This window comes from Theropithecus gelada, chromosome 13 (assembly GCF_003255815.1).
Source record: "Theropithecus gelada isolate Dixy chromosome 13, Tgel_1.0, whole genome shotgun sequence".
In the NCBI taxonomy this organism is placed as follows: Eukaryota; Metazoa; Chordata; class Mammalia; order Primates; family Cercopithecidae; genus Theropithecus; species Theropithecus gelada.
The window spans coordinates 85,269,320-85,341,408 of NC_037681.1; the positions used below are offsets into that span (position 1 = coordinate 85,269,320).

Genomic DNA, 72,089 nt, shown 5'->3' on the forward strand with positions numbered 1-72,089 from the left:
CGAGGTCAGGAGTTCGAGACCAACCTGGCCAACATGGTGAAACCCCGTCTCTACTAAAAATACAAAAAATTAGCCATGAAAAATTAGCCAGGCATGGTAATGCATGCCTGTAATCCCTGTAATCCCAGCTACTTGGGAGGCTGAGGCAGGAGAACCGCTTGAACCCAGGAGGTGGAGGTTGCAGTGAATGGAGATAGTGCCATTGCACTCCAGCCTGGGCAACAGAGCAAGACTCCGTCTCAAAAAAAAAAGAAAAGAATACTAATAGAGGAAACTTGAGGGGTTGGGGGAAGGGGTTTATGAGAATTCTGTACTTTAAAAAAAAATTCTGTAAACCTAAAAGTGCTCTTTCTTAAAAGCCTGTTAATAAACATTTGAAAAATAATTTCAAAAAAACTGCTGCCTACTCCCATCTCCTTCAGGGCAGGTCGAAGCAGCCCCTCTCCCTCAGCACCAGCTGCCAGCAAACTCTCCTTTCTCCCCAGCCAGAGGCCTGGAGTGCTCATGAGGGAGCCCAAAGCACCACTTGGGGCCAGGCGACAGCGCAACATTTCTTCGGCTGGGCAAGGGGAAAAGTCTCTCCCAACACCAGCACGCAAATCATCTCAATCCATGACCTGGGCTGGGATGATGTCGCCAGACCTCCTCCCTGCAGGGGTGCCATCCGTACTCCACACCCCTTTCCCGCCCTCCCAACCCTCTCCGGTGTCCCTGGGTGGGGTGCCAGATTAATCCAGTGCCCAGGGACAGCCATGGTGCCACAGCCTCAGGGGAGTGGACCGGGAAGCGCTAGATGCTTCCCTCCCTGCAGGTTGCCTGTGCCTTGGCTCGGGGCAGGATAGGGTAACGAGGTCAGGCCACCGATCCCCGGGCAGACAGGGGAGCCCTGAAGAGCTGTGGGACAGCAAGCAGGAGGCCACCCTCCAATGGGGGGTAGCGATGATGGCAGTGCCTTCCTAGCTGGGCTGTAATGAAGATTAAATGAGATAATTCACAGAAAACCCTCAGCACAGGGCTGACACAGGAAGCGGTCAGGAAGTATCCACCATGGCTATTCCCACTCGTCACCCCCACGCCTGTCCTCCTGCTGGGGAACAAGGCTGTAGATGACGCAGAGGCCAGGCACCAGATCTGCTGCGTCGGTCCTGGAGCCCTAGCATGTAACAGGATCTTGCATTTCCTCAGCAGGCAGTACTGAGGGTCTGCCCTGTGCCAGGCTGGGGAGAGAGTCACACACAAACACACACATTCCAGCCCTCCCAGGCTCTGCAATTCAGTGAGGGAGACATGATCATCAAACAAACACAGAGAGGTGTACTGCAAGGAAGGGATGCGTGCTGTGAAGAAAAAGAAGGAGAGGAAAGGGCTACTGAGTGACAGGCTGCTACCTTAGGCAGGGCGGTCGGGAAAGGCCTGGGAGGTGGCCTGGGAGAAGGAAGAGGGTGCCAGGCGGAGGGAACAGTGTGTGCAAAGGCCAAGAGGCAAGAACATGCTAGGTGTGCTTGAGGAACAGCAAGAAGGTTGGTGGGGCTGGAACAGAGAGTAGGGGAGAGGGGAGGAGTGGGACTGGACAAGCAGCCAAGGCCACAGAGGCCAGGAGAAGAACTTTGGGTTTTACTCCAAAAAAGTCCGTGGAGTGCTTGGAGCACAGAAGGAGCATAATCTGATGCTGGGCCAGCACCGCCACACACGCAGAGCTTGTCAAACACCCAGGCTGTTGGTCCCCTCCCAGACCTGCTGATTACACTCTGCATCCTCACAAATCCCCAGGTGCTCCTATTTGGAAGCACAGGGCTAACTCATTTCTTTTTTCTTTTCCTTTTTTTTTTTTTCTCTTCTGAGATAGAGTCTCGCTCTATGGCCCAGGCTGGAGTGCAGCGGCATGATCTCAGCTTACTGCAACCTCTGCTTCCTGGGTTCAAGCTTTTCTCCTGCCTCAACCTTTTGAGTAGCTGGGATTACAGGTGCTCTCCATCAGGCCTAGCTAATTTTTGTATCTTTAGTACAGACAGGGTTTCACCATGTTGGCCAGGCTGGTCTCGAACTCCTGACCTCAAGTGATCTGCCCGCCTCAGCCTCCCAAAGTGCTGGGATTACAGGCGTGAGCCACCACACCTGGTCAGCTAACTCATTTTCTAAAGCATCACTCTGGATGCTGTCTTGAGAACAGACATCCAAACGAGGATGGGAGCAGGGAGGCCAGCACAGAGGCTGTGGTGAGAGGTGACTGGCAGGGGGGACGGTGAGATGCCAGTGGATCCTGCATCTATTCAGAAGGCAGAATAAACCAGGTTTGCTGATGGGGTGTGTGTGGGTGGGAAAGGGGAAAGGCAAGAATGACTTCAAGGGCATTATGAGTTAGGTAAGTAGTGGTGCATCTGCTGAGATGGGCGCACCGGGAAATGAGCTCATGGGCCAAAGAGCTCCCTGACCCACAGCCTCCCCAGCCAGTCTTCCTCAGCTACCGGCCGTCAGACAGGTTCTTTCTATCCTCTGGCCTGTTTTGACCCATGGGAATAGGCCTCAGTGGGTGTGAGTGAGCCCTTTTCTCTTCCAAAGATCCTCTCTCTTAACCATCTTGTCTTCTGTAGCCAAGCTGAGGGGCCTGGCAGGCCACAGTAGCAGACTACTAGGGTTTGGAGACCAGAAAGTATTCCTGGTTCCTGATTCCCCTCTGGGCCAGCCCTGAGAAAGCCAGGGATCATGTCTAAGCTTTCTGCATGGTGGCATCTCTATGATAACCCACAGTGAGGCCCGGGTCCCCCGGACAGCAGGGAAATGTGTCCAGCAGGGGCAGAGCGGAGTGCCACAGGCATACTCAGACCCCAGCTCCCAGGTTCCAGCTGCCTTGCACAGTTCGCCTCACCTTTCAGGGCCTTGGTTTCCCTTTTTGGATCTGTGAAAGGGAGACCAAAGAAAGCCCAGCTCAGCACCCACACTTTCTGTAAAAGCAAAGTGCTTTCCACAGGTGGTCTCCCCAGCCTCAAGAGCTTCTTGGGCAACTCAGAAAACAGAGATAGAAAACTTTTAACCCCAATGATCTCATAGCCTGCAGGCTAAGAAGCCCCAGATGGGGAAGCCAGGTACTCAGGGGGCAGTACTGAGGCCCTGGACACCCTTCTCCATCCCAGAGGGTCCTGGGGCCCTCTTGTGGTGACTCTGAGGACCCCAGACCTTAATGAACCTGAGCCCTGGAGCCACCCAGCCCCACCAGACCTGCCTCCAAGCCCAGAAGCTGGAGCCCAGCACGTCAGACCCAGAAAACCCAGACCTCGAGAGGGCAGGGGGCCGTGTCACCCAGCTCCCAAGGTGAGACTCAGTTGCTCTGCGAGAGTGAAGCTTGCTTTCAAGTAATAATGCAGGAGAGAGACAGAGACAGACACTGCAAGGGAGAGGAGGGGAGTAAGAGCCAGAGACACAGTCAGAGATGGAGGGCAGGAGCGGGAGAGAGACTGAGAGACTGGGAGGCAGGGAAAGAGGAAGGAGAAAGAGGATGGGGGCGGTTGTGGGGAGAGAGCAGGTGTGCCAGTGAGCATGGGGGCTGTAGAATTTCTGCACTGGCAAGGCTTAGGGGCAGCAATCTGGTTGGAAGGGGACCTGGGGTTTGTCTCAAAGCTGGATTAACACAAGTGCTGGCTGGGTGCCGTGGTTCACGCCTATAGTACTAGTACTTTGGGAGGCTGAGGCGGGAGGATGGCTTGAGGTCAGGAGTTAGAGGCTATAGCAAGCTATGATTGTGCCATTAGGTGACAGAATGAGACCCTGTCTCAAAAAAAAAAAAAAAAAAAAAAAAAAAAAAGCAGAAAGAACACAGGAAGTGCCTAACTCTGTCTCTCTGTCTTAGGTGGAATGTTTGAGGAAGGCAGTGGCCACCCGTAGCTGTATCACTTCTGTCCCCTCCACTATGACTGTGTGTGTATTTGGGGCAGCGGGAGGAGAGGGGGTCTCAAGGACAGAAAGGGCAGAATCAAAGCTCAGAATGGTGTCAGTTCCCACCCTGTCCCTGTTACAAAGCCCCAAGAGAGTATGTGACTTCTGGCTCCATGGCTTACTTATAGACCTTGATTTTTTCATAATTACATTTCTGGCTGTTTTTTCTAAGCCCGAAAGCCGCCACCTGAGGGTGATAAAGGGAGGGTCCCGGGTCTGGACTTGCTCTTCTGTCTGTGCCACTCCTGTACTCAGTGGCCCATGGCCTCTGCTCCTCCGTGTCCCCACATCTACAGAGCCTCCCTCTCCTGCCACCTCCTCCAGAATTGTGGTGAGAATCAAAGAAAGTGAATGGGCCGGGCATGGTGGCTCCCGCCTGTAATCCCAGCACTTTGGGAGGCTGAGGTGGGCAGATCACCAGGTCAGGAGTTTAAGACCAGCCTGGCCAACATGGTGAAACCCCGTCTCTATTAAAAATACAAAAATTAGCTGGCATGGTGGTGTGTGCCTGTAATCCCAGTTACTCCAGAGGCAGAGGCAGGAGAATTGCTTGAACCAGGGCCTGGGAGGTGGAGGTTGCAGTGAGCCAAGATCACACCACTGCACTCCCGCCTGGGTTACAGAGCGAGACTTTGTCTCAAAAAAAAAAAAAAAAAGAAAAAGAAAGCGAATGTGTGTGAGGCGCTCAGACACCATGAAGCTACCCACAAACGTCGGGATCCTCAACTCCACGGGAGCCTCTCCAGGCCCAGGGAGTGCATTCCACTCAGAGCATGGGCTGGACTGACAGGAGCAGCCTCTTTCAAATGCACTCGGCCACCTGGCACTATTTGCAGGCCATCAGCTGGGAAGTAAGTGACCATAAATCCTTTTCTAGAGGAGGCCTGACTCTCTACATCGACCCACGCAAACAGTGCCACACACTTCCACCCATCATCATGTCCCGAGAAGACAAATGAAAAAGAAGTCTGTGAGGCCCTAAGGAAGGAGGGGACAGACCCAGCACAAGCGGTGTGTTTGTCCCTGACTCTGCCCGGCACACAGGCCAGCGCCCCAGGGAAGCCGGTGTCGGGGACATTTCCCCAACTCGCCCCACCCTCCCCCTTCCGCCTCCAGCCTCTCTCCAGGAGGGTGCTGTGCTCCACAGCCATTTCTTGTCACTGCCAAACAATAGGCCTTGCTAGCAGCTGGCAGCTTGGCCGCCCTGCCCAAGAGGGGAGGGAGGGAGGGAGGCCGCTGGCAGGCTGTGGGGCTGGGGCAGCCAGCCTGCTGTGGTGGGGGTTCCCAGTTCCAGTTCCAAGGACAATGAGGGCGTGTGTCTCCAGGATCATGCACATGGCTGCACTATCCAGAAGCCTCAAAGGCTGGCACCATAGAACAGCGCTCGCCTCCCACCCGAGAGCTTTTGTAAAATCCTCGAGGCCGGGATGGCATGCCCAGGGACGCTGGCAGAGACCTTCACGCTTCCAGTGTGTTATAGGGAGAAGCATAGTTCAGAGCTTGCAGAAGACATGTATGTCCTACTTCCGTCTTTTGCTCCTGAGTCCCAGAGAGGGGAAGTGACCGGCCCAAGGTCACACAGAGCCAGGACAAGAGAACCCAGGGGGCATTCAGCCCTGGAGAGCTGTCCTAACTCCTGGTCTACTGCTGGTCCCAGCAGGAGATCTTCCTCTTCTTGTTCCTCAGGGCAATGCTGTGCATGTGCCAGGAGAAATCCATAACCCATGAAGAAGAGAGGTTCAAGGTCAGGCAAGTTATAGAGGTAACGACTGGATTCGAACACTTTGCTCAGCTTTGAGGCTGAAGACAAGACATGTGCTTGAAGGTGTTCTAAGAGTCAGAGAGACCAATCCCAGCTCTACCACTTGCCAGCTGTGTGACCTTTGGGAAGTTGCTTAACCTCTGAGCCAGCTGCCACCTCTGTAAAGTGGGGGTAGTAAAATAAAACTCAAAGTGCTGGAAAGAGTTCATGAGATCACACACACCAGTATATAGCAGTGTCTGGTACATGCGAGTGCTCAGTAAGTGGTAACCCTGGAAACTATTACTCCTGATCCAGTCAAATATTCCTCTCCAAGGGGAACAAAAGGACATTAAAACAAAGATGGAAGAGGCAATAGGGACTCTGGGACCCCACACTGCCAAGCAAGCACGGAGCACCGTGTTCTCTGTAAGTGGCTGACCACCATGACATGCATGGTACTAGGAAATCGTGGTTCCGCCCAGCAAACATGCTTCCGGCATTAAGATACCCCAGTTGTGCTTTAAGGTTTAACCTAAAACACCACACTGAGAGTGGAGAGTTGGATTTTAGCTGTCATGTGAGCTGTACTAACATTTGTGGACTTTCCAGTGCCCTAGAAATGCTCGAACGAGTTTCACATCGACTCAGTTGATCCCCACCAACCCCTGAGACAAGCTCAGTTATTTCCCCCGTTTTATAGATGAGACAGCTGAGGCACGGAGAGACTCAGGAACTTGCCCAAGATTGTAGGTGCCAGGATGCAAGCTTGGGAGATCTGGATGCAGAGCCAAACTGTACTCGGATGCTGTATTTCGCCCCAGACAATAATCTCCTTCCCTCTCTGGGCTTCAGTTTGCACATCTGTCAAAAAGGTCCCTTTGGTGGGAAGATCTAGCTCTATGGCCCCTCCCAAGTCTTAAGCTCTCTGAATATGTCCACTCTTGTATAACTTTCCAGACCGCTATGCTCCGTCTGGTCGTCAAAACCCCGCCTCCAGCACTCTGCGCCCTTAGGATTCCCCTGATGCCTGTACCGTATTCATCTTTCAGGGGTGTGTGTCCCCAGTCTATGGAGCCCTGAGCCTATCCCATCTATGGTCAGACTCTGTGCTAAGTATTGGGAGAGTTGCAAAGATCAAGATTTGGCAAACATTTTCTGTAAAGGGCCAAATAGCAAATAGTTCAGACTTTGAGGGCCATGTGGTCTTTTTGCAACTACTCAACTCTGCCATCATACTAAGACAGCACACAGGGCAACACACAGATACACAAGCTTGGCCAGGTTCCAGCAACGCTTTTCTTACAAAAGCAGGCAGTGGGCAGGCTCTGGCCTGTAAGCTGCAGTTTGCCAACCTCTGTCAAAGATAAACAACACAGGGTTGCTGCTCTTAAGGATACTGGGGATACAGAGGCAACAAACTGCACAGCTAATCCAAAGACGCGGCAGGACTTGCTAAGTGCATTTGCAGCCGCACGGAGCCCTGTGAAAGCCCAGAAGAGGAAGAGGCTGGTTTTGACTCCGGGCATGCAGAGGAGGCTTCGTGGACAGGAATTTGAGTTTGGCCTTGGAATGACGGGCAGAATTTCCAGAAGCAGAAGGGGAAGGTGCAAGCAAGGACACGTGGAGGCAGGCCGCTGGTGCGTGCTGGCAAAGCAGCACACCCCGGGGGTGAGGGTGGAGTGAACCTAGGACCCAGAAAAGAAAGATGTTGAGTGCTGGGCTTCTCTCATTCTGTAAAGAAAGGTGAACTGCAAGATTGTTTTTTCTTCTTTTCATTCAACAAACGTTTTGAGTGCCTACCATATGCTGGGCACAGCTCTAGGCATGAGGATATTCATAATTTGCATTTTCATTGTACTGTCAACATTTTCAAAGAGCTCTGGGAGCCACGGCTTTATCTCATCCTCATAAATACAGAGATTGAATGATTTGCCAAAGTTTTATCATTAATTAATAGCAGATGCTCCTAATTCCAGATACAAACCAGTCTACTGAACAACGGACCCTCCGTCCTACTTGCCTGGTGCTTATCTCTGCGGGGTGTCTGGAAAGTGCTCGCCCTGTTCTGCCCCTGCATCAGTGTGCTAGGGCTGCTGAAACAAAGTGTCCCAAACTGGGTGACTGGGACAACAGGCATTTATTTTTCTAGAGCTAGGAGTCCGGGATGGAGGTGTCAGCAGCCTTGGCTGCTCTGAGGGCCGTAAGGGTCTGTCCCACACCTCTCTCCTGCCTTCTGGTGGTTTGCTGGTATCTCTGGCGCTCCTTGGCTTGTAGATCCACCACCCCAGTCTCCGCCTTCATTGTCACATGGCCTTCTCCCTGTGTGCGTGTATGGGTTCAAATCTCTTTTTATAAGGACATTAGCCACTGAATTAGGGCCCACACTAATAACCTCATTTTAACCTAATTACCTCTATAAAGACCCCATTTCCAAATTAAAGTCACATTCTGAGGTACTGAAACCCATCTTCTTGGGGGAAACAATTCAGCCCCTAACACCTCCCCAGCACTTCACGCCCCACTCCACATTCCACCGCTGATTGAGCTGAACCTCCACTTCCCAGGCCTCACACATCCAGCCCTTTTCCCTCGCCAGTGGTGTGGTGGCCCAACCACACTAAAATAAAAGCCTGCCCCGGCCAGGTGAGGCCAGATCCCATGACTCCATCCAAGACAGCCCAGCAGCCAAGGAGGTTGCACAGGGTCTCCCGCACTCCCCATTGGAAGACAGCAGCGGCAGGGTTCGGATGGTATAATCGGGGGATACACCTGGAGGACATGCAACAATCACGTGACCCACTGGCATTTTAGAACGTCAACTCCAGCATCAGGGATGGTAGAGAGATGATCACAGCAGGAAGACTGGTCAGGAAGCAGGTGCGGCGGTCAGAGGCAAGGAGGGAGGAAGGGTCCGAGACGGGGATGCTGTGGTGAGGATGGAGAGGTAGCAGAGGGAATGACATGGCTGGGACTGTGGAGCAGGCCGCAAGGGTGGGCAACTGTGTGGAGCGGAGTGCTGAAGACAACGAGCCCACAGAAGAATCAACCCCCGGGGAAATGAGAGCCCTTTAGGTGCCCCGAGCATGAGGGAGCAAATCTTGGTAGATACTGAAGTCTGGAGCTCAGGAGAGAGGCAGGGGCTGGAGACCAGTTTTGAGAATCCTGAGTGGACCAGATCGCCTTGGGAAAGCCAGCGGCAGCAGGAGTGGAGGCTCAGTGAAGAGTTAGGCATGGGCCAAACCCTGGAAAAAACAATGTTTTAAAGAGAGCTGGGGCACAGATGTGAGAAAGAGGTCCAGAAGGGTCCAAGAAGCAGGAGGAAAACCAGGAGAGAAGGGTGGTTCCTGAGACCAGGAGGGTTCAGGAAGACCAGCAGCACCCACTCCTTCAGGGCCCCCCCACTGCTCTTTCTTGCTGGACTTCGCTTAATGTGAGCACATTGTCACAAATAAGCTGGTTGAGTTCCCATCAAAAGAAAACTGCAAGCATGCCTCTCTCATCTTTTAACTGTTTATTGTATAATATAAAACTACAAAAGTAAGACTGCTCATTTCCATGTACATTTAATCTGTCCAATTGTTTAGATTACAGCCCAAACCTACGTGTGAATACAGCCATCTGGGTTCCGATGTAATGTCTGTAATATTGCATAGAAAAGGCACAGCTCTCAGGTCTGTGGGGGAAAGGTTATACCTCCTTTTTGACAAAAGCCCTCCTCAAAACCATGCAACAAACATGTCACTATGTACATCTTTTTTCAAAATCTCGGTCATGCGCACATATGGCCTGCATTTCTCTTCCAAACTTGTTATCCCCAAAAGAAGTCCAACTTTTTATTGGCTTCGTCTGCAATAGCATTTGATCCTGGCTAATTTTCAAGAACCATTCAGACTCATTCTTAGAAACACTGAAAACAATTGTACATAAGCAGGACGCACACAACTCCATGCCTCCAGGTGCGGGGCAGCTACAGGAAGGTAACCATTTACAGCCAGAAAAGGTTAAATATGCTCTTTTCATTGTTTTTAGAAAACGTATAAAGGTCCAATTTGTAACAGCAAGGTTTTCAAATTAAGACAATTCCTATAGAGTAGACTAGCAATCGCTGCACAAAGTAGAGTCTCTTATTACTTTTTTTACATCTGTCATTTAAGAAGGCTGCCCTGCGGTATTCATAATTCATTGTTTACCGCAAAGGTGGTTAATAAATTTAAGCTTTAAAAACGATCTGTAAGTTGATACTTTGGCTCTTTGGAGCTTATTTCATTAAGGAATTTTCCTTGATTGACCTCAGGGCAGTTGGGGCACTCCAAGGGGCTATGGCGATAAAAAGCTCAATTGGTAAAGACACTCGAGAGGTGCAGAGGAGGCTCTGGCCACTGCTCACCCTTTGGTATGAACGAGGGTGCCCATGTGGTTGCCCCTTCTGTCATCCAGAGAAAGTGCTACTAAAAAAACTTTAAAAAATATCAACCCTTTGATGCTTTTCTTAAAAATTTGGAGGTATTAAAACATTCCTCATCCATACCTTTTGCATATTTCAAATAGACCCATATTAGAGAAGAGTAAAAATGAATGCAGACTGTGCATACAATGAGAAGACCTGGGGGCCTGGCTTGGACCCCCTTTTAATACAGATTTACATTCCTACAAGAGAATACATTCCTACCATACATTCTGCACATGTTACGATCCAGATGTTAGCGCTCCACAGTAAAATAAATATATTTACACAGAAAAAAGGAATAAATAACTTATGGGAAAAAAAAAAACTCACTTCAAATTCAAAGCTCTTGCAATTCTGCTCTCATCTTGTCACTTCATTGCACATCACTGTCAATAACTGTCCTCTCCCAGCCCCAGCTCAGCTTTCTCGTGAAGGCACCTCAAGCTGCCTGCCTGGCCCTGGATGCCGTGTGGTATCTTTCATAAAGGGGAAGGCACTGCTGGAAGCACATCCCACACTCAAACTGGGACTTGGAGATCCCACTCCAGCTCCTACTGTTCCCTGTTGGGACATCACTTTGTAAGAATAGGATGCAAAGGCAATTAGAACCCTAGATCATTTTGATCTTTCTGAAAATGGGCTGCTAATTTTCCATGTCTTTCTTGTTACACTTTGAGTATCAAGGATTTATGGCAAGGGTGTCCGAGTTAAAAAGCATTTGCCTGCTGTTATTGGGGTTTTTGTTTTGATTTTGAAGCCCAGCCTTACAAATACATGAGAGTCAGAGAACCAAGTTTGGGCAACACTTCTCCGTGCTTATTTGAACTGTTGCCCAACATATGGGATTTGTTTAAACACATGATTTGCTAATCCAACAAAAGTACAGTTGTTGTAAGTTACTGTAAATCAGTTTTTAACAATAGCAAACCAACTGCTGTACCCTGTTCTTGTTCAGAATCATCAATACTATTGTATATGTAAATGCAGGTAGATGTGTGCAGCATGTGGCAGGTTTGCCGGGTCTTCCAGTTATAGAAAGCATGGAATCTGGGCACACTTGTACTCTGCAAGAAAGGAAAGCTCTTAAAATTAACAGGCACACTGACACTGGAAGCATCTACTACAACCCTCACCTCAGTTGCATGGTCCCTGGTCCTATTAAAGGAAATGACATACCTGTAGTAGTACGAGGTGTCTGCGTGGAGGTTGCTTGTAGGAGAACAAGTGCAATTTGATCAGTTTCTCACTGCTCTACTGAGTTGATAACTAGCCTTTAAAACACATTCAAGTGGGGGAAGAAATTAGAATGTAGAAAGACTTTATCATATCACACTCAAATCTTTTGCTTAGATGAGCAGTTCCTTCATCACAAACATCTTTGCTTTGCCATGTGCATTACAAAAATAAAACTATCTATGGCTTGCTTAAAGTGCCATTTTATAAAGTTGTCTTTTTTAATTAGCCAGAAAGACCCAATTTGATCCATGGCAAGAAGTGAGCAGAATAGGTGACTGAATAGTGACAAATGACCAACAACAAAGACGACGACAACAACAACAAAACAAAATCCCATAATTTAAACATTTTTAAATAAATATAAAAGTTATTCCTAAAGAAGCCATCTGCATAACAATATAGGTTGTAACCTGCACTCAACAGCTAAAGTACCATTGGAAGAAAAGAAAAAACTGAAACAAGAAGGCCATAAACAGTTTCGGCAACAAGCATGATACATTGCAAACTTTTTCAAATTAAATGTACACCACTAGGAATAAAAAGCTACTTCTCAAGTGTGTCCTGGGAGATAAGGTGGGCAGGGGGTGGGGGTGGGGTAGAGATTGGGCGCAGGAGGGAAAACATGCATAGAAAGTCCTGTCTGAGTTTTGGGGTAAAACAGCCTTGACAAGTGTAAAGTAGCTGATTTAGGAAAGCAACCAGATGGGAAGCTGTGACGTAATGTGATGAAATCCAGGTTCAAGAGTCACACATGTTGTAAGAGTGCATCCCGGGCCGGCCGAGGTGAGCCAAGCTCACTGTGGTGATCGTGAAGATGCCACTTTCAGCTCTTAGCAACAGAAGGAAAACTCTAGGGAAAGGAAGCTGCAGAAGACAATTTAGCAACATGATGGATGCCTTCTGAGGAGACTTTCTTCTTTAAGGGCCCTAAGCATTGCAACAGGGCCGAGTTCCATGAAGAAGTTGGTTGCTTTTCATAAAATTTTGTTCAGATGTAAAATTTCAGGTCATCATAAAAATTATGCCAAAAAGGAAAGATCTAGGTTTTCATTAAAAAACAAAATAAAAACAATTAAAAGCACAAACTTGGCATAAATACACTCTTAAGAAAGATGGTAGCTTTACCCTCAAAAGAGGGAGCAAAAGAGAACCATCACTTAAACCCCCAGCTCCACAGCCATCTCCCGCCAACTGCTTAATGCAAGTTTGCTGAGCACATGTGGCTCTGGCTTTGGAAGTCACAGTACTGGCAGGTGTTGGTGCCAGGGGGTCAGTGTTTGTGAAATTTGGGTGTGATATCACCTGGCCCTTTCTTAAAGCGCTGTGTGTGTACGTTTATGTGTGTGTGCATGTGTGTGCCTGTGTTTGCATTTGGGGACATCAACTGCAGATTGATTTGATCCAATTTTCTCTTGCACCATACACATATAAAACATTACAACTCTATAAAAGTACAAGTGCAACTTGTACATCTGAAGTTTGCAGGAACTATGTGAGCAAATCCTATCAAAATAGCTATCTCATATGTATAAACAGCATTTGTTTTTAGAAAAACAATATCATAAACTGCAGAATCTGTACAAAAATATAAAATAAATTTGGGCAGCAGTTTTCTAAACAGCCATGTAAATGCAACACTTACGAGGAGTAGTTAATGCCTCTAAAAAGGCCGAATTGCCAAGTCAACCTATACAGGGCGAAAATGCCAGAAAAGGTACTGAGATTATCTAAATAAGATATATATATATATATATGTGTGTGTGTGTGTGTGTGTGTGTATATATATATATATAGTTTTCTTCTTTACCTCTTGCAATAAAACTTATAGAAAAAATAGACAAATATGCACATGCAATTTACAGCTTTCCCAACTTAATCCTTGTGCTTCACTTGAACTGTTTATTTTTGTCATTCAACATTGCAACATTGTCTTCGAATGGATTCTTTCCTAAACCAGGGTAGTAGGTCTCTGAGGAACCACTCAAAAAAGTGTATTACAAGTGGTCATACTTGGATGAAGGCACTCCAACTCTGCTCAAAGCAAAAACTAGTGTGATCCTGTTGTAAAATTTTCTTTTTCTCTGAAAAAGGCAAGCAAGGGTGCATGCACAGTGTGGAGAATTGTCAGGGTTATGGGAACGCTCTGGGGTCTGGGTGGGCACAGTCGCTGGGTCCCTGGGTCTTAGGACCCGACAAGCACCTCCATGATGTGGTCCAGCTCTGTGAGGTCCATTTTGAAAGGCTGACTTGGGGCGACAGGCTGACTGCTGTAAGGAGCCAGAGTTTTGAGGAGGTCGTCGGCAGACACAGGGGCCATTTTTGAGGCTGTCCCTGATGAGGAAGTGCAGGGGTCAAAATCATACATGGACGTATCAATGTCAGCAAACAGGATGTCATCTAGGGTCAAGTCTGTGAGGAAACCCGTGGACGTCGTTATTTCAAAATTCCCAGGCAGAGAGTCCATCAGTTTTGAGTCATCTGCGCGGCTCTCTTGAGGACCGTCGAGTTTCTGGGCACCAGCCTCGCTGGAGGTCCCTTTCACGCTGTCCGTCGCAGCCGCGGCCGCCTCTGTGGAGGTAGATGTGGGACAGAGCTCCTCGATCTCGTCCAAGGCGGAGGAGAAACTGTCCTTTTCTGGCGAGAGGGTTGGAGGTGACAGTTTGGTGGGAGCCGTGGGCTGCATGGCCTGGGAGGTGCAAAACGTGTCATCGTCGTCCTCGAGCAGCGAGGCTGGGGTGAGGCAGGCCTCCAGGGGCGTAGTGCTTCCGAGGTCGCAGGGGTGGGAGGATGGGGGCGCCAGGTGGCTGAAGGCCGGCGGGCCCTCTCGGTAGCTGTCACTGGGCTCGGTGGTGGGCTGGGAGGAGGGGGTGAACATGGGCCTCAGGCTGCCTTCCTGTTTGAGTTCCTCCTGGATCCGCCTCAACATGTTGTTAATTAAAACGGTCTTTTGCAAGCTGGGCTCTGTCAGGGGCCTGTGGTTATAGAGTTTCATAAGGGAAATGTTGAAGATAGTCTGACGCTGTAAGGTGTAAGACACCTTGGATGGACCGTCACAGGGAGACACGATTTTGCCTTCCAGCCCATCTTCATGCTCATCAAACTTCCGTTTTCCTCCTTTACCCAACATAAATCTGCAGAGGGGAGAGGGAGGAAATGGCATTAATCACATGAAAGCTGATTTCTACCATAAAAAAAGAGACTGATTTAGAGGGCAGGCCTTGGACCTCAGTTTCCTACCCAGGGTTATTTACAAGTACACGTGGATTAATTAGGGGTGGGAGGAAGGAAGACCTTTTACAATAAGAGAGAGTTAGAAAATCCACGTTTGTATGCCTGTGGAGCAATTTTTATCACTAGGTAGTCTGGTGAGTGTATTTCTTGAGAAATGTGTACGACACAGACAAGTTAAGAGTTACCATGGAAACCATGATTTTGACTTTCTCAGCTCATGTGCTTGTGTTCGCATGCCTAAGATTATCGTGCAGGTTCAATTTCCCTCCCCCAAGTAGATTTATTTTTAAAGCCCAAGAAAACACTTACAATGCTATGACCTAAACAGATATAGGTGTCACAGATTACAGCTTGAGCACTTCTTAAAGGATTAAAAGAACCAAGTTAAAGAAAGGGAACATGTATAATTTGGGTAGAACTGTGTATGCTTTCAAAATGCTTTTCCTTCCTCATTAAGCATAGAGCCTTTCTGCCTGGTTGGTGACATGCGGTAAAGCACTGCACGTGTGTTAAATGACCACAGTGACTGAGCCGCCACCACTTTCCATTGTAGAATCAAGTGGAGGAATGAGTATTTCCCAGCCTAAGTTTTCCTTTGGCTCAATTTCATCCACGCATAGTTATGCCTGAAGACAACTGGATTAATTTTAAAGTAATTAGTTCTGATTATAAGCATTGCTGTTTGGGTACTTGAGACATTTCCTAACAAAATACCTCCTGTGATTCCAGAGATACATGCGTATTTTGAAGAAACCATGACCTCGTATCTCAGACCCTGAGAATCCGGTAATGGGTGGAATTTTAAAACTGCAGCGAGGAACTCCTGCCCCACCTCGCCTGCTGCTCACAGGCCAGACTGTCCTCTCTTGCTCTGGCCTTCGTGAATACGTTTTGTCATCTGGCTGTCACCTTCTAGGGAGTGGTCCTTCCAACTCTCCAAGATCACCACCTCCTTTCAGAACGTCTACTGTCTAAACAGAACAATCTCAAGTCCATTAGCCTTTGGTTCAAAGACCTCACTTTCTAACCATTTAACAAGAAATCTGCCTTTTGGTGTTCAGGCGAGGATCATGGTTCAAATGAAGCCGGGCCCATGCTTGCTCCCTCACCATCCCCGTCTCCCGCTACAGCATTCTCAGGGACTCCTGCTAATCCTGTCCTCAGTGTGACTCACTCTCATGTCTTCATATACAGGCAACTGCTTTGTAGTTATCCAATTTCTCTTCTAAATGCCACTTACCTTTTAATGAACTGCTTCAGCTGATTGATCACACCTCATTCAATCCTCTATTAACTTCTCCACATCTACACTGTCGTAGGCACTTGGCCAGGCCCAGTGGGGAGCCCCACGTGAATACCCTGGCCTTCAAGAGGCTAAACATCCCCTCCTGCACCTGATCGCCATTTTGAATTTCAAGTCTCGTCCTAAAGAAATAAGGCTAAATGGAATATAAACTTCACAGAACTTCTTTCTCATACTTTGTCAGAAAGCAGGCCATGCTGCCCTCAAGGCCAGTATACAGGTGGACATGGAGTCTGCCACTTGAGACCATCTCACCTGTCTCAGTCTCCAGAAGAGACAGATGAACAAGCTGTGACCTATCAACATCAGAACCGGCTTGAGATTTGTTAATGCTTACGAAGAATGTGGTGTTACTTGCATGAAACATTTCCCCTCATTTTGTTAACATTTAAAAAATGGCTGTCAATCCCAATGACCAGTCCAGTAATTAACTGTTCTCCAGGGCAAGAAAGGTTATGATAGTAGCAGCTGGTTTCTCTAATACTCCATGTGATAGACATATTTCCTACTGTTTAGTGCTAAAAGTCTCATTTGTGTATTTACTTTGCATAGAACATTTCCTATCTAAAGTATCTGTTTAAACTTGAAGGTGAATCAGAGTGGAGGTGGTTTCATCTCACATTGCAAAACATTTTCTAGTTCATGCATCAGAGGTGCTACTGGACAACTGGGTTTTGAAACATATAACTGTATTCACGACTATACTATTGGTATTTGCTTATAATTTAAGCATTTAAATACTAATAGAAAAAATCCACTTTTGCTAAAGAGCTTACTAAGTGCATTTAATTCTCATATAAAGTTCTAAGATCTATGTTATGTTATAATGTGATCATGGCAACACACTTAAATGTATGAGTACACAGATACATACACACTCTAAAACAGTGTTTCTTGAAGTGTGGCCATAGATGGTGCCTATCTGTGAACTGTTACTGGTCCATGATGAGATATGGAGAGACATTTTATTATTTAGAAACTTCTACAGCAAATGTACACAGTAACTGTATGTCTGTACATGGAATTTTTTTTAATGGGGTTTCTATTTTCCATAACTTTGTATTTTTATTTCATTTTATGGTAATTATTTTGATTGCATCTTACTAAAGTCTATGAAAGACAGAGGAGATAAAGTGGAGTGTCAAAGCCCCAGGGTGACCGAGGAAGCCAGTGGGTCACAGGCCCCCCTTTTGTGAACTCCAGGCCCAGCCTGGAACTATTGTTATTTTCTTAAGAGTGCCTGAGGATAAAGAGAGGCTTCTTAGGAGCTAGGAGCTAGGGGGCCAGGGAACCAAGAGAGCCCCTCGTCACAGAAAGCTTGAGAAGCACTGTCCGTAAGCGTAAAACAAAATACAACCGAAAACAAACTAGCTTATCGCCACTGTGATAAGCTAGTGATTTTTATCGGTTTTCTGGAGGAGAGGTAACATTTAGGGAAGATGGTGTAGACTCTTCTTATAGTCATCAATGCAGAATTGTCTTTTTAAGACTTGTTACTAGAACAAACAACAGGACTTTTTAAATAATGCATTTTTCTAGAAATAATCACTGAATCTACAGAATTCACATATTTAAAAAGTATACAGGTCATGCAAAATACTATAGGCATTTAGTAGAATTCCCATAGCTGAAAGAGATCTTTGGAGGTATTTTCAGAAGGATTTCAATGTGAGAAGCACCTAATTTCCAATTAGAATGATCCAGCTGGCCAGAGCTGTGTGCTAATCCTAATGATTTAGAGAAAGCCTGATAAGACATCTGTAATGCTGCCTGGAAGGGGAGGGCAGAGGGCTCGGTAAGCAAAATCTGTGAGCAGGAACAGACACACACACCAAATCTTGGATGCGCTTCAGAGGTATGAATAAGGACCCCTGATGGAGTGTACCTCAAGGCAGGTTTGCCACCATTTCTCTATTTTGTATTATATTATAAGGCAAAACTGACTCCACACACCCAGTAAGACTGTGAAATGCATATCATCTTGATTTTTAATCCTATCTAAGCTATTACAGAAAGGAATACAATGCAACATAATAAAAAGTGAAGTCATTTTCCTTAAGTTTGCCTGACACACTGCAGTAACATTACAATGAGCATATTCAGAAGAGGCCTCCAACTCCTAGATGGGGAGGGCAGTGGGAACTCTCACTCTCAGGGTTTTGTGTAACAACCACCTCCTTACGCAGGGCCCAATTTAAAGGAGAAAAGACACAACATGCCCTCAAGAACCAGAGGGCAAGAAGCCAGGCGCATCAGCCCCTCCGGGCCTCTCTGGGCCTGGCTCAGGCTGGCCAAGGTCAGGGTCGGCCCAGCTCCTAGCTCCTCAGAAGCCTCTCTTTCCTCAGGCAGTCTAAGAAAATAACAATAGTCCTTTAACCGCCCTTTGGAGAGGCAAGGGACCTTTAAAAAAGGCCTCACTGGGCTGCAACTTGAAGATGAAGCAGTAGCAGGAGCTGGCTAAGGATGTCTAGGTAACTCTAGTGCGGAGTGCTGTGGTTCCTGTGGAGGATGGGCCTGGAGTTCACGAAAGGGGGGCCTGTGACCCACTGGCTTCCTAGGTCACCCCAGGGCTTTGACACTCCACTTCATCTCCTCCCTTGGCTGGTGAAGACCAAAGCCTAAAAAACCCATGCCTTCTACCCAATTTTTCCAGACAAAGACTCAAAGTGACCCTGAGCTCCAGGGTGGGGCTGGAGACTCCCACATGGAGGAATCATGTGGGTGCTCCTCCTTCTTCTGCCCACCCTAAGGGGCCTAAAACTAACCACAGCCACTTTTCTACTGAATAGTCATCGGCTCTTAACATGAGGTTTGAGATCAAACGACTTCCCTCCCCAGTAAACTTTTCAGAAACAAATTCCTAGCATTCTAGTTTTCTAAACATTAATTTTAGCAACTATTAACTGCAGCAAACCAAGTTTCAAACATAAAGAACAAAACTCACAGGTAGCGACATAAATGGAAACTTCTGGAGTTTTCCAGGAAATTTCATACTAAACACAACTCTGTACACCAAAACTAGTTTTCAACTGTGCAACTTTTCATTAGGAAGGACCCCGCCCTCAAAAGCTACAATCTGGGCAGATGCTCAAAAGTAACAAATGTCACTCACTAGAAGTGTCCTCAGAAGTCAAAGGACCAGAGGACCAGGAGCCTGAATGACTTGACTTTTTGGGGTTTTGCAATTCCCGAATCTGAGCGACTCCCACCGTAAGGAGTCTGAGAGATTCCTGTGGGCTGGGGGCAGCCGGGAGACCAGTGGAAATAGATTCGTAGCCTATTTGAAATTTATATTTAAGGTGGGACTGTCTCTTCGTATCTGTTTCCCGTCTCAAGATAGTGAGCCCCCCAGGGCACAGACGGTGTGTGTGTTTTGTTCACTTCTGCATCCTCAGCAGACGGCAGTCTCCAACACAAGATGCTCCTTAGATAGTCACTGAATACACGAACGGTAAGTGGAAATAATGAGGAAAGACACCAAGGGGCAGGCAGGGCAGCACTGTAAAAACAGAGACAGGGGTGTGTGTGTGTGTGTGTGTGTGTCCTTGAGTGAGAACTGTGTCTGGGAGGGAGGAACAGGAGGGTTGCACAGACCTCCCAGTTGAACGGTTTTACAGGGCGGGATCAGGGTGGCGCAATGCACCAGCAGCTGAGATACAGAGTAGGTAGGAGAGCTCCAGCTGAGAAGCTCTTCTGTGAGCCACTCTCCCATCCTTCACTTCTCAACCACGGGAAAGCCTTAGGCTCACCTGGAGGCCCGATAAGCACAGGCGGTTGGGCCCCACCTCCCATATTTCTCCTTCAGCACGTCTGGGGAGGGGCCCTCGAATCGGCATTTCCAACAAGCTTTCAGGTGATGCTGGTCTGGGAACCTCACTTTGAGAACTACCGTTTCTTCTTTCCCTCATCAGGCCATTTCAAGTTTAGGCCAGAGGATATCTTTATTCAGTTAATCTTGATTCCCAAGGCCTTCCTTATTTGTGTCTAATTTAGCAGGGCAAAAAGGAATGAACAGCATTTTTGTGATAGTAACTGACAACTGACATTAGAAAACAAAAGCCTGCATGCAGAGTTAAGATGTCTTAAACTCAATTTTAATGACAAAACTCAGGTTCTCAAACTCATGTGTCAGATCCTACTGGCCCAGTGGAGCCCAGATTCTCCTTGCTGGGGTCTTAAAGTGATGGCGGTGGGATCTTATCCAAAGCTCAAAAAGGAACTGAAATAGTACTTACGCTTAAAAGAGTAAGTAACAACTCCCACTACTACATTTTGCAAAAAAAAAAAAAAAAAAAATGCAAACAATTTTTTAAAAGATAAATCAGAAAAAGTTATCTTTAGCTCAATGTTTTCCAACTATTTAAAAGCTACACCTCTTTAAAATCTTTTTTTAAAAAAATTACTGTCCTTTAATGTTATTTGAACCGTCAAAATAAATGTTAGGAATTTTTAAAGTAAGAGTATTAAATCGACTTTTCCAAACTACCGCTTCTGTCATCCTACCACCACCAACAAAAACCACTGCTTTCACCTGCAGGCTCACCCCAGCCTCTTCAGACATCACAGCATCCTGGTAGCTCCCTCGACAGACCCTGGGGGCAGTGCGGGGGCTGTAGGAGGCCTGCACAGGGAGCCCTCCTCAGCCCATGAAGACTGGCTTGCTGGGTTTCTCTGTGCCAGTCAAAAAAAGATGCAAAAGTCTTCATAGATGTAAAACTCTGCATTATGTTTTAACTTGATTCATCCCAAATGACTGTCATTAACCCCGGGCAGAAGGAAAACTCTTGACAGACTTTTCTACTCAGTGTCTGGAGAAAGCGAATTCATGCCACAAAAGGACTTTAAAAAGGGGGTCAAAGTTGACAGCTTAGTTCTAAATTCTTAAGAGAGGAAATAATTGGGGAAGGTGTGACTGATCTTGTGACCAAAAAGGAATCAAAGCTTGAGTGGAGACACCTGGTCCTGCACTCCTGGGGCCTGTGCAGCTCGGCACCACCTTGACCCGGTGCGGGGATAGACCGGGAACCCAGGAAAGCATCACCTTAGAAGCCCAACTGGTTTGTACCTTGTGCACCTTTTCAAGAGCTTTTTCCAATTTCCTTTTGGGAAACAGCAACAAGTAGACATTCTGTATGCTCTCTTCTCAAGAGTGCAGCAGGCTTCACAATTAAGTGGTATGTTGTTTTAAAAGTCAGGTAACAAGGCAACACTGAACTCCCGTGTCTGCCGTGGTGTACCGGCGGCCAGTGGGGCGAGCTGGCCATGCTCTGCCGCTCACCTGGGTGGAGAGTGCAGCTGGGGCCTGCCTCGTGATGAGTCACCGGCCTGCACACGCGGGATCCTGCACGGCTCCACATGCACGCTATACTTCAACAGGAATGTTTTCAAAACGCTAGCTAACAGCTCTCAGGAAAAAGGCTCCTAATTCAAAGAGGAGCTTTAACGAGTCGTATCCTTAACCTCATCAGATACACTGTCCCATATGGCTGCTGGTGTGACCACTGGTTGCTGACGAGTCCAGAGGTGCCAATGCTAACGCTAAAACAAGAAAGATGAGGCCTTTACCCCAATGCCAACGCTCAAAGTAGTGATCTGCCCTCATGCACCCACTTCTTTGTCAGAAAAAAGCTGAAAGAAAACGTGTGGCAATTGTCTTACGAGAAGGCTGGCAGCGGTCCTTCCCTTCCCCTGACATCCTGTGACACCAAAGCCCACAGCCCTAAGTGGAAACACATTCATTTTCCTGGTGTCTTTTGGCGGTGGTGGTAGAAGAAAGGGGTGCCCCTGGTAAAATTAGCTGGGCATGTGGCAGACTTCTGAGCCGAAAAGAGGCTCGAAGTAGGGCCAGGATTGTTTTGAGACAACTTCTGAAACACAGAATATGCTGTTTCTCTTCTCCTCACTCCACAGGCTGGCCTTCCAATGCATTTAGGACCCTGCTTTTGAGGCATCCTAGTGGGAGAGCCTCTGTTCATGACAAAAGGGAACCTCCCACTAGCCTGAGGGCGGGACGCTGAGGACCCCAGTGCTCTGCCTCCAGGCTGCTGTTGTAGTGTGACACAGCAACTTCTGAGCCGGAAGGAGAAGCCCGATCCTAATTGGGGGAAGCTATTTGCTTAGACAACTTTCTACACTTAAAATATTACACCTTAAACAACACACTGGACTAAGAAATCTGATCATGTCCAGGCTTTTAACACCCTCCTCCCCCAAGGAACAAGAAAACACACCAGCGAAAACAAAGAGGCTGCCCTGAAAAGGTTGCAGTGGTGGATGATGCTGGCAGATTCAGAAAGGAAGCTAAGAGAAACAGGGACGTCCTCAGCCGGGCCTCGTGTGTCCTGACACTGCAGCAGGCACGGGATGTGGGCTGTCCCCTCCAGCACGGTGCGGGGAGGTGCTGGGGTATCCAAAGAGCAAAAGTAGACCTCGGACCCCAAAACAACTGCGTCTGGCCCAGGGGAGTGGGCAGAAACAGGGGCAAACATTCCAACAGGGAGAGACCGTCTCTGGCTTATTTACAGACACCGTAAGGATGCCCAAAGACAAGAGGGAGTATTAGTAACAGAACCCATGAAGTTCTATGGATCGGGATGCTTTAAAACAAAAACAAAACAACCAAAGCTCATCCAGAATTTGAGGCCCCTGCAGTAACATCCATCCTAATTGGTAAGGAAGACAAAGCCTCCCCTAACAAATCGGCAATGTAATTATAAAGCCAGTCACTAGATCAAGCCAGTCACCAGTGCTCCAGCGATATTCTGAACCTGTAACCCGATACCACTGTTTGCTGCCGGCGCCTCCTCCGGGCTCTCCCGCTGCGCACCGGCCGCGCGGGGGCCCGCAGGGCAACGCAACTTAGGCTGTTTGTGCAAGATCAGACCCTGCATTTGACGAAGACCTGCAGGAGCAATCCTGGCTTTCTTGACAGTGGAGAAGAGGGCAGGGGGCGGGGAAGCCTGAGGATACACTGAAATTCGACCAGGAAGTCAAACCCTAAGTAAATTTAAGAAACAACTTTTACTGTTTGGGGTTGTTTTCTGAAGTTCAAATTTTTTAAATTCTAGTTTTTCCTCTCAGATTTTCACATGCTTCTATTAAATTGAAGACAATTTCCAATACTGGAGGTTTCTCAAATATAATCTTTTCTCCTAGTAAAATAATTTTTAAAAATGTTGACAACTGCATTTAGTAAGCAAAATATAGTCAAATTCTGGGAGAGAATGTTTCAAATAAATATTTCTTTAAATTACGGCCTTGTTAGTACACATCTGGAAAGAAAATGGGCTTTTTAGAATATAAATGTCAATGGTGTAAAATGTTTCTAATATCCCGTCTCAGTGGTTCCTCTGCCAGCTGGGAATTTTAAGTTTTAATCCCAACTCTTATGAAGCTATGGACACCAATCACCTTCTTCCAAGGACAATGAGAATGCTGTCAATTGTTTTATTTTACCTAAGGATTCTGGCTAAAAGTATGGTACACTCGATTTAAAAAAAAAAATTAGAAAGAAAAAAGCTTTATTTGTTTTCTCAGTTTTAAGGAATTTTTTTTTAAATTTATAAAGAAAAAGGATTATTTGGGAATGGCACACTTAATTCAAGTAAAAGACTGAGTAGAATTATACAGTTTTTAACCTGAAGTTAACAAAAACATAATATGCTCTGATGCCTGGAATTTGCTTTAAAATACTCCAAAACAAACAAACAAACAAAAAACCCAAAACCTGGCCATGTAGATGAAACGAGATTTGACAAAATGTTGATACCTGCTGAGGCTGGCTGATAAGTACAAGGCAGTGCATTGTACTCTCGCTTTTACTTTTGAGTGTGTTTGGAATTTTCCATAATAAAAAGTTACAAACCACAACACGCCAATACATATTTTTAAAATTAAAACATATAAAATAAGCACAATAAATTACTCACACCCCCAATGAAAACTATTATATTAATTTGATAGGTTTTTTTTTTTCACACAGAAGAAAGCTATTACTGCTCATGTAAACAAGCACGCCCAATTCAAGTTGGAACTCTAATTTAAACTCTGCAAGACAGCACATCACATCCAGCCACGAGGGGGCGCAGCCGAGCAGCAAGGAGCGCAGAAGTCTGATTCTTCACTGCAATTTCTACCTACAGCTCTCAAAGTATATACATTTTCAAGATTGTTTTCAAATTCAGGTATCCACAGAACAATGCTAAGCAAGCTGGGAGCTTTTCCAAGGCCAAAATAAATTAAATTATGGTATGGTTCAAACTCTGGAAGTACTGTGTATAAGAAAGTTTGTTTCCCTGTATGCAAAACTTAACACTGATGTTTCAAAAACCATGGTTAGAATCCCTGGAGGATTCCTGAAATGAGAACAAACACACAACAACAAACACACACCCAAGTCAGGAGATGTGAATGTGGAGAAACCAACAGTTCAGAATTTCCAGTGGGGCTTCCAACATGGACTCCCAATAAAACAATGAGTCTCAATAAATTAGGCTAAGACTTTTACCAGTATAGATGCCTTTACTAAGCCTACTTGCTACTTCTTAATAACTATAAATTATCTCCATACTGAACAGATACCGCTTCAGGCAGTTATTTGGGAAAACCCTTCAGAAAAGACATTGGGAGGGGCCATTTAATTATAAAATGTAACACAGTTAACCTTAGGGAGATAATGAAGCAAGATCATTATGTGTAACTACTTGCTGGAATTCTTTCTATTTAAATTACAAGTTCAGGTTATATGATGTTGTACGTTCAATAATAATGCTCATAATAGATGAAATGTTATAATGAGTCTCCCCATTTGAAAATTGGAAAGTATAAACATATCTATATATTATAATCATTTGAATTGTGATGCTACTTCATAATAATTTGGTGTCAGAATATGATATTTTTAGCATTTTGAATCTAAGGCCTCATTAACATTAGGGTAAGGAATTCTCAGATTTGACAATTTTTCCCATAAGATTATGTGCTTTACTAGTAAAGGCTAGCCACCATTGCCCAACCCCCATTCTCCAGCATAATGAAAATATTTTTTTCTCCTGTATTTATAATTGCTTGGATGGGATTCTGTTTCAATCCTCCTGTAGCATCTTTTCCCTAAAGATACACTGTTTTTCTCCCTCACGCTAGAGACCCTTAATAAACAATGTCAAGGGGGTGGGGGGCTTAGAGTAGGAAGGAAAGGCTTTGCCAAAAGCATGTGACAGTTTTTGTGTTTAAAAAAAAAAAAAAAAAAAAAAAAAAAAAACCTCAAGACCTCAAGATACATGTAAGTCTTACTAAAACAGGGAAATAGAAGATTTTAGAACAATTCTGTGAGAGATAAAATTACATCTTAGTTAAAACCGAAGGTGGCCTTCTAGGTTTTATTAGTTAGACAACTATTTGCCACTGAATAAAACTAAGGAATAAAAATAAAGTATGCTACTTCAAGAAATGCTTCAATAGAAACGTTTCTTAAAAGTTAAAAATTAAAAACTAGTCATGCCTTCAAATTTGGATGCTTCATTACTACAAAAGAATCACTTAAAATATTGCTTACAAATACAGAACATATTTCATCTTATAACTTATCCGTGCAGTCCAAAGAGGAAAACCAGAGAAATGTTGTTTCTTTTACTTACTGTGTAAAACTGAACATTGTATTGTATGGCCTAAACCTGGATTCCTTAGAGAACAATATCACATTTCTACATGATATGAGTACAACAATTTGAGGTGCAGAATAATAGAAATATACTTGAGACATGCAAATGGCAGGAAATAACTATTCTACGTAAATACCTGTCCCATGTAAGTAATCTACATGTTTCGAATGTTTAGTTGCCTCTAAGAATTAGGTAGGCTAATAAGGTTTTACAAAGACAATTTAAACTTTGTATCATATACTTGAATAATTCACACACAGAAAATAATTTTACAAAGAAAAAGGCAACGAGGATACAAACTAAACTTGAGGGGAGTAAATGATACTTTGTAAATATGGCAGCCATTAAAAAATAACTACTTTGGGACTATTTTGAGATAAAACGTATATCTTCCCAAGGACTTCTGTGCATTGATAATGAATGGCTCACTGAACTTTAAGCTAAGTCACTTAAATACAATAAAAATAATCAGAGTACCACACTAAATGTAATAACTATTTATTTTCTAAGGAAAATGCTTCATAATTCTTCAGTTACCTTCAATGGTCTTCATGGAAAGCCTTCCTCAACCTCCCCAGCCTGCCACCCCCTCACACTTGATTCATCCTACCTGTCTTCTGGAGCTTTAGAAGAAGGCAGGAACCACCTGAAGAATCGAATTTTTAATTTGTAAACCAACTACTTGTCAGACAGCTAAGAACCACTGCCAGTGAAACATACTTCATTTTCTATTTCTGGACATGGTAAAACTACTAAAACAAAATTAGTTTGCCTTAAAAAGTTCAGAAAAGACCACCAAGTTCCTGAGAAGCAGAGAGACAGAGCAAAAATTATTCCACTCTGGATCATAGCACCCAAATTCCTCAGGCAGATTGGTTTTCTCTGATAGCATGGAAGACACAGAAGAGGTACAGATGGACAGGGAGATGTCCCCTCAAAGTAGGAAAGAAATCTGAAAAGCAAATCTGTATCACCTATTATAAAATGGGATAACCACACAGGAAGATCAGTTTAAAGCAGTTGCCAGCTCGGTATCTCATTAGCGTGACTAGGATTTTATGCAAACCTGTTCTGGTGTAGAGATGACCTTGGGACTTTCAGATTCTCTGAGTTTAACTTGGGCAACACTTCTAAACACAAGGGTGGGGTACACTAGCAGGCCTGCTCCAAACCCCAGGAGCTGCAGTGCATGGCGTGGAATGATAAGCAGCCGGCTGGAGCAGAGGCAAGCAAAGCGCTAAAGGCTGATGTGGAGCAAGGGACTTTTGATCATTCAGTGGTTTTGACCATGGTCTATTCAAGTGTACATTTTACTTTCCTTCAATAGGTTCACTCAGCCCACTGTTAAACATCAGTGTATGCATACGGATATACAGAATATATAGACATAGATCATGCCTTTAAGAGCCAGAATCCCTTCCCCTTCTATTCTATTGGGGAAGTCCTCAGAAAATGCTTAGCTTCTTTTCAGTTAACTGCCTAGGAAGGTTTTTAAAGGAAAAAAGCTTAGAATTAGTAATTCTGCAAAGACACAGGTTTTTGTAAAATGACAAAAAAGACAGTAAGGCAGACATGAATGAGTTTTAAGAACTGAAGTTTGCTGCTACCTGGAGTTACTAGAAAAACAAAGCTGCCTTTGGGCACCTCAAACTAGTCAGACCTGCTGTAGCAGTTGCACAGTCGGCTCCAGATCTATCCTCTGCTCTTCCCCTCCAGCCCCCACCCGACGCCTCCACATAGCTCAGTCCACTCTCCACTCAGGGTGGAGGTGGGCCGGGCACATGCACCCCTTGATCTGCTGTCCCTGTGGGGAGGCAGGGGCCAGCTCTGGCCAGACAGTGTGCAAGTGTAAGAAGAGGCCGGCCAGGAGCACAGATGCCAACTTCATTCTGAGCTGAAAACTGCAATGGATGCAGAATACAGCTTAGGTGATCTTGGGTTTCCAAAATAGATCAATCAAATTGTGGGGTTTACTTCAGAGAATCCTAGCATTAAGTTCAGATGAGGGACAGAGGATTCTGAGAAAAGACAAATGGGTCTTTCCAGCTTTGGGATCCCTCAGACCACAGAGAGGGTAGAATTTTCCAAAGAGTTTGTGCTGTCTATATGTGGTGCTTGTTGAAACTGGCAGTATCTGTATCTGTTCTGTCCTATTAGAAATCATATATTATAAAATATATTGTGATGATTTTACTTTGAAATTTTCATTTGTATTTCAAAGAAAATTTTTAGACAGCCAATTCTGTTTTGTTTGTCTCGTGATCTCCGAGAAAAAACAAAACAAAACAAGGAGTCTATTTATTACTCAGAATAGGAATGTCGTCTTATTGGGCTGACATATGCCATTCACAGATTCATACAAAGAATGAACTGCCACACAGGGCTAATGGAGAAAGACACTGCTCCACACAATGAGTGACGGACGCTCCAGGGGACAGTTCTGTTCATAAGGGTTTCCCAGCATCTGCACACAGGGCAGAAGTTTGCCTTTAATACCAACTGCACCGGCCATTTGAGACAATCATTTTTTCTAGATTAGTAGCCATTTCCTTCAAACATACTAAAATTAAATGAAATAGGCACACATTTCTTAAACAGGAGTCCTGGCTTGTGGATTTCTATCAATTGCTTAATGAATAATTATTAACAATAGGTACAAAATATATGAGTTGTGCATATAAACTGGCCATGGCACTTTTAGATTTTCATGTTTTGCTAGTCAGTATTAACAGAAAGACCTATGAGAGCTGGTGTCACCCTTATTGTAAGGCCATTTTCACATCAACTGGAGCTTGCCTTCTGGTGCCTTCAGTACACACCTGATCTTTGGACTCAGTAATCAGAGACAGCGCCTGTGCTTGCTCTCTCTCTCAGGCACCAAGAAACTACCGCAACTAGAGCTATCTCCTATAGGACATGCCATGACACTGAATACAAAATTTCTGTTGCCAAAAAGCTTTAAAAATTCTATGAGTGAATTGAAGTTCATGGTCCCAAATACTCTTATCTATACATAGCTTTTTCCATAGGTAATATTGACAAAGTGGTCTTGATTCTGTTGATATATGTGAAATATAAAATAAAGCTTCATACTTTTTTTCTGTGCTCTTTAACAAGAAACCACAGCAAAAGAAACCTCTCAAAGTTTCTGTTCCAGCTTTCACCTTTCTTAGTTACTAAAATGTAAAATATTTTGTAGTATAAGTGGACACTGATAACTTGCAGCATGCTACTTTTATTGATAGAAATTTTTATGTATTTGCATTCGAACATCTTCAAACTGCCTTCATACGTTTTGTAATGTTTTTTGTGTGTGATGCATGTGTGTGCCTTTCTAAAGTAGTGTTGTAACTTACTCTGCCATTGAAACCCTGTTTAAAATAGGAGATGCCATAGGCTATCAGTCGCCACACAAATTTGAATGAGTTTTAAAATATCAAAATATGTGCTATTTTACTATGCTCATTATCAGTAATAATTCAGTGTGTAGCAATTGGGCAAAATTCATATTTTAGCTTCTCAATTAAATACAAAAACTTTAAAGAGGGACAATTCAGCAAATAGAAGTGTAAAGATTTTCTAAATCTGAATTAATATCCTTCTCTTAATTCTTCAAGGGAAACAAGCTTGAGCAGCTGTTAACCTAAGACGTTGTGACATTCGCCTGACAATAAAACCGTTCCCTAGGACACCTCCTGTCATACATACACTTGGTTGGCATTACAAAATGTGAGTCCTCTCCCCTACCTGTCTTAATGAGGTAAGGAAAAGAGCCAGGTGTTAAGGAAAAAGGGGGTTGGGGGATGTCAACTCCAAAATAAAATTTCTCATCTGAGAACAACATGGTTATGTACATTTTAATTAGGGGGTGAAAGAAGTTAAAAAAAATTGTTAAAGGATTCCAAACTTAAAGAACGACATAAAAATTTTATATTAACATATAATACACCTCTAAGGAAGTCGATGGAAAACTTTTAAGTATTTGTCTCTTTTAAATAAAAAGAAAAAAAAAAAGAACCCTGAAAAAAGAAACAGAAAAGCAGAGATCCACAAACAAACTATTCTTGTTCACTCCAGAAGTTGGGATCTTAGGATGGATATTTTCATCTTCACAGCACACCCTAGCACACTCATATCAGAATAGACTTCTATAAAAAGGGGGAGGGATGGGAGCTGCCAGGGTGAGACATGCCTTCTGCTGAGCTGAGCAACTACCCCCAACCCCCATCGGCCAAGCAGCCCAGACGCTCTCAGGTGGACGGTCCTTCAGGGGCGGAGCGAAGCCAAAAGCCCACATCACTCTTGTCAGGGACTAGTCTCTAATTACAAAAAGCTACTGCGAACACTTAGGGCCTCAGGAATCCTACTGGTGACTACAAATTCTAGGCTCTTTACACACATTATGGATATTTCTTAACATATATTGGGAAATCAAAACGCGTATTTCATGAACAAAGCTTGAAAACATGTACTCTCTCCCCTAAGACCAACTGGGGCTGCCCAATTCGATTCAAATAAAAACTGCTGTGGTCTGAGGCTGGCTGTCTCACTCTGCTGACGGTCCTCCCCATTCAGTGTCTGTGAAAATTAACTTTCTACCTCCTGAAACGACTCAGCTTGCAAGCAAAAAGTTATTCCAATGCAAACTATACCTGATCTTTTCGTGAAACTTAGAAACTAAACCTAAAACTCGACTCCCATTCTCAATCCATTACTACCACTTCTGCTAAAGGTAAGATAACTTACAGCCAAGAAACAAAACAAAACACGATTTTCTCTCCATGCAGTGGCCCTGTGACGACACCCCCTGTCTTACTGGTACAAAGTCTAGAGCTTGGGACAGCTGGCTCCCCTCAGCCCCCTCCCTTTCAGTCATAGGCGGTTACCACCAAGATGACTTGTAGATTTCTAACTTAAAAACCAACGAGACGTTCAGTTTAATATACATATAGATCCCAAATCAATTCATTTGGGCATGGGCGAAAAGAGGGTGGAAAGGGACGTTTTTAACATAAACAAAAACACCGGGAAATTCACAAAAACGCACTACAGCAAGTTGGATGCAAACCCGGCCACGGAACTCAAAAGTGAAGCAGCCTTCGCGCCAGCAATCCGAGCCTTAAAAAGTCTCGCACGTTGACAACAACACAACCGCCACAACGCGCACACACATCCCAGCTGTAGAGGCGACAGCTCCAGGCGCCCCCACCCGCCGCTCGGCTCTCAGAGCTCCCGACCCCCTCCTGACCCCGGCCCTGCCCCCAGCGGCTCAGCCCGCAGGCGCCGGGGGTCCGAGAGCGCGGGGCCGGGGCCGCGGGAGGGAGCGCTCCTCCCGTACCTGTTCCGTCCCCGGCTCCCTCCCGCTGCGGCGCCCGGCCCCTCCTCCGCCCTCAGGGCTCTCCCGGCCCTGGCCGAGTCCCAACACCGCCCCCCATCCACCCGGAGCCCCAGCGCCCACGGATCCTCTCCAGCCCGGCGCCGGGAGAACTTACCACATGCAGCTCCACCTGGGAACTAACGCATCAGGAGGGGTTTCCGCCCACTCCTCAGCTACTCCAGCTCCATGCGGAGTGCCCCGCTCCAGGGGCCCGAGGGTGGCGCCGGGGAGCGGGCAGCAGGCGAGGCCGAAGCTAAGACTCCGCCGTCCTCTGCCTGCGCTCCCCGAGCATTATACAATGGTGGAGGCGGCGGCGGCAGGCAGCAGAGGAGGAAGCGAGAGGCGGGCGGAGGGGGCGCCCTGACCGAGCGAGCGGCAGCTCGTGCTCCAGCACTCGCCGTGCAGGAGTGACGTGCGGCCCGCGAGCCTCCCGCGAGCTCCGGGCCCCGGCGCCGCAGGCCCCGCCCCTCGCCGCCCGGCCCCGCCCCCGCCGGCCCCGCCCCGGCCCGCCTCTCCCCCGCGGTCCCGGGAGGCGCGATAAAGGCCGAGCCCGGCCGCGGCCGCCGGAGGAGCAGGAAGGGGCGACGGAGCGCAGGGGGCGGCGGGTGGCAGCGCCGCCCCCAGCTCCCTCCCGGGCCGGCGCGCCCCTATTTTCTCGTAAGGACGGGCTGAAAGAGGAGGAGAGAGAGAAGGAGACACTCCGGCCTGAGGACCACCACTGCCACTAGTAACGCCCCCCATACTCTAGAAGCGCTCAGGCGAATGACGAAGCGGCTGGTGACAAAGGCGGCGGCGAGTGCAGCGCGTGCACAGCCCGCGGAGTCGCGCGACCGCAAATATGACAAGCATTTGAGCTATTTGGCAACGCGGGGCCGGTCAGCGGGGCGGGCAGGGTCCCCGCGGGGGGCGAGGGGCAGAGAACTGGCCCGGGCGCCCGTCTCGCTGCCTGCGGGGTTCCTGGGCGGGGGTCCGCTGCGGGACACTCCGAGGCCCGCACGGGTCCGAACGGCAGGATGGGGGCTCCAGCCGTGAGTCGGGGACAGAAAAAGTCCCTTGCCCTCGTGGCCTCAGCCCGACGCGCGAAGTGGGTCACCAAGTCCACGGTACTTGGGGAGCCGGACCGAAAGAGTTGCATCCTTCGGGGTCGGCCGGGCCGCGGTGCAGACCCGGCAGGAGGGAAGCCAGGCTAGGAGACGCAGCCAGGTCGGAGGCGCCCACAAGTTTCACGTTGGTGGCCTTTCCCTCCCGTGGAGTAAGCTTATGCTTGGAACTACTTAAATTTACCAGCGAAATTTATACTAGTTGGAAGAGAACGTGTGTATGCTCAAATGGTGAGAATTTAAGAGCACTAGGGAAAGAGGCCAGAGAGATGGTTCGACTGGAAAATTAATGATTATTTTAAAAATTACACGTGCATTCAGTGTAAAGATGTAAAAAGCAATGCAGGCAGGCATCTTAAAATTTTGGCTGGCACCCCAATCAATATCATTTCAGATCACTTTGGAGTTTAATGGTTCACTATGCTAGTTGTATTTAAGGATAATAAAGCTTTAAGACCTAACATAAAGGTGATTGTAAGTCGTTAACATCAAGAGAAATTTAGACTTGTTTAAACTGTTCTGTAATGATTTGTTATCAATCAAATTGATGATCTCATCGAAATTAAACGTGCTAAAATGTTGATAGAGGAGACAACGCTTCTTGTTTTATCCTTGAGGAGGATGGAAAAGGTTTTTACCGGACCCTTAGTATAATTAAAGTCTTACACAGTATAACCTAAGCCAAAAGCTAAGTGTTTGTGGATATCTTTGCAAAGTCTCATTATAATGGCGTTCAAAATGAGATAATATGGAAGCTGTGCTCACCGGCCCTCTGCAGGTCTTGCTCAGTTTGCGCCTGAGTGGCATAACATTCAAACATTTTGCTGTGAAGCCAAGATATTTTTCATTTCCAGAGTTCTGCAGTTTAGAGACGACATTAACTACTAACAGTTTCCTAACCACCCACTCACTTATACTTTCAGTGCTCACTTTAAGGAAAAGCCATTGAAATAGAAGCTGCAATAATCTCTTCCTGTGATATCTTTGTAGAGGAGGCCAGAGGCATTAGCTCTGTTGAATTTAAAGTGAATTTAAACTGCTATTCATGGATTAAAGTAAGCAGGAAGTTACACTTGCAGAACTTTTGTGACACTTGGATATTTTCTAGCAAATAGGTTACACCAAGTGCAGTGTTTCTGAATAACGTAACAAGATTTAAATCAAAGTGACAATTTTGTGTCACCAGGGTAGGCACGATTCTGCTGAAGTCTATAAGGTCTGTATTTTGTACCTGCTCAAAGGTTTGCACTCTTAGGAGACCAGCAACCTGCGTTTTTTGGAGTGAAATGGTTTCCATCCGTTTATACCTCTGAAGGCTGTAACATCTTATCAATGCACACATTACAAACAGCTCCCACTTCCCCCACTTTTAGAATCTGGCATCTTTGACCAAGAAGTTTAAGTGAGCTGGCAGCTTCAACAGCTGCCAACGTGGTTAACACCTGCTGGTTAACCCTCTCCTTCCCCTTATGCAATCCCCTACCCCAAGGCTGAGTGACACACAGGCCAGAACAGCAGTCTCTACCCAGCCCTAGAAATTCAAGTCTATGGGGATAAGGAAAGGCACTTCCTCCACTTTTGAAGTCAGTTCCCTTCAGTGAATAAGAAGTGTTTAGTGAATATGTAAATTTTGTTCTCACTCTTTGGGAGATTTAAAAGCCCATTTAAGGGCTAGGTGCAGTGGCTCACACCTGTAATCCCAGCAATTTGGGAGGCCTAGACAGAAGGATCACTTGAGGCCAGGAGTTTGAGACCAGACCCCCGTCGCCACAAAAAATGAAAAAAGTAGCCCTGCATGGTGATGTATGCCTATAGTCCTAGCTACTAAGGAGGCGGAGGTGGGAGGATTGTTTGAGCCCAGGAGTTCAAGGGTACAGTGAGCAATGACCACACCACTGCATTCCAATGTAGGTGAGACCTTATCTCAAAACAAAATCCCATTTAAAATAATCCTACTCTGACGGCCTCATCCAGAATTTAGAAGTTCTCCCTCTCACTTTCATATAACATAACTTTAGAACAGTTATAAGAAATTAGGCTAGTCATCCACATTTAACTACCAGGAACATATCTGTTTAGGGAGAAAAGAAACATTCTTTTTATAAGTATAGAACTGTGATGGTAAATTTTAAAAATGCTCATGAGTTTAATTTCAGAGAAGTACTTCTCGGCATCATTTTGTAGTTCTGGGTACTAGTTTACACTTCACTGCTTCTCTTTTGAAAGTTTCTGTGCCCTCACATCTTATAGACTGGTACACTAGTGCACTAACTGAAGGCCACTTTTAGCACTTAATTAGCACACACCAAAAACACAAGGGGCAAGCTGGATATATAAACTGAGAAATAAAGACTTTAAAACAGGTTTTGAACTGAATTTCATTTTTCTTTTGGTTTTATTAAATTTTTATCTTTCAGGTTCCACCTGAAATACCAGTAATGATCATCCATCTATATACCTTGCAAATAATTGGTCTTGGTTTTATGGCAAAAAAGATAAATGTTTCAGTTATTAAATAAATTATATAAAGTCAGCTAGGCTAAATAAGCTTTTCATGGAAAATACAGAGATCCTAACTGTGGACTTATCATTCGGATAACTGAAAATTGGAATAAATCTTCAAAATAAAGTTCTGGAAGTCACACAACCTAAACGATTATTAAGGAGTCAATAGAGGATACAATGATTTGGAAAAGTAAATACTCTCACAAAGATGGCACAGGCAGATTCAGTCCTTTTCAGCCACTAACAATTTAAAACAATTCTATCAAAGCAGCAAGTGAACTCCTCTACTTCTGCAAATTTTCTCCATCTCTTCTTCCACCTGCTTTTGTCATGGTTTTTTTCTGCTCCTCCCTGAAGTCACAATTCATAAAAGCAGAACTACAGCTCCCCTTTGCAAAGCTTTCCATGTTGTTACGTTGAACTGCTTTGCAACGACTGCTTTGTACCTTCTCAGGGAGGTTTCACTTGTCTGTTAAAGATACACTTTTTTTTCTCTTTTAAAAATCTGAATATGTAAATCTAAACCTGAAACACAATCTTCGTGGCAATATTTAAAGAAAATGCTTTTAAAACCATTTCCTTTTTTTCTAGCTTTCGGGATCAGTCCCTTCTCACTATTACTGGAGAAGATGGCTTCTGTTAGGCATTAGCTTCCTTCCTATTCCATTTTCCACTGAATCTTCAAAAGCCTTGTGCAGTCTATCAAAATGCAAATAACTTTCTTGGTGACTCTGACAACTCCAGGGTTCCTTCCTGCAGGGACACTACTCCACTAAGACTGGTGGTCTCTTCTCAGAAACTTTTCCCATCCCCAGCTCCCTACACAACACACATCACCTCTACACATGGACTCTGTATTTCTTCCTGTCTATAAGCCATCCACAATTCTTGAGGAGTTCTCACTCTTCTCAAGGCACTGAGCACTTCTAGCTTCCACAGAAAATTTCAATGAATGTTAGAAATTGCACAGACCTTTCTTGCCCCCAGGAACCAGCTTGGTGAGATGAAAAGTCCTGGACTAGGAGTTTGAAGATCTTGTACACATTAATTACTTAACCATGATAAATCTATGACTTTTTAGTTTCTTAATCAACTGGGTCACAGATTTAGGATAAGCACCAGTTCTGGTCAAAAGAGCACAGGGTTGTTAAGTCAGGTGATTTCAGGGCTAGCTCCTCAGCCACAGCGAGCAGGGAGGCCGAATCAGACCCTCTGTACTGGGCCTGCTTCCACACCTGGCAAAAAAAAGGAACTTGGACTCAAAGATTTCAAGAGCCCCTCCCTAGAGCTAAGTAAGAGTCTATGAAACAGTGATTACACTGTGACTATCCTCATGGAGGAGTTTTAAGGCTAAAATGAGATAAAATGCTTTGGAAGCTGCTCAGCTTGTCTGGAAGAATATAAAACCAAGTTCATGTTCACATATTTCTAAATGAAAGGACTAGAAATGCAAATAATGATGATGTACTCTCTTCAATAAGATATGTTCTTTGAATTATTTTTTTAAGTCCAGAAGATGGACTTGAGCAGTTCTATCCATATTCTTCTAGATTTGTTACCCCTTAGGGTTCAAGTCACCCAGCTGTGAGACTGGAAATACCCCTACCCCCTAAGTTTGTGTAGCAGCAGGGCAATTTACAAGGCGATTTTCTTTCTTTTTTTGAGACGGAGTCTTACTCTTGTTGTCCAGGCTAGAGTACAATGGCACAATCTCGGCTCACTGCAACTCCACCTCCCGGGTTCAAGAGATTCTCCTACCTCAGCCTCCCAAGTAGCTGGGATTACAGGCATGCACCACCACACCTGGTTAATTTTGTATTTTTAGTGGAGACAGGATTTCTCCATGTTGGTCAGGCTGGTCTCGAACTCCCAACCTCAGTTGATCTGCCTGTCTCTGCCTCCCAAAGTGCTGGGATTACAGGCGTGACCCACGCGCCCGGCCACAAGGTGCTTTCATATGGATCCACTTGTTTGCTCTTCATAATGCCTTCCCTGTGCCATAGGCAGGGGAGGTACTACTACCCACCTCTCAGAGGACTAAACAGAGGATCTGAGAAGGACCCACCAATGGAACTCTTTATCAAGCTGACTCCAGGGTCAAAGGAAGCCTGGATCTAACAGATCTAACATTTATTGAAGCATTCTGTGAAAGCCAGGAGTGCTGAGCGTCTTGAGAAGAGCATACACTCCTCAGAAACAGCAGATGGTGCAGAGCCAGGAAATACAGAGTCAACGTGCAGAGACCAACAGGAGGGTAGTGCTGGGCCAGGAACTGGATGCTGCTTAGCTCCATCTCTCTACTCGGGTCATGGAATAACAATTCTATTTCTTATACAAAAAACTCCAACCCTGCCTATCCTTAGCCTTGTTAGCACCACATTTTATCCCACAGAATTAACAACCCACAACCACCACAAGAAAAAGAAATAAAATTCATCATATCCTCTAGCCCCTCACTCATTTCCAGTAAGGTTCAAAACACGGTCATTCTTGTTTACCACCCTGTCTCTAGCCTCTACAGCACTGCCTGACACAGCAGGCATTCAATAAGGATCACTCAATAAGTGGACCAATGAGGAATGCTGAAGCACTTACACCGGCTTCATAAACTCAAAAGGTTAATCTTTCCTGCTAAAATTTACCTCATGAAGTATGTACTGTTAAGAGTTAATTTTAACAGGATCATTACATGGGGAACAACCTCGCAGATAAACACCAAATTATTGCCAGAATCCCACCATTCTGTACCTTTTAATGAAGGTTCTTCTCTGCCTACTTACTTTAAGAGTGAAAAGTATTAAATAACATTTTAAAACACAGCAGCATTTGATTTTTAGGTTAAAGAAAAACGCCAGATAGGAGTTGAAGAAAACCAAAATATATGCTTAGGCCTAACATCAACCTGAAGATAGATTAAAAAAAAAACAAAAAAAAAACTATGTCTACTAAAAATAGCAAAAATTAGCCGGGTGTAGCGGCGGGTGCCTGTAATCCCTGCTACTCAGGAGGCTGCGACAGGAGAATCTCTTGAACCCGGCAGGCAGAGGTTGCAGTGAGCCGAGATCGCGCCATTGCACTCCAGCCTGGACAACAAGAGTTAAATTCTGTCTCAAAAAAAAAGACTTATCTATCCAAATTTTCCAATGGCTACCTGAATGGTTCAAATGAGCATTTAACACTGTCACCTTCACACCCTTTTGTTCATGGAATACAAAAATATGACAGTAGTTAAGAATATTATCTGTTAATTCTGAGGAAAAAAATGGCAAAATGATGACAGAAATTTTTTTTTTCCAAAGTGTTACTCTAATACTAAATGTTTCTATGTTTTAAAATCAAGCAAATTTATATGATTGGCTAGACTAAATTCTATCTTTTGGTTTACATATTCTTGTATCTATTGTAGAAACTATCTAGGATTGAGTACCTTTAAACCTTATAAGTAAAGAGGACTTTTAAGTATGGTGATTTTTGTAATGTAAATAATATATTTAAACCATTTTTTGAAGTCTCACCTATAAAAATTCTACTTAGAGAAGTTAAAAAAAAAATCGAGGCTTTCATGTGAATAGGTGCCCAGGAAGTGCCTCCAAGTGTAGGCTATGAGGCATCATTAGAAAATAAACGTGAACAGAGGATACAGTTTAAGTGTAAACACAATATACAACTAAAAATGAATCAGCCCTTTGCCACATGAATTATTATTAGTTTTCTAGGGGAGAGGCAACACTTGCCAAGACTGCATAGGCTTTACCTTTCAGTCGCTAATGTACAATTGTCTTTTAAAGACCTGTTGCCAGAATAAACAAGACTTTTTCAAAATTATCCAACCTGTCTAATAATAGTAGTCTTTTTCTTTAAAAAAAAAAAAAAAATATATATATATATATATATATATATAATTTAAAATTTATAGCCAGGTGTGGTGGTTCATGCCTGTAATCCCAGCACCTTGGTAGGCGGAGGTGGGCAGGTCACTTGAGGCTGGGAGTTCGAGACCAGCCTGGCAAACACGGCAAAACCCCATCTCTACTAACAATACAAAAAAATTAGCTGGGCATGGTGGCACACGCCCGTATTCCCAGCTACTTGGGAGGCTGAGGCATGAGAATTGCTTGAGTCCAGGAGGCAGAGGTTGCAGTGAGCTGAGATCACACCACCGCACTCCAGCCTAGGCAACAGAGCTGACTCAAAACAAATTAAAGAATGAAAATAAAATAAAATGTATAATTTTTGTTTTCTTTCTCTTTTGTTTTTGTTTTTAGTTTTTAAATTTTTATATCTAAAATTTCAGAAATGCAGAGTAAAGTCAAGTAGGAAGAAAATAAAGCAAGTAGCTCAGACACCAACACCACATTAGGTACACTTGTGTAACTAGTCAATTGCTTTTTTCAAAAATACACTTTAAATATTGAACAAAATATTTAACCTTGCTAAGTAATATTTGTTTCAAAATGGTTTTCTTAGAGAAGTCTTGTTTAGGTTATAGGAAACTCCTTACATGGGCAGAGAAACTGGCTTTAAGGAGAAAATAATAGTGTGAATGATCTATCTGCAACTTCCCTTTTTAAAAACAGAAGTTGAATCTGTAACACCAAATTTAGAAAGGAGAGTGGATGGCAGCAAATACCCTAAGAATATCATCTGTAGCACAGACGCCCACTGCTGTTCTGTTCTGTTACAATTAAATGTACACTTTACAATCCTGAACTTGCTCAGACAATGCATATATTTAAAGATGATTCATTTAAAAGAAAACATACATCTGAAAGAGTCACAACAAGTCAAAAATCTCACTTAAAAAGTGCCAGATTCCCTCACTATGAGTGCAGAGCTATTCATTTGGCCTCTTTACACAGAGTGCAGCACAATCCAGTACTGGGCTACAGAAAAATCGTTTTTGTGGGACTAATATTGATAATTTCAACATCATATTTGTTTTGCTTCCTTTAAGAAATTAAAGCCCAAATTACAAAAAGGTAGAAAAAATTTTAATCAGATACTCATTTTCAATCCATTCTGATTTGTTGCCCCTTTAAAACTCTGAGACATCATGCTTTTTAGTTTTAATAACAATTAACAGCGATGAGAATAAAGATTCCAGATTTACTATTTTCTCATTACAGCCAAAAATGAAAAGTGAGAAAACAAATACCTTTCCAAAAGTTCATCAGATGAAAAGATCAAAATTAATGGGGAGCCATACCATTTAAGGGACAAGAATACTTAATACTATACACATGCAGATTCTCCCCCAAACTTATCAACAAATTAAATGAAGTTTAAATCCCATATTTTCCTTCAATGGAACTTGGCAAATGAATCCTAAAATTCATCTGAAATAGGAAAGGGCCAAACACAGTTGTAATAAGCTTAAGGAACAAGATAGGGGACATGTCCTATCAGAGCTTATTATAAAGCTCTACTAATTAGAACAGGGTAGAGTTGACGTAGGTACAGATAAATAGATCAATGGAACAGAATTGAGAGTTCAAAACCACATATATGTGGAAGTGTAATATATGACTGAAGTGAAATTACAGATCAGTAAGGAAAGAATTCAGTAAGTAGCTCAGGGCCAGGCACGATGGCTCATGCCTATAATCCCAGCACTTCAGGAGGCTGAGGCAGAAGGATTGCTTGAACCCTGCCTGGGCAACACGAAGAGACCCTGTCTCTACAAAAATTTTAAAAATTAGCTGAGCAGGCCAGGCGCGGTGGTTCACACCTGTAATCCCAGCACTCTGGGAGGCCAAGGTGGGCGGATTACGGGGTCAGGGGTTCAAGACCAGCCTGGCCAACATAGTGAAACCCGATCTCTACTAAACATACAAAAAAAATTAGCCAGGCGTGGTGGTGGGCTCCTGTAATCCCAGCTACTCGGGAGGCTGAGGCAGGAGAATCACTTGAACCTGGGAGGCGGAGGCTGCAGTAAGCTGAGATTGCACCACCACACTCCAGACTGTGCAACAGAGCGAGACTCCATCTCAAAAAAAAAAAAAAAGAAAATAGAAAAAAACCCCCAACATTTAGCTGAGCATAGTGGTCCCAGCTTCTCAGGAGGCTGAGATGGGAGGATTGCTTGAGTCCAGGAGGTCAAGGCTGCAGTGAGCTATGTTGGTACTACTGCACTCCAGCCTGGCTGACAGAGCGAGACTCTCTCAAAAAAATTACAAATAAATAGCTCAGGGCCACCTGATTACCTGTATGAAAAATAAATTAGGTGCCTAATATTTACAAAAAAACATGTTTCAGGTAGACTAAAATCTAAATATGTAAAACAAAATTTTAAACTTTCGGGAGAGAATATATGAAAATACGTTTATGGCTTTAGGACAAGGAAAGTGTGCTGATTATAGTTCATCTGCGATTCATTCTCCACTTGCCTCTGCTTGGCTCCATGCCTTGAAATGCTGACATCTAGGGACCACCTCACCCAAGTTCCTTTGCTCACTAGCTTCCAATTGGATTCAGACAAACAAGGTACCAGAAGGAGTTCAATGGGTCAGAAGGTGGAGAAGCTGGGGTACTTCTTCCCTGCTCCTTCCTGCTTTGGGCCCTCACCTGCGAGTACCCATCCCTCCACAACTACAGCTTCTGCCAGGTGGCCCCTTCTCCAGGATGACAACTCCCTCTGGGTTCTAGCAACACCATTTCCTCCCCGTTCCCTTTTAGGCTTAAGGATAGTGACAGCTTCCTACAGTTATTTGTCTTCTGTGCCTCAACTTTTGTCACATCTCTGTAAAATGTCCCTTCACTAGTATCTCTTTAGTTGAAACATTTCAGTGGAATTCTGTTTCCTGCAGGGACTCTGACTACTTAAGAAACAAAACCCCCAATGAACAAACCATAAAGAAAAAGATCAATAGCTTTGATTACACTAAAGTTAAACATCTCTTACACAAAATACACTACAAACAAGTTAAAGGCAAGCTAAAGATTGTCAAATGATATACGTGATTCACAGAAATAGAATCAACAAAAGATGAGTATTCTGAATTAACGAAGAACTCCTCTGAATCAATCTTTTAAAAGACATATAAACCCAATAGAAAAATGGGTGAGGAAACTAAAATGTCCAGTGAACACAGGAATAGACACTCAACTTCATCAGTAAAAAAAAAAAAAAAAAAATGCAAAACAGGTTGTGTCAGTGGACATGCCGCTAATCCCAGCACTTGGGAGACTGAGATGGTAGGATACTTGAGGCCAGGAGTTCGAGACCAGTCTGGGCAACACAGCTAGACCCTCATGGCAACACAGCTAGACCCTCATTTCTACAAAAAAAGAAAAATGCAAATTATAAAGAGATATTTCATAGCTATCAAATTGACAAAAATAAAAGTTTTATATGTATACCAATATCAAATACTGATGATAGAAGGCAGATAAAAAGGAACTCTCATAAAACTTGTGGGTATATAATTTGGTATGACCACTTTGGAGATAATTAGGCATTTTCTTTGTTTGTTTGCTGTTTCTGCAACAGTCTTGCTCTGTTGCCCAGGCTGGAGTACAATGGTGCCAACATGGCTCACTGAAGCCTTGACCTCCCGGGCTCAAGCGATCCTCCCACTGAGACTCCCAAATAGCTGGGACCACAGGTACACATCATCATGCCCAGCTAACTTTTATGTGTTTTTGTAGAGATGGGGTCTCACTATGTTGGCCAGGCTGGTCTCGAACTCCAAGGTCTCAAGTAATCCTCCTGCCTCAGCCTCCCAAAGTGCTGGGATTATAAGCCTGAGCCACCATGCCCAGCCTAATTTGGCACTGTCTAGTAAAGTTGGAGATGCACACACCCTGCCACATACAGTCTTTCTCATACAGAAAAATAAGCTCTACAGAAAAAGATTCAAGTGACTGTTTCCTAAGTTCTCCCAAGGATGGTATAAAGTTAAAATCTGTGGTGTGCTAGCAAATGTTTAACAACCGGCTAGGGGGATAGGGAAGGAAGTTTTATTCGTAGCATTTGCTGATTTCTGTGATATCAGCATGGCTGATTTCAAGCCTCCCAACTGAACTCAAGAATTAGGAAGAGATTAGCACATTCATTTCTAGGAGTGGCTATCAATCTCCAGCTCCAGCTCAACATTTGAACTATTCCAGACTTACAGGACAGACGTTAATTCATTACCCTTCAAAGATACCTTAAGAGATTGGGGCTTAATTCTCTCGAGGAATTCTGGATGAGAAGGGCTAAGTCTAGAATCTAGAGAAACTCTTGTTTTTATCCCCATGGAGACATAGAAGAAGAATCTTCGTGGCAGCATTGCTTATAATAGCAAAATATTGTAAGCAATCTGAAAGATCATCAAGACGATACCCTTGAAAACTACAGTGGTTAAAAAGAACTAAAGATCTTTCCAGCCCTGGCTCCAGACCCTACAGCCACGGAGATGTTGATGCCTAAGAAGAACCGGGTTGCCATTTATGAACTCCTTTTTTTTTTTTTTGAGAGGGAGTCTCGCTCTGTCACCCAGGCTGGAGTACAGTGGCGCAATCTCCGCTCACTGCAAGCTCCGCCTCCCGGGTTCACGCCATTCTCCTGCCTCAGCCTCCCGAGTAGCTGGGACTACAGGCGCCGCCACCTCGCCCGGCCAATTTTTTTTGTATTTTAAGTAGAGACGGGGTTTCACCGTGTTAGCCAGGATGGTCTCGATCTCCTGACCTCGTGATCCGCCCGTCTCAGCCTCCCAAAGTGCTGGGATTACAGGCTTGAGCCACCGCACCCGGCTTATGAACTCCTTTTTAAGAAGGGAGTCACGGTGGCTAAGAAGGATGTCCACATGCCTAAGCACCCAGAGCTGGCAGACAAGAATGTGCCCAACCTTCATGTCATGAAGGCCATGCAGTCTCTCAAGTCCTGAGGCTGCATGAAGGAACAGTTTGCCTGGAGACATTTCTACTGGTACCTTCATCTGCTCCCAGAGATTGTGCCTGCCACCCTACGCCACAGCCATCCAGAGGCTGGCAGGCCTCGGTCTAAAGGTCTAGCGGGTGAGCAACCTGCAAGACTCATGAGAGGGGAAGCCTACAGAGATACCTACAGATGGAGTGCTGTGCCCCCTGATGCCAACAAGAAAGCCAAGGCTGGGGCTGGGTCAGCAACCGAATTCCAGTTTAGAGGCGGGTTTGGTTGTGGACGTAGTCAGCCACCTCAGTAAATTCGGAGAGGATTATTTTGCATTGAATAAACTTACAGCCAAAAAAAATTAAAATAAAAAAAAAAAAGAACTAAAGTTACCATGTATCGTGTGTTGATCTCAAAATATAAAGTTATATCTCAAAAACAAATACTGACTAAAATAAAGCAAGTTATAAAATATATACACCATTTATATAAAATATTTTTAAACATGCAAAACACTGTATATATATAGATACATACGTATGCAATTATAGAAAATAGATTTAAAAATTCAAGAAAGTAGTTACCTCTGGTAATAGGAGGAGGGTAATAGAATCAGGGAGAGACACACAGGTGATGTCTTTTTAAAAAGTGTCAAAGTATCAAAAGCAAATAAATGTATTCTAATTATTTCATTGTTTCAGAATATAAGTTAAAGAAATACATTTTCTCTTCTTTCTTCCTTATGTTTCCCATGAAGTAGAACTGTGTAAGATTTTTTTCCCTACAACTTCTAGCACCTGTTAATACTGGACAATATTTGTATTGCAAGCATTCATTTATTTCCCATTATTTCAGTAATAAACAATTTATTCTTCTCATTCGTTCTGATATATTATCCTTCTCGCTCTCTCTTAATATTAGACTGTAAAATCCAAAGATAATGCTAAATCAACCTAAAGTTCTTCAATGGGAAGCCCAGCTCATCGCGCAAGTGTAAGAGAATAAGTGGTTCAATGCCTGTTTTGGGTGTATTTCTTACCTGCCAGGCGAACTTCTATCATGCTAACAAGGATAAATCTTCCTCACAAAATATGGAAGGCTTCTTGTTACTTCCTTAAAATGACAAAGAACTCAGCACTAAAAAGTGAAATCTTGTTTTTTTTTTTTTTTTAAAGCAAAAAATAGAAACACAGTTTCCCCATAAAGAATCTTTCACTAGGTGTTCAGGTGACCACCAAGTGCTACACGAAACGCATTGCAGCTCCTTCTTATGTCTCTTCTTATTGGGGATTTTGACCTTTGGGAACATGAGTTTCAGTGCATGTGTAGTGTGACTTTTTTTCAAAGAGATTGTCTTGAAATAAGCCTATGTTTTAAGTACACACTTTTCTGCAAGCTAGCAGGCATTCTGAAGCTAGGTGGTTCTAAATAAAGAACTCTAGTCAACAACAGGAAATAACTCCCACAGAAAAAAGGGGCAGAATACAAACTCTCACCAACTCTTGTACACAGCTCACAACGGCCTTTTGTTCCATGCACATTAAGCCTGAAATCTTTACTTTTCAGAGCATGTTGGGGCCTTTGCAGAGCAATTAAACATTTCTTTTCCTTTTGCTGGTGTCCTTGCCTTCTTTCCTCTGAGGAAGTCAATCTTACAACTAACTGCTTACTATGAGATAGCAAATCAGAAAACAGAACAGTTTGTATTTCAACATCTTTTTTCTTAATGGAACTTCTCAAGATTAAAACACATTTTGGTGTAAAAACTCACTTTTCCACCTAATACACATGACACCATAGACAGACACACATATATGTACGAAAAGAGTAGGTTCACGTGCAGTATAGGTTTCTAAATCTACCAACAAGGATGCATCACATTAACCCATAAACCTAGATTGATGGGTTATCAGCACTTTACCAGTGATCAGCAAATCAATACAACTAGAAGACAAATTTATATTCTCTTCAAATGTTCCCATCTTCAGTCTTTAGAAAAAGAGGAAGAACTATGTAGATCCCAAGCCAACCAAACAGAAAGACATTTGGATGGTAGTGTTTAAAGTCAACGTGACACCTATTAGAACAGACTGGTGGCATTCAACTACAACACAGCACAGGTGCTCCTGACAAGGGAATAAGACTGAGCAAAAAAGCTTCAATATGACTGAAGATTGGTATTTCTTCCCTCTCTTGTACATTCAGCCTTGTCCTTGCTACTGGCTCCTTGTTGCAATCAATAAATTACAGATTCAATGCATTCTATCTTCACTTTTAAAACAGGAATCAATCCTCCCCATGTTTAATGCTGCAGGAATGCTGCTGGTAGCTACTTCTATCTATCCACAACTTTATTTTTCCTCCTGCTTCCTCTGCCTACTGCAGAACAACTCTACTGCCCATCCCACAAACAGGCAACAGTGACCCCTAAATGGCATGGCCAATGGACACTTCTCAGTTCCTCATACTACTTAGCCTTTCTGTAGCATCTGACATTACTGACCACCTCAAAAGGTGTCCTTCAAGTTGAACTGTAGTCTCCTGGTTCTTGTCTCCTTGGCCACTTGTAGTTTCCTTTGTTGGTTCCTCTACCTCTGCCCTCCCTATAAACCTGTAGTTTTAAACTTAAACAACAACAACAACAACAACAAAAACTTCTGGCTGCAGAGAGGGCGAGAGAGGGTACTGCGGTGAGGGGCAGGATGGAGATGGCCATGGTTCATGGTCGGGTTGGGAGCAGACATGGGAATGGCTGATTAGGATATTAGAATCCTCAGAAAAATTTAGGAATGTAAGTGTTTTGAAAAACAATTTCCCAGTTAATAATCCCAGTTACATAGTTAACTATGCAAATATTAGTATTCCCTATGGTTTTGTCTTGCCTCTTTTCTCCTCTTATCCTAGAAACTCTCCCTAGGCAATCTCACCCATTCTCAGAGCTCCTATATGCTAATGACTCACAAATCATTAACTACATTCCAGACCTTTCTCTCTGAGCTCCAGATGTGACCTTTTTATACAGGAAGACCATGCAACCCAGTTTATAAGGGTCATTCCTGGTTTATGCTTGTTATCCTGGCATAATTATTAATAGCATTCTGTGTCAATTTCAAAAAGGTCCTGGTTTGAATGATAAAAGCATATAATTAACCTATTCATGTCCCATTGGCTATCAGACATCTCCACTGGGTATCATAAAGGCATCTCCAACTCACAGCACATCTAAAGTTGTCCTAATCATATTCTCCTTAAATTGCCCCCTACTTCCCAAATGCCTCAATATGGTTAAGGTACAACATCTACCTGGAGTCTCCGTTGGAAATCTCAGATTCAAAGCATCTTCCATCTCTCTTACCCTCACATTCATCCAGACACAAAGCCCGGTCAGTCTTCTCTCTTATTTTCCATATATGTCCCATTTCTCCCACTGCTGCCCTAGTCAATACTCTAGTTATCTTTCACTTTGATTATGGTAACAATCTGTCTCCCAATTTCCAGTCTGGAATATTCTCCTCTACTCCATCCATATGACTTACTGTATGACAGGTAGCATGGTAGGTCTTAGAAATACAAAATGAACATGAGATGCTCCCACCCAGTTCAGGTGGAAGATTAACTCATCATTGTGATGCAATGGGTTATGTGGTGTAAGAGACATGCACAGGATGACAATGGACATGCAGGAGTGGCCACAGAGCCTGGCCAGTGTGGAATGAGGCCAGGAAATGGATTTTAGGGTAAACAGGAATTAGTCAAGGTCATTAGTCAAGGTCATTAAAGGCAGATGGAACAGGATGAGCAAAGATAGGGAGGTGAGAAATAGCATGTGATGTGGGTACAGATCTGAAGTGTAAATTTCAGGCAGGGAGTGGCAATACGTAACACTAGAGAGTTTGGCTGGGGCAGGTCTAGGAAGGTCTTGGAGGCTGTTAACACTGAGTGTGGCCTTTATGTTCTGAAGTCATTAAGAGATCTTCCATGGGAGAATGGCATGATGTGGTTTTCACTTTAGGAAGTTAACTCTCCATTTATTCTTTTTATTTATTTATTTATTTATTTTTATTTTTATTTTTTTTTATTTTTTTTTTTTGAGACGGAGTCTCGCTCTGTCACCCAGGCTGGACTGCAGTGGCCAGATCTCAGCTCACTGCAAGCTCCGCCTCCCAGGTTCACGCCATTCTCCGGCCTCAGCCTCCCGGGTAGCTGGGACTACAGGCGCCCGCCACCTCGCCCGGCTAGTTTTTTGTATTTCTTAATAGAGACGGGGTTTCACCGTGTTAGCCAGGATGGTCTCGATCTCCTGACCTCGTGATCCGCCCGTCTCGGCCTCCCAAAGTGCTGGGATTACAGGCTTGAGCCACCGCGCCCGGCCTTTATTCTTGAACTTTACTGAATGATTCTAAAATTTACTTAGACAAACCAACAAACGAAAAAATGAAATAAAAATTAAAAGAGGATATTAAAATATATTTTAAAACAATAATTAAGAGTTGGATTCTGGCAAAAGAAAAATATAAATGAATCTGAATTGAAACACTTGGAACAGACTTTAGTGAAAAGATTTAGTATACACTAACAACACATTCTTATAAGTGAGGTAAGGAAGGCATGTGCAATGAATGGTTTATTATTTAGGGAGGAAAAACTAACATTAGATCCTTGCCTCACACAATATGATAAAACACCAGAGATTAAAGAATAACATTAAAAAACATAAGAGAACTAAAAGAAATTACAGATGAATAATTGATCTTAGAGGTAGATAAGACCTTTCCAAAAAGGCAAAAGAACTATGCAGCAAAAGAACTATAAAGCAAAAGAACTATGAAGATAAAACTGACTACACTAACAAAAACTATATAACAAAAAGCACCATAAGCAAATTTTTTTTAAATGACAAACCAGGAAAAATAACTACAACACAGGTAACAAAGACTTAGTAACTTTATAACCTAAAGAAGTCGTATGAATCAATTAGAAAACCATCAATACTAAATTAGAAAACACTAAAACAAAATTTTATAAATAAGCAAAGGACCCAAACTCATCATTATCAAGGGGAGAAATGCATGAAAAAGCAATATAAATTTAAAAGAACTGTAATTTTTACATACTAAGCTGGCTAAAGTTGTTTTAAAGTTGATAACAATGTGAGGGCACAGTGGACATGTTGTCTCACAGTTCCTGATGTGAGTACACACTGATTTAACCTTGGGAAAGACAGGGTTTTGGTGATGTGTATCAAGAACCTTTTAAAATTTCTATATCCTGTAATGTGGTCATTTCATTTCTAGAAATTTGCCCCATAGACCTAATCAGAACCGTGCATAAAGAATGTATTCATTCAACATTTATTTATTTATCTATTATTTATTTGAGACAGGGTCTTATTCTAACTCCCAGGCTGGAGTGCAGTGCCATGATCAAGCTCACTGAAGCCTCAACCTCCTGGGCTCAAGCAATCTACTCGCTTCGGCCTCCCAAAGTGCCAGGATTATAGGTGTGAGCCATCACGTCCAGCCCAACAAAACTTTATTGAATGCTTACTATGTCCTAGCATTTTTTTTTTTTTTCTTTTGAGACAGAGTTTCACTCTTGTCACCCAGGCTGGAGTGCAATGGCACAATCTTGGCTCACTGTAGCCTCCACCTCCTGGGTTCAAGCAATCCTCCTGCCTCAACCTCCCGAGTAGCTGGCATTAAAGGCATGCACCATCGTGCCCAGCAAATTTTTATATTTTTAGTAGGGACAGAGTTTCACCATGTTGGCCAAGCTAGTCTCGAACTTCTGACCTCAGGTGATCCATACTCCTCGGCTTTCCAAAGTGCTGGGATTACAGGCATGAGCCACTGCACCTGGCCTAACTATATCCTAGTTTTAGGAGCTGGAATATGGCTGCAAACAAAACACAAAATCCGTTTTCACGGATTTTACATTCAGGATGGTGGGAGAAAGTGAAATAAATCCGTAAATTATATGGTATATTAGAAATTAACTGCTATGGGGAAAATAAAGCAGGAAAAGAGGATGGGGAATGTGTGCTTGGGTGTATATGTGTGGGGCAGGGCTATAATTTTAAAGAGGTGGTTGAATGTACCTTGATAAGAAAATGACATTTGAGGCTGGGTGCAGTGACTCATGCCTGTAATCCCAGCACTTTGGGAGGCTGAGGCAGGCAGATCATGAGATCAGGAGATTGAGACCAGCCTGGCTAACATGGTGATACCCCGTCTCTACTAAATATACAAAAAATCAGCTGGGTGTGGTGGTGGGCACCTGTAATCCCAGCTACTTGGGAGGCTGAGGCATGAGAATAGCTTGAACCTGGGAGGTGGAGGTTGCAGTGGGCCGAGATCCAGCCACTGCACTCCAGCCTGGGCAACAGAGTGAGGCTCTATCTCAAAAAAAAAAAAAAAAAAAAGGGAAATTACTCACTCCATGGAGTTGCAAAGATTAAATAAATTAGTGTTTTCTTTTTCCAAAATGACAGGAGCCATTTTATTATTTTAATTTTTTATACAGACAGGGGTCTCACTTTGTTGCCCAGACTGGTCTCAAACTCCTGGTTTTAAGCGATCTTCCTGCCTTGGGACTCCCAAAGTGCTGGGATTACAGGAGTGAGCCACCGGCCTGAGATAGTTTTAAAAGGGACCTGACACTAAACAGCCATGTTGGAGGAGGGAGACAAAAGCCAGATGAAAGGTAAGTGTTGTTGGAGGGGTGCACGCGTTTCCCAGGAGGAAAAGGGACACAGAATAATGTTTTGAGATACCATATGAGGTTTCTTGCTGTCCAGCCTCCTGTGCAGCTGGAGATGGCCAGGTGCTGCAGTTCTGGCTAGTCAGGTGTAAGGGGAAGTCTGCTGGAAGTTCTGGGAAGGTATCTTCTTTCTGGTAGCCATCGGTGACCATGATGTAACAAGAATAAGGGTAAGGCTGGATGCGGTGGCTCACACTCGTAATCCCAGCACTTTGGGAGGCCAAGGGCAGGAGGATCGCTTGAGCCCAGGAGTTCAAGACCAGCCTGGACAATATAGCGAGACCTCATCTCTACTAAAAATAACTTAAAAATTAGCCAGGAGCCGGGCGCGGTGGCTCACGCCTGTAATCCCAGCACTTTGGGAGGCCCAGGCGGGCGGATCACGAGGTCAGGAGATCGAGACCATCCTGGCTAACATGGTGAAACCCCGTCTCTACTAAAAATACAAAAAATTAGCCGGGCGTGGTGGTGTGTGCCTGTAGTCCCAGCTACTCGGAGGCTGAGGCAGGAGAATGGCGTGAACCCAGGAGGCGGAGCTTGCAGTGAGCCGAGATGGTGCCACTGCACTCCAGCCTGGGCGACAAAGTGAGACTCCGTCTCAAAAAAAAAAAAAAAAAAAAAAATTAGCCAGGTGTGGTGGTGTGCACCTGTAGTCCCAAGCTACTCGGGAGGTTGAGGTGGGAAGGTTGAGGAGGTACCAGGAGGTTGAGGCTGCAATGAGCTATCATCACACCACTGCCCTCCAACCTGGGTGACAGAGTGAGGCCCTGTCTCAAACAAACAAACAAACAAACAAACAAAAAAAGGGGATAGGGTAGGTGACAGAGCAAAAACTTGTCTCAAAAAAAAGGGGATAGGGTAAAAGACCAACACATTGAGGGGAGTACAGCAGAGGTCTAGGTGGGGCCTGGGTCCTTGATGACACCCCCACCCCCAACCCTGCCATGCTGGGACCACCCACCTCTAGACACCTGAGGGAAACAGTAAATGGCCTTGTGATTATTTTGTAACTCTGTAGATACAGGCCAACAGGCCAAAAACCACAGGCCACTAAATCACCAAAGGACTAGTTTAAACACAGCTCCCTAAACCTCACCCACTCTACCAAAACTTTATCTTAGTGGGAGGGGCTTAAGGATCTGCATTTTATTTTATTTTATTTATTTATTTTATTTATTTATTTATTTTTTTGAGACGGAGTCTCGCTCTGTCTCCCAGGCTGGAGTGCAGTGGCCGGATCACAGCTCACTGCAAGCTCCGCCTCCCGGGTTCACGCCATTCTCCTGCCTCAGCCTCCCGAGTAGGTGGGATTACAGGCACCCGCCACCTCGCCCAGCTAGTTTTTTGTATTTTTTAGTAGAGATGGGGTTTCACCGTGTTAGCCAGGATGGTCTCGATCTCCTGACCTCGTGATCCACCCGTTTCGGCCTCCCAAAGTGCTGGGATTACAGGCTTGAGCCACCGCGCCTGGCCAGGATCTGCATTTTATACTTCCCAGTTGTACTGGTTTCCTATTGTTGCTGTAACAAATTATAACTTAGTGGGTTAAAATGACACAAATTTATTCTCATATAGTTCTTGAGGTCAGAAGTCTAAAAATCAAGGTTTTTTGAGGGCTGCATTCTTCCAGAGGCTTCAGGGGAGGCCCTCTTTTCCAGCTTCTCGAGGCTGCCTTGCATTCATTCCTTGGCTTGTAACCCCTTCCTGCATCTTCAGAGCACATCATTCCAACCCTTGCTTCCGTCATCCCACCTTCTTCTGCATTTGATGCTCCTGCCCCACTCTTACAAGGACCCCTGTAATTACACAGAGCCCAGCCAGATAATGATGATCTCCCAATCTCAAGTACCTTAATTACATTTGCAAAGTCTCTTTTACCACATAAAGTAACATACAGGAAGCATTACTCTGACCACCACACCAGCTGATAGTGGAACCACTGAAAATCAGATTTAAGCCACTGTTTGTTGGATTTTCTATAACCTGCAGGTGAAAACATCTTAATAAACCACTTACTGGTGATAAAAACTTTAACCTAGCAGTTCTCAGTGGGAGCAGAGGTGGGGGATGGGGGACAGAGAAAAAGGTCTGAGAAAGCTATGCACATTAGAATTATTTGGGACCTTTTTCCAAAATATATGTAACCTGGGTCCTGCCCCAGACCCATGGAACTGGGATACCTTGGTACGTGTAGGTGAACAAACTTCCCTGGGAGATTCAGCTGCAATCCCTAGTTAAAATCTACTCAATAACCTCAAACTATGCCTTAGCTTTCTTATCTGTAAAATATTAAGATATGTCCTGCCCATCTCTCATGATTTTGTGGAGATCAAGGTAGGCAAAGTATACATAAGCACTTTGTAATTAATAAAGAGCTATATAAGAATAACTGGTGATTGGCCAGGCATGGTGGCTCACGCTTGTAATCCAGCACTTTAGGAGGCCAAAGTAGGAAGTCTGGAGTTCGAGGCCAGCCTGGCCAACATGGTGAAACCGCATCTCTACTAAAAATACAAATAATTAGTTGGGCATGGTGGAATGTAACTGTAGTCCCAGCTACTCGGGAGGCTGAGGCAGGAGAATCACTTGAACCTGGGAGGCGGAGGTTGCAGTGAGCTGAGATCGGGCTACTGCACTCCAGTCTGGGTGACAGAGAGAGACTCCATCTCAAAAAAAAAAAACCAAAACCAAACAAACAAAAAAACCCCGTATAACTGGTGATTATTAGAGGAAAGTGATGCAGGCTGTTTTTAAATGTTGGTGTGTAAAACAATTCATCCAGAGAGAACTGGTTACTTGGAACTTATAAAATTGGCAAAAATAAATCCTTCAACAAAAACAAGATATAACAAAGCACATATACCAAACCTCATACATTAACATGTATTACCTAAGTGCCTATTTAATCTTAAAGATTAAAATATATCTGGCCTTTTTCCCAAACCACAGATTGTAAATGAAAATTTAGAAATTTAGAAGGGAGAAAGAATTAAAAGAGGCAAGTACATGATAGTAGAAAAAAGAAAAAGACAGCTAACAACGAGAATAGAAGGGAGGGATTATAAAAACATTGATTTGTCTTTTCCGGTTAGCACGGCGTAAGAAGCCATGAGCAGCAGTCTCTCGCGGCACCAGGCGGTGCGGGAAGTCCTACACCGGAACCAGCGCAAGCGCCGGAAGTTCCTGGAGACGGTGGAGTTGCAGATCAGCTTGAAGAACTATGACCCCCAGAAGGACAAGCGCTTCTCGGGCACCATCAGGCTTAAGTCCACTCCCCGCCCCAAGTTCTCTGTGTGTGTCCTGGGGGACCAGCAGCACTGTGACGAGGCCAAGGCTGTGGATATCCCTCACATGGACATCCAGGCACTGAAAAAACTCAACAAGAATAAAAAACTGGTCAAGAAACTGGCCAAAAAGTATGATGCGTTTTTGGCCTCAGAGTCTCTGATCAAGCAGATTCCACGCATCCTTGGCCCAGGCCTAAATAAGGCAGGAAAGTTCCCTTCCCTGCTCACACACAACGAAAACATGGTGGCCAAAGTGGATGAGGTGAAGTCCACAATCAAGTTCCAAATGAAGAAGGTGTGATGTCTGGCTGTAGCTGTTGGTCACATGAAGATGACAGACGATGAGCTTGTGTATAACATTCACCTGCCTGTCAACTTCTTGGTGTCATTGCTCAAGAAAAACTGGCAGAATGTCCGGGCCTTATATACCAAGAGCACCATGGGCAAGCCCCAGCGCCTATATTAAGGCACATTTGAATAAATTCTATTACCAGTCAAAAAAAAACACAACAAAACATTGATTTGGTTGGGCATGGTGGCTCACGCCTGTAATCCCAGCACTTTGGGAGGCAGAGGTGGGTGAACTGGTTGAGCCCAGGGGTTTGAGACCATCCCTGGGCAACATAGCAAGACCCCATCTCTTTTAATTAAAAACAAAAACCAAAATTGATTCAATAATTCAAAAAATTTACTAATCTAGGACCATTTAAAGTAAGGGTAAATAGCACCATGTCCCTTACTAGCTCCACCCTAAAGGAATCTGTTTCAATAGAATATTTGAGCAATCTAAATTATCCTGAATCATGATGAAAACGTAGCATTGCTCAATGCTGTCTATGGAAAAAATATTATAATAACATCAACAACAGAAATGATATAAAGAAAGATTTTTATTGAACAAGCTATGTTAAACAAGTTTAAGTACTTAAAGAGATAAACTTCAGGTGTCTATAAAATTCACATGTACAGAAAGTTGGTATGCTATATAAATAACAAGTGTGTGTAAACAAAGGCTTTATAAATCTACATATAAATTCTGCTGATGTGAAGGAAGTCCTCACAAATCATAAGAGCTCAATAAATATATAAAAACAAAACAAAACGAAAAAACCTGTGTTGTTTAGGGGACCAAAATAAACATTATCCCCTTCATGGATGAAGAATGATGATAGATCAGTCCATCTGCTGGCTGTGGATAATTTTAAACTTGGATAATTACAGTACTTTAAAAAACTGTATAGCATTTTCAGATTATAAAGCACTTTGACATCATCATCTTATTTGTTCCCCATCCCCAAGACCCCAAGCACCAGCTACGATTCCGTTTTACACTTGAGGAACTGAGCAAGGCTCAGAGAAAACTTTCTCAAGATGCCACAACCACCAAGCAGCAAAGCCCAGGCTGGAATCCATATCTTCTAGTTCAAGATCTGGGTTTCATTTTCGAATTTATATTATTGTAAATATCACTTTGCTTAACTGTCTAAAGAAGATTCTTTGCCAAGGCACATTTCTAAAAACAAACTCAGATGGAAACAAACTTTTGGTGATCGATGTATCTATCTATCTATCTATCTGGCAATCAATCATCTATCTGTCATCAATCAAGCAGCATGAACCAGAAAAACTTTACTGTATCTGTTTAGAAATATATTATATTTTTCCTTTTTAATACACCCACATGCAGCCTAAGTTACTATAAACAGCTTTAGCTTAGAGTGAAATTTTATGACTGAATTTTAAACACTTAAATAGAAAATGCTAAGATGGTCTTAGCTAGTAAACAAAAGCATTAGCTCTAAAAACAAAAAGCTCAAAATGTACTGACTTCACAAGCTTTTGGTTTCCATGTGAAAAACTGCAGGTATTCCAATGCTGTGTTTTACTTTTATTTGTGTTTCTAGAGTACTACTATGCTTCCATGCTAATTCAGCCCACGTATGTTGACGACACATGCGGATCCTAAAATGCCATGATTCATCTGAGGCTGCCACAGTCGTGCAGCTTCGGGATGTACCCATCAGATGTAAGGCTGCATGCATTCACACTTTCTGCCCCTGTCACACACTGCAAATAACTCCAGCAAAGCATAGTCATCCACCTCTGACTCACCCTCCCACCTGAGGGAGAGCCTGTGCTATGAGACTGAAGTAAAGGCACCCTTCATCAGAAATCATCTTTTCTACATTAACGGTGAAAAAAAAAAGAAGAAAAAAGTCTTCATTACTTTCAGGCCTCTGAGCCCAGGCTAAGCCATCATATCCCCTGTGACCTGCACGTATACATCCAGATGGTCTGAAGCAACTGAAGATCCACAAAAGAAGTGAAAATAACCTTAACTGATGACATTCCACCATTGTAATTTGTTTCTGCCCCGCCCTAACTGATCAATGTACTTTGTAATCTCCCTCACCCTTAAGAAGGTTCTTTGTAATTCTCCCCACCCTTGAGAATGTACTTTGTAAGATCCACCCACTGCCCGCAAAACATTGCTTCCTAACTCCACCACCTATCCCAAAACCTGTAAGAACTAATGATAACACCATCACCCTGTGCTGACTCCTTTTTCGGACTCAGCCCACCTGCACCCAGGTGAAATAAACAGCCTTGTTGCTCACACAAAGCCTGTTTGGGGGTCTCTTCACACGGACGTGTGAGACAATTATGAGTTTGGCCACTTTTATATCATTTTATACCATTAGAACCTGTCAGTTCTTTTGCAGAGAAACCAGAGAAGCAAAACAAAGAGTATTTTGAGACTGTTTAACATGTAACTTAGCAAACTATGGGCAACATTTTCTGACATGCCTGCAAACACTGACTGTGGAGTCAAACAGTCCTGGGATACACAGGGTTTCAACTTCTAGCTTGACCATGTGTTGGTTGGTTGACTTTCAGCAACTTGCATAAGCCTCAATTTCCTCATCTGTAAAAAAGGGGTAGACCCAGAACCTGCAGTGTAGTGTTACTGTGAGGATTAAATGAGATAATAATGTAGAAAAGTTAGTGCAGCCTCTGAAAATGATAAACAACAGTAGCTATTTTTGTTAATAATTGTTTAATCACATAATGCTCATTAAATTCAATACTGTGCTGGTGGTCACTGGCACTGGATGGAGAGCTCCCTGGTTTGTCCCCAGCAGGCCTTGTCACTGCTGCCAACTGGGACGAATCTTACAGAGGCTTTGTGGTACGCACTGTACACAAGAGATCAGATGAAACTCCACTCATTTAAGGCATTAGGTCAGACTGGAGTATAGGAGAAATATATTTTTACTGAATGAATCTCATCATCTGACTAGCATTCAAAATGTACCTCTGTCACTGCAATTTAATATAAAACCAATACCCCTGTTTTTTCTTCATCTAACATTTACCAAATGTCCACTGTGCCAGGCTTTCGGCTAAGCTTAAGAAAAGATTCTCTCACAAATTACTAAGAGCGTCAAACCTCTGGATTGTTCATTTTCTGAGATTCCCTCCTCTTGTCCCTTTGCTTTAGTTATATTCTGATGGGAAAACATAATGAAGACTAGGAAAGACCAGCTACTTTCTTCAATGGCTTTATAACTCAAGTAACAGGAGCAATCAGCATGCTTATTCCTACTTTCATTGCTACAACTGGGTTACAGCACTTTTTTTTCTACATTAAAAAATGCCAGTAATGAGCTGGGTGCACTGGTGCACACCTGTAATCCCAGCTATTTGGGAGGCTGAGGAGGGAGGATCACTTGAGCCCAAGAGTTTGAGACCAGCCTGGGCAGCATAGCAAGATCTCATCTCAAAACAAACAAACAAACAAAAAACAGGATGGGAGAACTGGGGGAATAGATATAGCACTGAGAGTTAATAGAGTGGTAAGTAGTCCATAAGTGGTAAGAGACTGTAACTTAAATGTATGCTTTTATGGTAGAAAAAAATGAATCAAAATATCAAATGATTAGCAACTGAAATGGCTTTGGATTTGGTTGGTAATTAATAGAAATAACCACAATGGCATTTTAGACTTCTGCATATAGCGCTTTTCTCCAAGGATCTCCATATGCTCCTTTACCCCTCCCAGCCACCCTGTGAGGAAGACAGGGCTCCAGCTCTCACTGGACAGGGAGGCAACCTTCTGGACTTTGGATCTGGACCCCAATGCTCTTTTCACCACCTTTCCCCTTTTCACTGTCTTCTCACAACATCTCTTGAATATAAAGAAGGACCCTATACCTGGTAGAAATGAAGTAAAATGGATCAGAGGAATTATGTAAATTCAGGGATAAAGAAAGGCTAGAAAGGGGCTGGGCGTGGTGGCTCACGTCTGTCATCCCAGCACTTTGGGAGGCCGAGGCAGACGATCACTTGAGGACAGGAGTTCGAGACCAGCCTGGCCAACATGGTGAAACCTCATCTCTACTAAAAATACAACATTTAGCTGAGTGTGGTGGTGGGCGCCTATAATCCCAGCTACTCAGGAGGCTGAGGCAGGAGAATCACTTGAATCTGGGAGACGGGGGTTGCAGTGAGCTGAAATTGTGCCACTGTACTCCAGCCTGGGCAATAGAGTGAGACTCTCTCTCAAAAAAAAAGAAAAGAAAAGAAAAAAAGGCTAGAAAGGCTTTTAAAAGCTGTTCAAGAGAAATGCAATCTGAGTCTAATTAGGTTCATCCACAATGAGTGTGCTGAACCTAACGACTCTTCATTAACACAATACTCACCTCTCATCAATGAAGGTTGCTAGCATAGCCCTTGCAAGTAGTGGGTACAGTGGAACAAAAAAAAGGTCTTAATATTTAGGTCAACGTGGTCAAGCTGTCAGTGCTAGACCCATAAAGGAAGGGAGGGAAAAAAGAAGAGAAGGAGAAGCTTTGATTACTATGGAACATTTCCCAAAGATTTAGATGAAATCAAACCATGTCACCTAAGATGTTATTCCCTGTAATTCAAATGTAAATTCAGAGATGGGTAGCTCTGCCCCAAGGAAATTCAACTTTCAGAGAACATGTATGCAATATCTTCAAGCCCAGAATATATTCAAACTTGGTAGGGTATCACATGGCCATTAGTTAACATTAAAATTTGCTTTTGAACATAGAGTGTTTCTAATTCAACCAGAGCTTATTTCCAAATCTTTAATCATTCTGTAGACAAAAAAAAAAAAAAAAAGAAAAAGGTAGCATTACATTATTACTAAGCAAAAGACTAAAAATACTAAAATGCAATGGAAACTATTCTTTGAGTACAACTCCCATTGTTATTAAGAGAGCTGAGCACACACACATTTAGAGGGGAAAAAAACTCTGTAATGCTTCAGAGCTATTGTGATGCACTAGCTTCCTAAAAGTAAAGAAGAAAAGCAGAGACTGGTTAGATTTACAGTTTTCCAATAGGTACATGTCCAATCAATTATTTATTTTGGGTTAATTTTAGTGAAAAAAAATTACCTCACATGAAATGGTTGCATCACTGACGGGTTAGATCATAACACTCTTTTCAGAAAAGCAAAGATAAGTTTAGTACGTGTAAATAATACACTAAATAAAGGTCCCCTTTCTCAGTTGAGAAAACACGTGAGTTGAAATCAAGCATAGAGAATTCTGGAATCAGTTTCATAATTACTTATGACACCACAAGTAGTGAGAGCAAAAATCCTTTATAGGAACTTTTTTTTTAAGTTCACAATTATGTGGTTGGGTACTTATTTACCCACCAATAGCTATGCAGACCATAAGGGCTCAAAAACAAAGACGTATGCTCTCTCTGTGTTAAGACTTCTGTCTTTCTTTGGAGAAGAATGGGTGTGGTCGTGGTGGGGGGGAGGGCATTTAAGCTGGAAGAGGCCTGTGAAACCCCATCCAAGACTTTCATTTTAAGAAAGATAGATAAACAAACATTGGTTCCTTCTATTGAGGAATCTGCCTACCTGCCTGGTTGCAATAGTGAATGAACTTCTTTTACTGTGGTATGGGTGTTGGCGGGGTTGACAAGATTTTTAATTGTCAACCAACATGGGTTTGAAACTTTTTTTTTTTTTTTTGGTGTTTTAAAACTAACCACCCTCCCCCTTCAAAAACAGTAAAACTTTTTTCTTCTGGTGAACAAAGCCTTGGGCCCTCTAATGGTTTCATACAAGTTGGTTTTTTAAGACCTGGAAACTGATTGGGTGACATTTAATCTTTGAGATTAAAATCACTTGGTGAATATTGTATTGTTCCACTGTTCTCACTGTCATTTTGGCATTTGGGGCCTCGCTCTGCTGCTTCTGCTGGAGCACTTACCGGCTAATGAAACCTAGCCCAGGAGCAGCTGCCTGAATCTATGTCAAACTGCATCTGGCACCCATCTATCTTCCAGTCATCTAAATTCACCTCGGAAATCATACAAAAGCAGCCACATCAACACACCAGTCTTTGTTTTATCAAGGCTGTAAAGCAATTTTAGATTTTTTAAAAAAATTGCTATGTATTTCAGAGTGGCAGCTTTTGAAAGGGTGGGGGAAAGTATTTTCTAAATCCTGAGAATACTGAGACTTTAAAATACCAAGTAAAAATTTGGTAGACCATCATTAGCACGGTTTTGGCTGAAACAGTACATTGAGGGGCCTGCCAGTAGAGACACAATGCTGCCGACAGATCCCAGACAAGGAGGCGAGTCTGCTTAAAATTCTTGAGTTGTCACGGTTATTAAATATGCTGCACCACAAAACCTTCCAGTACTCAAGGTTTTCTCCCTATCAGTTCTGTGGAATTATCAGAAACGCTGGTTTTAGCAAAGAAATTATTTACATGTGCATTCAGGGAACATTCTTTTCAAAAAACATTATATAAGAGAGAGAACAGTTTTCCTGAATGAGAGTATACGGATAAATAAAATATGTTATTTAAAAGATACACTCTTATTAAAATTGTAAGTAGTTGGATCACTCTGCAGTAGCTGACTTTTCTCCTGCCCTTCTGATGATGACCTGTATAAAGGGATATCGTTTTCTTTAACTGTGATGGCTAAGGCTTGAGCCTTTAAGAAATGAGTGTAACAAACATGTACAAAAGGATCTATAAGGAAAGCCAAGTTATAGATGATGCCTAAAGCAAACTTAGTTTTCAGGTCAGCAATATATAAAAGATAGCTTTACTTTTGCTTATTTGTTGATTTTAATTCCAATATATGTTATAAATTTCCCTTGAGATAGTGTTTTACCTGCATCCTATGCTTTTTTTAAAAAAACTGTGCACTTTGGGAGGCCAAGGCGGGCAGATTGCCTGAGCTCAGGAGTTCAAGACCAGTCTGGGCAACACTGTGAAACCCTGTCTCTACTAAAATACAAAAAAATTAGCAGGGCATAGAGGCGGGCGTCTGTAATCCCGGCTACTCAGGAGGCTGAGGCAGGAGAATCGCTTGAACCCGAGAGGTGGAAGTTGTAGTAAGCCGAAATAACGCCACTGCGCTCCAGCCTGGGTGACAGAGCGAGACTCTGTCTCAAAAAAACAAACAAAACAAAACAAAACAAAAATTAATTGTGGCACTTACATTTACCATTCTAACCTTTTTAAAGTGTACAATTCAGTGGATTAAGTTCCTTCACAATATTGCACAACCATCACCATTACCACTTCCAGAACTTTTTCATCCCCCCAAGAAGAAATGGTATACCTATTACACAATGATTCTCCATTCTCTCCTACCCTCAGCCTCTGGTTAGGAGGCTATTCTATTCCTCAGCTATTCTATGTTGTCTTTATGAATTTTACTATTTTAGGTACTTGACGTGAGTAGAATTTTGTTATTTTGTGCATGATTTACTTCACTTAGTACATTTTCCAGGTTCACACATGGTGTACCCAGTATCAGAATTTCATTCTTTTTTAAGGCTAATATTCTATTGTATGTACATACCACATGTTGTTTATCCAGTCTCCGGTGATAGACATTTAGGTTGTTTCCACCTTTTGGCTATTGTGAATAATGCTGCTGTGAATATTGACATATGATTATCTGAGTTTCTGCTTTCAATTCTTTGGGGTATATACCTAGAAGTGGAATTGCTGGATCATATTGTAATTCTATGCTTACCTTTTTGAGGAAGTGAAAAATAGCTTTTTAAAACAAATCTTTTAAAACATAGTTACATTCTTGTAAAGAGCCATACATTCCTTTAATGGCTAAAATTCTTTCTCTCTGATGTGTGGAGGTCCCAGTTGTCTCTACATTGCTAAATTCAATGATCAGTTCTCACACCTTACCTGACCTGACCTACACAGTTGATCAGGTGACCACTCCCTCCTCCAGGAAATACTCTGTTCACTTGGCTTCCAGGACCCTACACTCCTCATTTTTCTTCCTCTTTCACTGGTCATGCCTCTCAGTCTCTCTCAGTAAGTTCTTCTCCCTCTCCTTGGCCTTTAAAACTCCAAAGGGTACCTGGGGCTCAATCCTTGGGCTTCTTCAATATGCTCCTCCCTTGGAGATCTCATCTAGTTTTATGGCTTTACATACCATGTAAATATTGTCAACTTCCAAATTTGTATCTCCTGCCCTGTATTCCTCTCCTCTAAGTCCAGTCTCAAATCTCCAACTGCCTATTCAGTATCTCCATATAGATGTCTCAACAATATGCACTCCTCAACTTCCCCCCAAAGCCATCCCCCTGCATTTTTTTTCCAACTCAGTTAATGGCAACACTATTTGTCCAATTCCTCAGCTGCAAAGCCTTGGACCCATCATTGATTTCTTACATCTAATCTGGCAGGAAATCCTGTTGGCTCTGTCTCAAAACCTAAACATGAATGGGTCATTTCTCACAACTCTAGTGCTACTACCCCAGTCCCAATCACCATCACCTCTTGGACCTTGAATACTGCAATAGTTTCTGAAATAGTTTCTGAATACTTCCTTACTTCCACCTTTGTTCCCCTACTGTCTTTTCTCAACACAGCAGAGTAATTGTTTAATTGTTTTCTTTTCTTTCTTTCTTTCTTTTTTTTTTTTTGAGATGGGAGCTTCACTCTTGTTGCCCAGGCTGGAGTGCAATGGTGTGATCTTGGCTCACTGCAACCTCCACCTCCCAGGTTCAAGCGATTCTCCTGCCTCAGCCTCCCAATTAGCTGATATTACAGGTGCCCGCCACCACACCCAGCTATAGAGTGATTCTTTTCCAAACAGAAGTCAGATCACGCCACCTCTCCACTCCTCCAATCCTCCAATGGCCCCCATCATTTCACTTAAAGGAGAAGCCAAGGCCGGGCGCGGTGGCTCAAGCCTGTAATCCCAGCACCTTGGGAGGCCGAGACGGGTGGATCACGAGGTCAGGAGATCGAGACCATCCTGGCTAACATGGTGAAACACCGTCTCTACTAAAAATACAAAAAACTAGCCGGGCGAGGTGGCGGGCGCCTGTAGTCCCAGCTACTCGGGAGGCTGAGGCAGGAGAATGGCGTGAACCCAGGAGGCGGAGCTTGCAGTGAGCTGAGATCCAGCCACTGCACTCCAGCCTGGGCGACAGAGCGAGACTCGGTCTCAAAAAAAAAAAGGAGAAGCCAAAAGACTCTCAATGTTCTATATTCTCACTGTCCCTCTAACCTCTCACCAAACTATTCTCCCTCATTCATCTTGTTTCACCAACACTGGCTTTACCTGCTCACTAGTCTTTGAACATGCTAGACACATTTCTACCTCAAAGCCTTTACAATGGCTGTTCCTTCTGCCTGGAACTTTCTTCCTTCATATATCCGCATGGTTTTCTCTCTCACTTTCTTCAAGCCTTTGTTCAAATGATATTCTTCAAACTGTTTAAAATTGCAACCACCCACTCTTGCAGGCCTTTCTATATCCTTAACCTGTAAACGCTGCTTTAAAATTTTTTTCCATAGCACTTATTACTTCCTAACATATTGCATAATGTATGTATTATATTCATTGTCTTCCGCTCAGTTAAACTATAAGGTCCCTGAAAGCCAGGGCATTCCCCCCTGATTTTGTTCACTACTGTATTTCTAGCTGCTATGATCTCAAAGTTTATGTCCCCTTCTCAAATTCATCATTGAAGCTTTAATCCCCAGTGTGATGGTATTTGGAGGTGGGGCCTTTGGCAGGTAATTAGGTTTAGATGAGGTCATAGAGTGGGGTCCCCAGCATAGAGGTTAGTGCCCTTGGACAAAGAGAAAGAGACAGGGGATCTCTCCCTCTCGGTGTATGTGCTCAAACCAAGGAAAGGCCATATAAGGATATAACCATGAAGAGGGCCTTCACCAAGAGCCCAACCATGTTGGTACCCTGATCCCAGACTTCCAGCCTCCAGAACCACGAGAAATATTTGCTTTTTAAGCCACCCAGCCTGTGCTAATTTGTTATAGCAGCCTGAATTAAGACACCAGCACTCAGAACAATGCCTACCATAAAGTAGATGTTCAGGAGATAGTTTTTAAAAGAATGGGTCAGCACAGAGTTGCCCTTCATTTGGAGATGTACTGTCAGTTATGGGTGCTTAATATGGCTACATTCAAATGGTTAGCCTCTCTCACCTAAGGCAACCCACAGACACTTTTCAAATATCTTCTACAAGTCAGCACTGTATCAGCTGCTGAATAAATAAAATACACTTTCCCTCAAGGAGTTCACAGTCCAATGGAGTTTTAAGGAGCTCATAATTTTTTAAGTGAACTTTGTTTTTGAGATAACTATTTTCATATGCAGTTGGAAGACACAATCCTGAAAGATACTATGCCCCCTTTATCCAGTTTCCCCCAAGGGTGCTATCTTGCAAAAGTATAGCACAAGATGTTACCACTGATACAGACAAGATACAGAACGTTGCCATCACACAAATCCCTTGTGTTGCCTTTTCATAGCCATACCCACTTCCCTCCCTCCCTCCCACTCCCCACTCCCCACCTTCCTTACCTCCTGGAAACCACTAATCTCTTCACTATTTCTATGATTTTGTCATTTCAAAAATGTTCTATACATGGAATCATACAGTCTGCAACTTTTGGGATTGGCTTTTTTCACTCAGCATAATTCGTCCAGGTTGTACAATGAATCATTAGCCCGTTCCTTTTCGTTGCTGAGTAGTGCTGAAAGTACCATAGTTTGTTTAACCACCCACTCACTGAAGGTCATCTGGGTTGTTTACAGTTTGGGGCTATTATAAATAAAGTTGCTACCAACACTTGTGTATATAGGTTTTTGTAAGAATTTAAGTTTTCATTTCTCTGGAATAAATAACCCAGTGTGCAATTGCTGGGTTGTGTGATAGTGGCATGCTTAGTTTTTAAAGAAACTGCCAAGCTGTTTTCCAGAGTGCCTGCAATATTTCACATTCCCACCAGCAAATGTGCCTGTGAACTAGATTCTCCATATCCTCATCAGTACTTGGTGTTTTCACTATTTTTTATTTTAGCCATTCTGAGGTGTCTAAGGTGTGTTTGTATCTTGTGGTTTTAATATGCATTTCCCTAATAATGTTGAACATCTTTTTGCACTTGTATATCCTCTTTCGTGAAATGTTTCTTCATGCCTTTTACCCATTTTTAAATTTGATTTTATGATTTTTTTACTGTTGAGTTTCCAGTGTTCTTTATATACTTTAGTTGTCAGATATATGGTTTGCAAATAATTTTTTCCGAAGTCTGTAGTTTGTCTTTTCATCCTCTCAACATGGTCTTTCTTTTTTTTTTTTTTTTTTTTTTTTTTTTTGAGACGGGGTCTCGCGCTGTGTCACCCAGGCTGGAGTGCAGTGGCGCGATCTCGGCTCACTGCAAGCTCCGCCTCCCAGGTTCACGCCATTCTCCTGCCTCAGCCTCCGAGTAGCTGGGACTACAGGCGCCCGCCACCACGCCCGGCTAGTTTTTTGTATTTTTAGTAGAGACGGGGTTTCACCATGTTAGCCAGGATGGTCTCGATCTCCTGACCTTGTGATCCACCCGCCTCGGCCTCCCAAAGTGCTGGGATTACAGGCTTGAGCCACCGCACCCGGCCTAACATGGTCTTTCCTAGAGCAAACTTTTAAACTTTGACTGTCTAATTTGTCAGTTTTTCCTTTTATTGATAGTGCTTTACATGTATAATACAACTTATTTTATAATGGGACGTGGTCTTAAGCAAATAAAGGTTTGCCAGATACAGAAATGGGAAAGAACATTCCGGGATAATGTATCAGGATTGCAATACTACCTAGCATGCCAGTTGGCTTAAAAAACATGAGAACATGGGAAATTTTTGATAATCCTATACCTACAATAATACTTTCTGTGCAGCCAGAAAGTCCTATACTCTTCATAGGATGGGGAGGTGGGGATGGAGAGTAACTGCTCTGTGTCTACAAGTTGAAATATTTGGGGATTGGTGAATATAATAAGTACTTTCTTCAAAAACAAGGAAAAGTACTAGTGCCAAACCCTCTGAGATAATATATAATCCTAGACTCCAAAAATTGAATTCAGAAGGCATTTTCCTACACAAACAATGTGGTGTTGATTAGATGAAGGTGAAAAGAATGGCGAGCAGAGGGGCCTCTCCTGTATTTGACAGAATCACTTTCATAGAACATTATACATAAATTAAAATTCCAGAAAACTGATGAAGCTTACCTTCTTTTAAGAGTGTCAAAATGTTTTTTCTTTTAACCACAGTAGAAGACTCTGGATCTTGATTACTTAACCTAAGTATTTTACTATGTGGCAATGTTGTTAAATGGGCAATGCCTCGGGGCCACTAAAGTTCATAGGACTGTTTGCCCCCATATCAGATTCCTCTGATTTGCCAGTTTAGCTTTTGCCTCAGCCTCTTGTACGTCCTTATTTGTTATGGGGCATTCTGCTCTCAATTTTTGCAGCTGTCAGGATGCCTGCCTCTTACTACACTTACGTTTAATCTGTAATGATTTAGGAAGCCCTATAACCAAGCTAATAAGAATCCCATTTAAATAAGACTAAGAGGCTCTGAATTGGGGACATGATTTTACTCACCTTTGGGTAAAATGCATTAATGCATGGCTGTGTGATATCCATTTTAATGTTGTTGACAGCCTTGGGCAGAGACTTCTAGCTTTATATGTAATATATAATATATTATATATAATATGTATAATATATAATATATTATATATAATATGTATAATATATAATATATTATATATAATATGTATAATATATAATATATAATATTATTTTTTTATATATGTATATTCTCCCCTTTCCTCCACAATAATTAATTTTTAGTTGAGTCCATGACTGCCCAACCAAAGACTAAATTTCCTAGCCTCTTTTGTAGCTGGGTGTGGCCATGTGATTATGTTCTGGCAAACAGGATCTGAGCTGAAGTGAGCTCAATTGACAGCTGTCACTTTTGGGTTGTGCCCATCCCTCCTCCCTTTCCAATGGCTGATTTAATGGGTGTTCAGCCATCTTGGACAAAGGCAATGCTCCAGGGATGGTGAAGCAAATGAAGATAGAAAATGATATGATCATAGTGCTAAGTGTATTGTTCCCTAAACTTTCTTTTTTATATCTTTGAGTATCACTAATATTTTCAGGAGATACCAGAAAATTCTTAGTAAAAAATGTATTCTAAGATAAAATATAAATTATGTAGAAAGTTTTCTGAGAGACACGTTGTGGTAGGCAGCCTCTAAGAGGGCCTCCAGTGATTCCTGCCTACAGGTATTCACACCCTTGGGAAATTCCCTTTCCTTGAGAGTAGGCTGGCCTAGCCACTCACTTCTAACAAACAGAGGCAGTAAAGGTCATGGGATGTCACTATCAAGATTAGGTTTACAAAAGGACTGTGGATTCCATCTTCCTTATCCTTTCTTGCTCTCTTGCTTGCTTGCTCTGGTGAACGCCAGCTGCCATGCTGTGAGTTACTCTAGACAGAAATTCCTATGATAAGGACACCATCCAACAGCCCATGAGGGACTGAGGTCCTCATTCCAACAGCCTGTAAGGAACTGAATCCTTCCCCTAACCATGTGAGTGAGCCTGGAAGTAAATCTTTCCTTATTTGAGCCTTCATATGCGACTGTGATCCTGCCTGACACTGAGACACTGTGGGGCAGAGGCACCCAACTACACTGCAGTTGGATTTTTGACTCATGGAAAAACTGAGATAATAAATGCTTGTTGTTGTAAGCTGCTAAATTTGGGGTAATTTGTTATGTAGCAATAAATAGATAACTAATACAGACGTAAAAAATAGAAATATCAACGACAAGAGGTAATTTTTGAGGGCTGGGTGCAGTGGCTCACACCTGTAATCCCAGAACTTTGGGAGGCTGAGGCGGGCAGATCACCTGAGGTTAGGAGTTTGAGACCAGCCTGACCTACATGGAGAAACCCCATCTCTGCTAAAAATACAAAATTAGCCGGGGATGATGGCGCATGCCTGTAATCCCAGCAACTTGGGAGGCTGAGGCAGGAGAAAAGCTTGAACCTGGGAGGCGAAGGTTGCAGTGAGCCGAGATCGTACCATTGCACTCCAGCCTGGGTAACAAGAGCGAAACTCTGTCTCAAAAAAAAAAAAAAAAAGAGGTAATTTTTAAAAGGCATACATGCATTTCATTTCATAATTTTGCTGCTTTTACACATACTACAATCTTGTAGGTAGTATTTATATGAAAATAAAGGGAATACATCATTTGGAGTATTAAAATAGCTTTGTTTATAGCTACAATTTGGACACTAGCAAATCAGCCTTTGAAATACTCAAATAATTAATTTTGCTTAAATATTTTATGGCTAATTATTTCATATCAAAGTAATAATCTGTATTATAGCCATAAAGATCTCTTACTCTTTTCCACCAAGATAAAATAGAATCTTGATTATAACTCAGGATGAAATTCCATCTGTGAGATTTATAAAATGTTATAAAACTCATGAGGTATCAATAAAAACAAGCAAATTTCTAAATATTCAGATTTGGAAATGTTTAAGTATTGATAATTTAAATATTCACATCTTGGTAATTCCAACCCTCTAAGTAGACTCTTTCTTGCAGAAAGAAACCATTTTTTCTTTTGTTTCCCTTCAGATTTATTTTTTAAAAACTCAAATACAGCGGAGGGAAATATAACAGATCTATTGAGTTAGAATTCACATACCATACAACTCATCCATTTAAAGTGTACAATTCAATGGCTTTTAGTATATTCACAGAGTTGTAAAACCAGCTGCATTTTGCACATGGTGTTTTGAGAAGGCAGGATGATAAGAAAGTAAAAAGGAGGAACTTTTCCATAAATTACCGCTCTTTTCAAAGGCTAAGGCCTATCTTCCAAAGCTAACCTGCAGGAATTTTTTCAAAGCTTATTCTCAGCTGGGTCCAGTGGCTCACATCTGTAATCCCAGCATTTTGGGAGGCTAAAGCAGGCAGATCTTTTGAGCTCAGGACTTCTAGAGCAACCTGGGCAAGACGGCAAAACCTCATTTCTACAAAAAATACAAGAAGGCTGAGGTAGGAGGGTTGCTTGAGCCTGGGAGGCTGCAGTGAGCCGAGATCACGCCACTGCACTCCAGCCTGGGCAACCAAGCAAGACTCTCTCAAAAAAAAAAAAAGCGTATTCTCCTCCACGACTAGCTAAAATCCCTAGATTACTTTTCAGCCTTTATTCTTAAATGACTCTGCCCTCCAGCCCCATTGCCATCCAGTTGCTCTTGGCCACTGCTCTTTCTCCATTTCCTCCAACTATAACCTCCAGATCCATAGACCTCTAATAGCACATGGTACTCTCCAGTGCATAGCTTCTGCACAGTGTGCAAAGTACCATGAATGGGTGGCAGATACACTGAGATGCTGATCCTTCCATCTGCAAGGCAGTCACCGAGGGCCCAGAGAGAGCAATGGAAACCCTCAAGCCAGTGCCTCTGCAGGGCTCGCTCTCTTCAGTATTTTTTATGTGTCAACACAGAAAAAGCTGTGAAGCACTGTTCTAGTTTGACTAATTTGGTAAACAAACATATCTTGAAACCAACCATGTTCCAATTATTCTGTTAGGTACTGGGGCAATATAAATAAAAAGATAGTCCCTTATAATCTGGAAAAATAGACATCTAAGTAAGTATAAGACATTGTGATAGAAGTACCCAGGTAACAGTATAACAGAATGTAACAAAGAAAACCCCTGGACCTGGTCTGAGAAACAAAGAGAAGAGAAATCAGGCAGCAGATGAGAAATGGCTGCCTCTAGCTAAGGAACAGATTTCTCATGGAACCTGGAATGCAAACTTCATGAAGGCAGGGACAACTTCTACCTTATTTACCACCATATCCCAACACCATACAATGCCTAGCTTATTCCAGGTATTAGATACATTTCGTTGAATGAGTAGAGTTCACACTCTTCTTCTTATGCAATGTGACCTAGTAACCAAGGGTTCACTTTTGCCAGTCTCTACAGAATTACAAAACCATTGGAAACATGGTGACCTTTGGCTTTAGTCGGCTGGGATTAATTGATCCCTTTCTGGGGACTCTGATAATATGGGTATTTCTCAATTCTGCATTAAATCTAAGTACAAGAATTCATTTTAATAAGTCAACATATATTTATTTAGTGCCCACTATGATGGAAAGCTATTATTTTTACTAGAAAATTTACAGATTTCACAATATTCATTTTAAAAAATGTTATCTGCCAAGTAAACAGTGTAAGAAAAGTGAGGTTCTAGACAGGCCATTTTTTTTTTTTTTTTACACAAAACATAGGGAAGATCTAGTTCTGAGGAGAAATAATTAAGAACCGCTTTAGCCTAGGAAGAGACATCTAGGAATAAGAAGAAGAAGAGGGAAAGAATAAGTTGGGAAGTTGAATTCAGAAAACGGAAACACTCATTAAAACAAATCAAAAAGAAAGGCAGAGTGAGTGCAGATGGTCACAATTTATTTTGTCTATTTATGATGGCATCAGATCTTAGCCTCTGCAACAATAAATCTTAGAATTCAAATTTGTCTGGTGCTTTATTTCCTCTTACTTCATAAACACAGCCCCAAATAAATAAAAACAAACCCTCACACTGGAGAGTAAAAAGAGATAAAATTACAGAAAATAGAGTTACAGCTATATTACATTGTTATGTTGAACTATAAAAATACTACTGTCAAATAGCACATCTGTCAAATAGAGCAAACTCCAAAAATGTGGAAGGAAGACATGCATAAAAGAAACAAAAGTGCAAACAATTCCCAACAATAATGGGTGTAATGATTACTCTGTCTTTACTTAATCCCTGGGATTCACAGCACTTACAGAATTCCTGGTAGCTGAACACTGTACAACAGGCAGAAAGAATGACAGTCCTCTATCCTTAAAACTGGTTCTCCTCTGGGCCAGTCAAAGGTCTCCTTCTGTTTCTAGCCTTGTTCCCTATCTAATCAAACCATCAAAATTCCCTCAGAAAAATGAATCTTTATAAAGTTTTCCCTTTTGTCTGCCCTATCAGTCTATTAACTCTCATCTTTTGCCTGGGGTGAAAATTCATACTTCAGAAAGAAGATAATAAAAAACAGAAACAAACTATTCTTGAGAAGCAGGTGGACAAGCATATTACAAACTAAGAGGTTAAATGAAGCTAAAAATTAGAATTTGAAATTCAATTCTACCAATAATCCTAAAATTCTAAATTTAGTTGTTTCATCATTGTATATCCACCCTCCACCCCACTTCTCATCCACTACAACATGAAGAAATCTCTTAAAAGCACTATTAGAATACAGCAGAACTCACTGGTTCAATTTTAAGTATTTCTTCCTGTATCTGGGAGGCTCATGATCAGTGACATGTTCAAAAAATGAAAAGAAAAAGGAAACTGAACGAGGGGCTGGACTAATATTATTTGATTCTAAGATTTTATAAGCAAACAGAAAATCCATAGTCTATGAACTAAATAATCAGATAGTGAATCATCAAGAAAGAATATAAATTTACTAAATATCCTAGTGGTTATGAGAATTTTAATTAATTTTACATTTTCCTTGGGCTTGTACTCAGTATTTGCTGAACAATCAAGTAGTTTATTATCTTACAAATTGAAGAAAACCAAATAGTTGAAATCATTTTCATTAAGAACAAAATTACTCCTTATACGTACATATTTACTTCATCTTTATTACAAGATTCTGTCACTGAATAACTACAAATAGTGGCACAGATTACTTATCAATGGGTTTAGTAACTGAAGAGATAAACTATTAAAATTGCACATGATCATTGATAGTTTGGTCTTTGTACAGTTTTATTTCTTTTGGAAATTTTAAAAAAATAATCTATAGTATCTGAGTAACACCTTGCCATAAATGTTGCATATTATGAAAATATATTTCTTGCGAACGGAATCTACAAATGTCCAATATGTGTCTTTCAACATCTTTAACTGAATTTTTCTGGAACACATATTTTTTGTCTTGATCTCAAACTTTTCATCACCTGCTTTACATACCTTTTTTGTTCAAAATTAAAGACAAAATAGAGAACACATAGATTGTAAGGTTTTTCCCCAAATACTATTTCTCCATAACTCTCTTTCAGAGGAAACTTTCTGAAATGTTTGGACAAAAACAAATACAATTTATCATAACTAAACTTGTAACTGACACTTGCTTAAGTAAGTTTTATTTTGGCTGAATACTCAAAACAAGGCCATATATCTCAAATAAAGAACAATTAGGAATTCAGCATTTTGG

At 42.9% G+C, this 72,089-nt stretch overlaps 1 protein-coding gene and 2 pseudogenes across 3 annotated transcripts; 2 read left to right on the top strand and 1 right to left on the bottom strand.

Annotated features, from left to right (window-relative positions):
* Positions 1–13,132: 13,132 nt before the first annotated feature.
* On the bottom strand, positions 13,133–44,732 carry SERTAD2 (SERTA domain containing 2). 2 transcript variants are annotated; one of them, XM_025354680.1, is made up of 2 exons: positions 44,426–44,732; positions 13,133–14,488 (listed from the first exon to the last, which is right to left on the bottom strand). In XM_025354680.1, the coding sequence occupies exon 2, from the start codon at positions 14,482–14,484 to the stop codon at positions 13,540–13,542; it is 945 nt and encodes a 314-aa protein (XP_025210465.1). In that variant the 5' UTR covers positions 14,485–14,488; positions 44,426–44,732; the 3' UTR covers positions 13,133–13,539. The 2 variants fall into 2 exon arrangements, with proteins under 2 accessions (XP_025210465.1, XP_025210464.1); XM_025354679.1 differs by lacking the exon at positions 44,426–44,732 and adding an exon at positions 31,043–31,339.
* On the top strand, positions 42,932–43,759 carry LOC112605086 (annotated as a pseudogene).
* An 8,497-nt stretch (positions 44,733–53,229) lies between the features above and the next one.
* LOC112605057 lies at positions 53,230–53,937 on the top strand (annotated as a pseudogene). Its single transcript, XR_003115340.1, has one exon. The product of XR_003115340.1 is annotated as a 60S ribosomal protein L10a pseudogene (transcript).
* The last annotated feature ends 18,152 nt before the right edge of the window (positions 53,938–72,089 follow it).

What these genes read in the sequence shown, in the direction of transcription:
- SERTAD2 (XM_025354680.1), bottom strand. Translation starts at nt 14,484, where the DNA reads ATGTTGGGTAAAGGAGGAAAACGGAAGTTTGATGAGCATGAAGATGGG.